Raw genomic sequence first — 60,948 nt, 5'->3', positions numbered from 1 at the left:
CGTCAGCTACGAGAGTTAGGACGGCAATAAATTAGGCAGGCACCCCACTACTATGAACCCTATTTTAGATACTTACTACTTATCTCATTATGAGTATGCATTTCTTTTGAATATGATTAATAACTTAATAATGTGGCACTACATTAGAACTACTCATTAATCTATTAGAAGCCTTTCATCTAAACAATGGAATAGAAATGCTTAATTGCTTATTGTTTAGTTACTTAGCTATGGTAGAAGTCGAGAGTATGAGAAGGGAACTCATCCTCGCGCGTATAGGATACTATACCTGGATAATTAATCATTAAAATTGATGGGAATGGGAATACAACGTGACTCGCTTTATTAATCTGGCTAAGGAATAATATCACTAAAAGCTATGAACTTGGACAACACTTTGGTAACAATGCTCATGCGGGGGGTAGGCTGTTGTGAGTGTGGGATCTCAAGCGACGTAGCTCGTGGAGCAGTTAAGGACCGTTTATTGGGATATGTGAGTCCGAATAACCACCCGTACAGACCACAAGTAGCAAATGGGGGCGACAAGCCAAGTAACTAATCATGACCGGTTTATCCGTGAAACTGGCAAGGGGTGGCGTCGGTCGGGAATGTCCGAGACATTGACCGGGCACTAGTTGAACCTTTAGTCTGACATTCGGGCCAGATTAGGAAAAAGGTTGGAAACGTGAGACAACCCTTACCTCTGGTGCACAGGATATGGAGGTTAGTCCCGTTCTCCGTGTGGGTACACTTGTACCCTCTGCGCAGAGTTTGAAAGCCTGAAGTCCTTCGGGGCGGAACCCTTGGTTGTTCCTAATTTCTATACCCATGGTAGCGTAATTGATGGAATATGAGCATCGTATCTTAAATGTGATATATAACCACTCTTGTCTTAAGTATTGGAGCATAGCATAACATACTCTTAATAAACGCCCTGCGCTTTTCTGCTGTGGGCGGACTTGTTCTAACGGAGGAGACGGGGATTTAACGTCCATACGCATTCCTGTACCTGACAGTGGGCCAATGTGGAAGCGTAGGAAATTGTATGGATGAGGAGGAGATAAAATTATAATGGCAGTTCTTTGAATCAGTGAATTGCAAACTTTTAAAATTGTAATGGTTTAGATAAAAAAAACTTTTTATAAAGCCACTCCCCAAGCAAAGAATGAGTGGGAAACCCCCGTGACCGGCAACCGCCCGAACGCCACACAACACAAATCGCAAATGCAGTCGCTCCACGTCTCCCCGGCGCCGCCAAGGCCGCCCCTCCCGACGCTGAGGCGGCGACCGGTGTCCTCTGCCGTGGCTTCGGCGCCGGCGCCGGCGCCCCACTTATCCGCTCCCAGTCGTGCGGCTGCTGTCGGTGGTACCTCATTCTATGCCACCGGCCGAATCCCTTCGCCGCGCCACCTCACCGCCGCGGCTGCAGGGGCTGGGGCGCCGGCATCCAGTCCTCCTGACCTCAGCCCTCTCTCTGCGGAAGCTGAGTCTGACCCCGGCCCTCTCTCCGCGGAGGACGTGGCCGAACGCGCCAAGCTGGCTCAGGTGCCTTTCACCCGCCCACTCCGTTGATGTGTTTCAGTAGCCGTACCGCCAGGATTTCTAGTGTCCGGATAAGGACAGTTAGAGTAGTCAGGTGTCCTGGAGGTTGGGGTTCTTGCAACCACGTGCTCGTTGTTTCTGGTTGCTGCAACAATTGAGCAATGAGGTTCTGATATTTTGACTATTTGAGAGAGCTAGTAGAGTACATCAGCGAATGCACAAGGAAAGAAAATATAAGCAATGCCGTGGTAGTTTCTTCTTCTGCTACTGCTCTGCTTTGGTCTTTGGAGGAAGCTAGAAGCAACCAAATGCCTTCTGCAGGCTGGTGTGATGGAATGAAGTGGCACCTTAGAATTCGATCATCAATATTAAAGAATAAAGACTTGTAGTCCAACTTTGTTGATACATTGCCTTGTAGTCCATTTATCGGAAGAGGTGTGATATCGTTTGGTTTTACCATATTCAGATATCACATTTAGTTCTACCAAAATCTCATGTAAACTGTGGTATCTTTAGTTCATGATTTCTGAAGTTGTGTTACTGTAATATTTTCCATATCCATGTGTTAGCTATGAGGTGCTATCTTCTGTTACTCAGACTGTTAGCGTATAGTAACTTTTGGTTAAATTGTCAGACTCCAAGAGAGCTGTTTCCTAATAAATTTGGACATGGTGATCTTTCTAGATTGTTAGGCACCCCAGCTATTTTTCTCCATCACATAGTTACTGGGATCTACCAACACTCATGTGTTAACTATGAGGTACTATCTTCTGTTACTCGACTGTTAGCATATACAGTAACCTGGTTAAATTGTCAGACTTTAAGAGAGTTGTTTCCTAAATAACTTTAACATGGTGGTATTTCTAGATTGTCAGGCACCTAAGCTATTTCTCTCCATTATATAGTCACTGGGATCTACCAACACTAATGCTCCCAAAATACATTACTATGCCTACCCCAACTTGTTTGGGACTTAAAGGCTTTGTTGTTGTTGTTGTATATAGTCACTGGGATCTACCAACACTAATGCTCCCAAAATACATTACTATGCATACTATGATTCCAGCACTCATGCTCCCAACATACATTTACTATGCATACTATGATTATCTTTTTTTTGCGAAAGAATGCATACTATGATTCTCAAGTATTAGCCAATCAGTATTTACCTTTCTTTTGCAGGTTAGCAAAAAACTAGAGAAAACAGCACAGCATTTTAAGAATTTGGGTACCCTGGGGTTTTGGTCTCAGTTAGTGTGTACATTTGTTTCGGCTGGGATTCTGTCATTCTCTGCGGTTGCTACAGGGAATGTAACATCTCCCTTCACATTCTGTGCAACTGCAGTTGGCATCGTCATGGCCTTCATCTCAGTCTTCCAGTCATATGGTTATATCCGCCTTTCTGAAAGGCTTAAAAGAACAGCGAATGAACCTTCTAAGGTACTTCCATCGCCTAAAATAGTTGTAAAGCTGCAGCATTATTTTATTTTCTCCGTGGAACAAAATATTTCTGCTGTACACCACTGAACCTATGATATTCGCACCATCTTCCACCTGTCGACAGCTGCTTCATGTCCTTATCTGGATCATGCACCCATCAGCACATTATTTGTATCTATTTGACGTATTTCGCTAAATCTTCTGGAAGTAAAGTGGCTGGAATATATTTCTGATTCAAGCTAAATAAAAATAGGAACCAAACTCCTACGGACAATTCTGTTATCTTACTTTTGTGTGGTGCTCTTGCTAAAATGCTGTAGACATACTTCCGAGCCAAAACTAAAACCGTTTTCTCCTTTTTCAGGCTCCTCCACGTGCGGATGTGGTTAAGAATCTGAGAAACAGTATCGTGCTTAATGTTGTTGGAATGGCTGCTGCAGTTCTTGGCCTGCAGGCAACTGTAGGTGCTTTGGTAGGCAAAGCACTCACTACCTCAGCAGTGCCCTACTACCAGGGAATATCTCCTGGACAGAGTCCCGTTCTTGCTTTAGATATCTTTCTTGTTCAGGTATGCCACTGTTTATTTTTGTTTTCATGTGTGTTTAGTTTACAGTAAGAATAGCTTGTCGGCGTTTCATGCTTTCTTTCTAATGGTAAAGTTTGTTTTGTGTAGTCTGGCATAGATTATCTTCACACAAATATTGGAACATGGGTCCACAACTGAAAACCAATATTATTTCCAATAGCTAGTGTCTAATTCTCATCATAACTAAAGCTCTAGACCTCCATTAATTTTTAAAATTCAATTTATGTTAGTCCAATTGGTATTACTATGTTTGTTTGGCATTGTGGCAGTCCATTTCTATTATTTATTCAATGTAACTGGTATTTTCGCTACGTTATTACTGATACAAGAGCACTCATCGTTTTCTTGCCTTTTGTTTCTATCATCTACAGGCTTCAGCCAACACGATCCTTTCACATTTCCTTGGGATATCCAGCTCAATGGAGCTACTGCGGTCTGTAACATTGACCCAAACAGAAGCTGCCCCAGTGCCAAAACCGGCATTGCGGTCTGTAACATTGTCTAAAACAGAAGCTGCCCCAGTGCCAAAACCGGCATGAGCGTGCCCGCAAAATCCTCCTGACCTGAAGAGTATATCACCAGTTTTATTGTTTTTTTTTTATTGTAGTCCAATACGGATCAATTGTATCCATAGATCTCCGCTCGTTTTGAACCATATGAGCTTAAATCGATCGAAGAGCCTAGTCTGTAAGTTTGAATGACAGCTTCCAAACATACGAAGCTGCCTCACAGAATACCACATTGCTGTCAGGTTGGAAACCTGGTTCCAGCTCCAGATTATGTTTTTTTTTACCGCCAGGGAGCAAGTTTCTTTGTATGCACATCATCAAAATGTGTCTAAAGGCAGAATTTATAACCAAAAGATGTGCAGCGCAATATACACAAAACGAAACCTTTATTTCCTCTATGCTATTGTAATGCACTGTTTGTTACATTCAACTCTGGGTAATGTTCAAAAAACACAGGTTAACAGCCAGTAACCCTCATGGCCTCTATAACTGCCATATGGACCCTGTATATTTCCTAAGAGATGTACAAGATGAACAAAACCAAACCTTCAACCAAGTAAAAACTGACGGCCCGTCAGAACCAGTCTTCAAGAATTAGAAACTCGAGTCAGCGCCTATGCCTCGTCATACATAGCATAACATATCTCCCTGACCCAGTAACACTGCAGCTGTATCCAACAAAAGAACTCATCAACCTCTTGCCGTTCTCATGATCCGAAGTGGCTTGATTATCGCGTCAAGATTGTCAGCCTGCATCTCGAGATTCCCTGAGTCCAATTCCATCGGCTGTATGTCATCCGAAGCGTCTGCATCTTCAGGGACTTCAATATCGGCACCAAGTTCAATGAAGTCAGCAAAGTCCTCACCAGAGATTTGCTCTGGTTTCTGTCTCTCTTCTTCCTCCAAAGAAACTATCCTTGCTCCACTGCCATGGCCAATGCTTGTCTCAAAATACCGACCCCAACTGTTGTTTTGGACGGTGTCTACTTTGCTTCTCTTGGATTTGTTTTTCTTCTTGGGGTGATGAAGCTTGCATCTTGATTCTTGTGGGCACTCTCCTGTCGCCTCAAAGATGGGGCATACATAGCTGTGCTTTTTACGACACTGCTCGTAACAGAGATTGTTTCAAGTCCATGAAAAGATTAGTGATCTTGATTCAGAACCATAAAGGTTCATCTAAGGCCCCAGAAGTTTAAAAGATGAACGAGCTCTGTTTTAAAGCAGAGACGTGTTTTTACTTAAAGCAGAGACAGCATGCTTTTCCAGCATAGGTTTCCCCCAAAAGGAGGCAACCTTTCTGATCTATTTATCTATGAAGAATCAACACTCAACTGAATTAGATTATCCAAAATTAAGGAACTAAAAGGTGGATATTTTGACACTATGTCCTATAAAACATTTCATGTTAGAACAAATATGCAAAGGAAGGACACCAACCTACATATATTAATTCTGATACGAAATATCGTTCACACTAACAATCCAGTGGAAGCAAGCTTTATGCTACCTCCATAGGAAATCATGTGCCTACCTACCCTCCAATGCAAGGCGCGGAACAAAAATTTAAGATCAATATAATTCTAGTGATATCATAAATACCTCATCACCATCAGCACAATATCCCTTCAAAAAATCTTCGCAAACAGGGGCGTTCGAGTTCACTTTCACATGCCTATAGGGACAGGCTGTGTTGGTACAGAGCCCTGCTAGCGATGCCAAACATACATGTAAGCAGGCAATCAATTGCAAAGGATAGTAAACAACGGTACAATGACACTGAAATGAATCACCTTGAAGAAAGTAAGAACAATCTGGCATTCTTTCTGGCAGGACCTGCAGGACAGATACTCATGATGGAAAAGAATGAAGCCATGATCACTAGTAGAATCAAGAAGAAATCTTACCTTGTGAGTTAGTTTGCAACTAGTACTAGAACACAAGCCTTTAAGAAATTTAGTACAGATAGCCACTTTAGCTCGGTCATGAATATAGGGACACTTGCCACCAGATTTTTTACACTCGCCGAAGCGAGTGAAGAATTGACAATATTGCTGCTTCTTTGCCAACCGTCTTCTAACAGTGTGCAAACTCCATCGAACTTTCTCACTTGCTAGCATGCGGATTACTTTCTTCGGATTTCTGACCAGTTGGTTACCTTTGTTAACACGCACGTATCTGCTCATAGAAAGACAAGTAGAGAAAGAGATGTCATGATTCTGTCTGTTATTCCTAATACAAGATACAATGCAACATGGTGCGAAGCATACTCATTGCAAGTTGACGACACCCTTGAATCTGAAGATGCTCTGCTGCTATTTGTTAATTGATTGGCAGCAACTGATGCAGAGTATCGATCTGAAAACAAAATGGGAATCATGAACCATAAGTCAAAACAACACAAATCTAGTGAGAAATGGAAAAATCAGATATGATAATTAGGAGACTAGGTACTGATAGTTCTAAGAAAGTTAGTCCAAACCAAAATGTTCCAACATGGCAAGGTACATAATCATGAATAATTACTAATTATTCAACCATGAATCTTAAACTGGACTACAAAGAGTAGAACATGTTAGACTTAGACAACACAAATTGAAAATCAATCTGGTGCATCAGTAACTCATTAAATTTTAAGGTGAGGAAGCATGAAAGATTGAAAGTCATATGAAAAACAGAACAATTGCATTGCACGGAATTATACAGTTATGTATCATGCATATAATATTTTAGCTTATGGCCATCGAAAGATACCTAATGCATTACCATTCCTTCCCTTGTTACGGAGAGACTGTCGTTTTCTCTTTTCTCTTTTCTTTCTTTCAACTTCAGCAACTGCCTGTGTAGCTTCCTGCAATCCAGATTTCAGATTGCGCATGTTTGATCAAGCAAAAATTGTGCAAGGCAGCAGCTCTATAAACTTAACAAAATAATGTTCTTGGTGTTGAAAAACATAGAAACTATGCAAGTTACTAATTCTGAAATAACATTTAACAAATGAAACTAGGAAACAAGATAGTCTAGTATATGTTCTCATGACCCTACTAACAGTCTAACAAGTGTTAACTCTCAAAACAGGGATTCATTAAGAATAATATTTATATTTGAGCTTCAAGAGCTAAAAGAAGATACAGTTATATTTAAATCTATCCTCACATGTTTCCATTGAATTCCACATCTGAATATAATGCAGTGGTGGTTAGAACACTAAACTAAATTCACATGGATTACTCAATGAGTGATCAGGGAGATTATGCATCTCTGAATTCAATACCTCATTAACCTTTTGAGAATGTTTCTCAAGGGACCTTGACCATTTCAAACTTGACCCGCCTATACTTAACACTCCAGATTTCCGAAGGGAGAATCCATCAGTAGAGACGGTGTAAATAGTACTTCTCTTCTTTGTTTGCAATAATTTTCTGACAAATGATAGAGGATCATGACTTGCTATTAACAAATTGAATGGAATGAATCAATACAGAATAAGGGAAAATTAAGGCCATTCTGGTATTGGTTACCTCATTATCCCTATAGAGCTTGTATTCAACAACGAAGAGTAACTGCCTCTGAAGTTCTGGCAGAATATTTTTCTTTTCCATGGAAGTATACGAGGGAAGACCTTCATATGACTAGCTCCCACAAAAGATTTCTTTCGAGGATTTTGTCCACTAAGTGTCCAGACATGAGAGAAACTTCTGACAGTATTTGTTGTATGAAGAGCTGCATTTAGAAAATTTACACAAATGCTTCATTGTCCAAGTACATGCCCTCAGAAAGCATAGGTCAAGAGGGAAAAGAAAGAAAAGGCTGGCAGCAATGTAGTTTAGAACAAAGATGCTGTCTACACAAAGGTTTGACAAGTAGTGACCAAATCTTGTAGGAAAAACAGTGTGAAGTCATCAACTCATCATAGAAAAAGCAGGAGAAAGGTGTTCATGTCTCGATCTTCAAAAGGTGAAAGAGTGGGATACCAAGAGGAAAGGTCATCTATAGGACTATAACCAGGTCTGCATAGTTTGGCAATAATATCATTCATATTTAGTTATGGTTCTCAATTTTTCAATTTAGCTAATGTTCCTTACACTGAAGAACATAACTGAAATAAAAAAGACAGACATGCAAAACTACTTGCTCGATAGACGTGAAATACATTATATGTCATTTCCAAACAAGTTCCAGCATACTAGAGAATGCTGACATGTTAATTAAATAACAACTTGGTTAAAGGTACAAGGAACAGCCGAACAAGTATGAACAAGTATTTTTATATAGCATGTTACCTTTGTGCGGCCTGTCCTTTGCCACAGTGATATTGTTGTTGGAAGATGCAGACATTAGAACTTTACTCTCACCTGACTTTATATTCTCAGCCTGAGATGTATCTTTTGAACTCGGAGCATCAGAAGTAGAGGGACCCAAAATAATCTGATTTTTCCTTTTCTTGAAATAGAGATCAGATGTTGCGGATGGCTGCAGTAACATAATCTTATCCAAGGAAATGTTACTCGACTCACCAAGATGTTGCCCCTGTGCAGCAACAAGTTGATTTAACTTTGGTCTAACATAAATTGCTTTACCAGCATCAAGGGCTTCAGACTTGTGCGAACTAATAATGCTTGGATTGTCAGCACCTGAGTTAACCTGCCCACTGGAATCTTCCTTTTCAGTTTCAAGGACCTGTTGCTGCAATTTTTTAGACAATGGCTCCAAAACATTCACAGCACAACTGATGGATTTGGTGTGAAGTGGCAAAGGTGGGGTCTTGGGTCTTTCAACTGAAATATGAGAATGTGCTACGTCTTTTGAATCGACTTTCCTGACAAAGTTCATGCTTCTCCTCATAACAGGCTTACTCAACTTATTTTGAGAATCTAGACTAGAAGAAGAATGAAGATGATTTCCAGTGGCTGGATTTCTAATGAGGGCATTACCCTTGCGGATATAAGAGTTTTCACTTTTGCTGTTCTTTTTTACTGGGAGTTTAGGGGGCAATCCTGAAGCCTGTGAAACATGCAATGCTGAATTAGAAGATGACACATTGTCACGACGCCATGTCCTGTTCCTTGCATTCTGGTTTAAGCGAGGGGGCTCTCGCAATGAATCGGGCAAAGCCACCTGTTTAGTAGGTACCTTCGATACTGTGGAGCTTGCAATATTAATTCGAGGGGGAGATTTTACTACAGAGTTGACTACTGAATCTGACAATGCCTTCTTGCTATCCTCCTTTGGTGCTGATACCTTGTCTGGGGAACTGATAGGAAGTAGAGAGGATTTGCATGATTGATGATCCTTTTTAGCTTCTGATACAATGGCTTCAATCCAGGAGGATATCGAATCAGGTGTTGTACTTGACACGCCCACAGGGTCCTCAGTACTTCCATGATAGGTGTCATCAGAATCAACAGATACCTGAGAAGAAGCTAACTCTTGACCTGGTGCATCAGCAGATTGTGAAGATAAGAGAATCGGTTTATTAAGGTTATCTATAGGTTTATCCACTGTGCGATAACTATTGTGATCTAAAACATCTACAGAATTAACAGAAGAACCTGGGAGAACAATCTCATCCTCAACATCCTTATTTCCCTCTTCGGTTGCCAAAAGGTCTGCTTGAGGCATACTGATATCACATAGTTTGAGGCTGTGATCCTGTCCAGACAAAATATCAATACTGCCACGCTGGTCAATATTTGGCACACTATCATGATCCTGACAGACAGAGGCACCTTCATCCACAATCTGCTCTAAACCTAACCTCTCATTACTACCAGCAGCATCATTATCCAAGCAGCTGACAGTAAGTGGTAAAGTCAACCAACTCTGACTGCCTGCATTCATAAAGTCATTGCCAGATTCACCTTTTCTTTTGACAATATTACCAAATTCCGTCATTGTCACATCAAATCCTTGGTTTACATCCACTAGGTTATGGTTTTCCTCAGGCTGTCCCTCACTCTCTGCACTACTGAAATAGATATTATTACCAAGGGTCAAAGCTGTACGAACAGAATGCTCACTGTTACCAGATACAGATGGTGAATCATGGGAATGTAAGGAGGATGGGTTGTGGTCAGGAGGCGGGTGGGGTCTATGAAGATGTGACAGTTCTGCTACTTGAGATGAAGTGCTCCTCCCTACACCATTATTCAGAATAACAGCACCAGAGGAATCCTTCATAGGATCATCATCCAATGATGGCAGAATTGTGCTCTCTGTATCTCTGGATGACTGCAGAGCATGGGTATCTGTATCCACTACTTCCAGGGGAAGATCCGGCTTACTTAAAGCAGCTTTCGCATCGTGGAAATCAACTTGCATGCTTCTATCCTCGGTTCCACCTGCTACAGCAAACTCTGGAGTGTACATGGAGTTATCTGTAGTTCCTTCATTCGTTCCATTTAAATCCATGGGGCTCTTGCACGCTACATTCTGAGCAAACTTACTACTAACAACTTCTATTGTGGCGCATTCTATTGTTTGAAAAGCACTTGAATCCATGGGCATTTGGCTCTCCTTCTGGATATTCTCACTAACATTATTTTGTAATGTACTCAAGGCTGGCACATTTTGGTGTGCAAAAGAAGTAGCTTCATTTGGTTCAATGGGCAATGTCCACTCTTTCTCCTGGGTAATCTCATTAACACTTTTTTCCATGGTATTAAGGGTTCCCGAAGATCCAAAAGATGCCACATCCTTTTCTCCTGGATTGTTCAGCAGATTGCCTTGTTCCTTACGTGCACCATGAGCAACAGCGGCTTCTGCTATCTTGGGATTTCCCTCAGGTTGGCCTACAGAAGCAGCACACACTTCACTTGCACCAATCAGAATCATACCCTCTTTTTCATGGTTATCCTTGCTCGGAGTCATGCTAACTTCATCATCTGTACTAGGACTTCTAAGGGGATCATTTAGAAGGAAAAGGCCTTCTTCCCTCCTGTCATCCTCACTTCCACTAACTTCTGTTGTACAATCCTTAGCTCCATTCACGTAAACAGCACTATTTCCACTCATGACCTCAGGAACTTTGTTGTCTTCCATGTTTTCCACTTCACAATCATGTGGTTCCACTGCATCAAGAATCCTTGGGCAATTACTTCCAACATTCACTGGACCTGAAACAGCCAGAATTTCACCCTCTTCTTCCTGTTGAGAATTATTGTTCTCACAATGAAGGGTAGCATTTTTAACACTTGAATTGATGAAACACCTATCATCTTCTTTTCGGGGATGTTCAACACCACTTGTATTAAATGTTTTGGAAGATTCAATGGCTGGAGATGCATTGCCATCAATTGAATTCACGAAGCTCTTATAATCTTCTTTTCCAGGATGTTTTCTCCGGCTAGCACTTGATGGGTCAAGAGTATCCGTAGATGCAATGGTTGAAGCAGCATTGCTCTTACTCAGATTCACCAAATCATTATTTTGTTCCTTCTGGACCTCCACGCTGTTAGCAACTCCAGCTGTATCACCAGTACTGACCAAATTGTGTGCAGAGATAGCATCCTTTTCAAAAGATGATGTTGTGATCTCACCCTCTTCTTTCTCAGAAGCATTTGCATTAGCTTCTTCTTTCTCAGAGGCATCCACATTAGCATCAATGCTGTCCTTTTCTGAGACGGTCAAACTACTAGTTTGTTTATCTTTGGCACCGATCTTCCTAACAATCTTCTTGATGACTATCTTTTTCACTTTCTTCACACCAGGACCAGGAAAGGCCGCCGATCTCACACCTGCACTCATGAAACCTGGTACACTATTACCAACCTTGTCAGGCTTCTTGGTAACCTTATTAACAGCTCTTTCTTTTTCCTTGGCTTCTGGTGAAGGCTTCACAATAACTGAGGACAGCACCTTCTCAGTTTTCTTTGCTGCATTCTTCTTCATTCCTGCACTATCATCACTACCCTTACAATCAGAACTCTTTGCCTTGCAATCCAAAGAAATTACGCTGGCCAATTCCTTTGACGCAGACCCAGAGTTTTTGGTCTTGCTCGGCGAAATATGCACCTCCTTTGGCACCTTGCGTGGAGAAGGTGGCGTATACAGTGAGGGATTCTCCTCAATACGATGCCACACAGACAATCTCGTAGGAGCCATCTTCTGTGGGGCTCGCCTCGGCGAGCCAGGCAGCATAGTCGACATGGACATCGGCATCTTCCTGTTTCCATTACTGTCGCTGTGCGCCACAAAGCCCTCGTGGCTGCCGTAACAAGAATAACTAGTTGCCCTATCTACAAAACTGTCATCTGGTGGGGGAGAATAACTAGGGTGCGGCTGTTGCCTCTGGCGGCGGGGTGGCGGGCCAGAGCTAGATGTGCTCTCCCGGTCACCCGAGTCATGCATGACGCAGTGGTACCTCTTCCGTGCACCGGGTGGCGACAGCGACACCCGGAGCTGACGGGCGGCGTAGCGCCGCTCCTCTTCAGCCTCCTCCCACGAGAGCTGCGGCTTCAGCTTGTGGGCAGCGTAGTGGCGCCCCTCCTCAATCTCCTCCCAGGAGAGCTGTGGCTGCTGGTGAAGGTGGTGCGGCAGCTGCTGGTGGTGATGGTGCTGCGGCTGCTGGTGGTGGTGATGGTGGTGGGGGTGGTGGCTGGGGATGCGGCGGATCTCGTCGGCGGGGCGGAAGTCGCCACCGCCGACGTGGCGCTGCTGGTGGTACGGCTGATGAGAAGGAGGAGGGTTGTGGTACGGCGGCGGGGAGTAGGTTTCCGGCGTGGGGCGGAGCGGGAGGGGGGCGTAGTGGGGGGCGTCGTGGCGGTGGTGCGGCGGGGGAGGTGGCGGCGGGGGCAGCGGCTGGGGCGGCGGCGGCGGCGGCGGCGGGGGCTGTTGGTGGACGCGCGGGAGGGGGTGGTGGTGGTGGTCGGGAGGGGGATACTGGATCGGGCGGGAGTCGTACTCGTAGTCATACCTGGACCGCGCGGGGGCAGCGCCGCCGCCGCCGCCGCCGGCGGCCAAGTAGTGGTGGTGGTGGCCGGGGTGCTGCTGGTCTAGGTAGTGGTTGCCGGGGTGCGCGGCGCGGCGGTGGTGCGGGTGGTCGAAGGGTGGGTGCGGATCCATGGCGATTGCCGCCCGACGAAGCGCCGGGAAGAGGAAGAGGAAGAGGAAGAGGAAGCGTCGCGTGGATTGGCTCGGGACTAGGTGGAATTGCGATTGCAATTCAGCGGCGCCGAGGCGGGCGGAGCGCTCTAGGGTTAGATTAGAGGAGGGGGGCGGCGCGAATCGCGTGCTGCGTGGGGACTGGGCGCGCGGCTGCTTCGCTTGCCTTGCCCAGCCGGCAACGGCAGCGTGCTTGATCGGGTCTGCGTCTGCCGGCTGCGGGCGGCCTGCGGAGAACCCGGGGGGGCTGGAGCTGGAACTGGAAGCCTGGATGGGAAGGGGATCTGTGGCGGCCTGGATTTTGCCGTCTCGGCTGCGAATTCTCTCGACAGCAATGACGTGCCGCCTTTTGGTGCGGTCTGATCGGGAAAGGAAAGCAGAGCACGATGCGATCTGACGTTTGGGTTAGGCCAGGAGGTGCAGCAGGCGCCGGCCGGCACGGGCACGAATGGGGTGGGTGGGGGCGCCTGTGAATCGTGGAGGACAACGTGGCCCGAGTAGACCAACTCTTTTCGTGGATCATGCCAACCGACCTTTGTTGGCCTTTCCGTCGGTTCGTCAAAATTTTGAAGCTGCGCACATCATCAGCATTATCAAAACTTTCAATTTCAACCATGAAAATGTTGGATTTAAAGAGTAGTTTATTGGAAATCTCCTAATAAGGGTTTATACTATTCACGAACGGTAAGTCATCTATACGCTTTTTACTCACAAACGACTCAACATATATATGTAGTGAGTTATCTATTTGAGTGCCTATAAATTATTTAATGCCTGCGTTTAGCTATGATCGATCAATATGACCATTGAGACCTAGTAGTAGAGGTTTAGGTCCGTTTGGATTTAAAATTTTCTAATGCCGTAGATAAATAATGCGACTTTATAAAATATTTGATCTTTGTCAAAGTTTACACAGGTAAAAGAGTTGTGTCACCCTACCAAGAGACAATCGCTGTGTCCTTTGCTCCACGTCACCGTCTAGGAGCTCTCTTCTTCTTTCCCTCCGAGTTCGCCGATGGCAAGGAGAGGGGACCCATCTCTCATTTACTACGGTTGTTTTATTTTTGTGGAGTCTTGTGATCATTTCAATAATTGCCACGACGATGTCATCGCTACAAGCAATCTATCTGTGGTCATTATTTGCTAGGAAGGTGTTGTTTGGCACTCCTAATGAGACCAGCTACTCTAGGTCATAGATCTCATCGTTGATGATTGCGAAGAGAAAATTAAAGATTAAATGTGATTAATCAACAACCTATGTTATACCCGATGATTCAACCGTCGATGTTCTTTCATCGATTCAAATGCGTTTTGGACTAGATTTGGTATATGTCATCGGGAGAAGATGAACTCTCACCTCAATTTGGAAGGATGCCTGAGGATAGTATCTTGGAAGAATATCCCTTTTTAGGGATTTCGTCCTACTTGTGATGGTATGTCCTACACTTGGCGAAGTATTCTCAAAGGAATGGAACCGTTGAAGAAGGGCATTATTTGGCGAGTGGGCAATGGAGAGAAAATTAGAATATGGGAGGACCCGTGGCTGTCGTGCGCGATTACACACAGGCCGATCACGCCGAGGAGCGAGGAGGGTCACTATCCTGCCCAGGGTGGCCGACTGATCGACCCTTCGACGGGTACATGGGATAAGAAGCTAGTGGAGAGTATTTTCTGGCAAGATGATGTACCCAATATATTGGCCATTCCCGTGCATATGGATATGGAGGACATTATCTCTTGGCATTTTGATTCAAAGGGCATTTTCTCGGTGAAGTCGGCGTGTAGAGTTCTTTGTGATGATAATTATCCGAGCAGCAGAACAGCTCCTGGTGAGTCAAGTTCAGGCGCAGGGGGGAATAGAGAGAAAATCTGGTCAATGATTTGGAATATGGAAGGACCTAACAGATTAAAGTATTTTATGTGGAGATTGGCACATAATTCTTTGGCTCTCTGCTCAAATCTCAGCGGAAGGGGTATGAAGATTGATCCAAGATGTCTCTTGTGCAATTATGCTTGGGAGGATGGGGGCCATCTTTTTTTTAGATGCAAACATGTGAAGGTTGTTTGGAGGTGTGCAGGACTAGTAGAGGACCTAAGAGTAGAACTGACCAATTGCCATGATGCAAAGGAGGTTGTCAGCACTATTTTATCCAAGGACGATGGGGTCTAGCTGAAGGCCAGCCTTCTGTTAAACAATGCTTGGCACGAAAGAAATTCCGTGAGGGAAGGGAATCAACGGCGATTATCAGAGGTGCTAGCAAGCTTAAGTGGGAAGCAAGCCACGGAGATCATGAACCTCAGTTCACCAGCTCCTGCAAGCTCGAGCGCCCATGGCCGATCAAGGACCTGGGAGCGTCCTTTTGCTGATACTCTGAAGATTAATGCGGATGGAGCGTTCAGAGAGAATGACAAGAATGGTGGATGGGGATATGTTATTCGTGATGATAATGGTGGCGTGCTTCAGTCAGCTTCAGGGCGGCTGCGTTTTGCACGTAGCCCTTTGCAGATGGAAGTCCTGGCGTGTTTGGAAGGGGTGAAAGCAGCTGTGTCTTTGGGCTTGCGTGATGTGTGCTTAGAAACCGATGCCAAGCAAGTGGTTTGGGCAGCGCAAGGTGATGAATTTAGATTGTCCCTGGTTGGCGGCTTGTGCATAACCTGAAGGAGATTATATTACAGTACTCTCTCCGTTCCTTAATATAAGCCATATAGATTTCTAATTTTTTTTTTCCAAAATATAGGTACGTATCAGTTCCCACGCCAATTAGTTTGGAAACTTTTCCACCGTACATAGTACATGCCCCAACCAATCTCTTAGATTTTGGAAGCAATCTGATTGGGAAAGAGAAGATGGCCTGATTTTTCTTTTTTTTCTCAGTCTCATATCCTTCCCTAAGCCGTGCGTTAATATTGGTGCTAAAAACTATATGGCTTATATTAAGGAACCGAAGGAGTAGAAATTTTTGTAAATTTTCATGTTAGGTAACCGTGTTGCTCATGAGCTAGCTTCTATAGGGAGTAGGAGTGTTGAGTCGGACTCAGTTGTTACGGCCGAGTGCCCGATTGTATATTGTACTTAGTGTCCAGTGATTTAGCGGACTCGGTTGAGTAATGGAATTCTGAATTCCTATAAAAAAAAATACTACCTCCTATCCAAACACAAACGCTCAGCACTCCGGCAGAACAACAAAACGCTCAGTGCAGTTGGGCTTGTACTCGTATATTAAGAGGAAGCCCATGGACTTGCGGCCTGCGAAGAGAATCCCACAAAATTGTTTATCCGGGAGGCCAGGACACGGCTACTCGTCCAGATCGGACATTCGGACGCCGCCCGCAAAGTTGTAGCAGACTGCATCGCTACTCAAGGCCCAATGCGAGGCCTAAAAAAAAAAGTCCGTCTCTGTACGGACTAACGGCCAGTCGGCCACACAAAAGCTTCGCCCAAACGAAACGGGGGCCCATGACTTATCGCGTCCGTACTAGAACGGGGCCAACGGCCACACACACACACAAAAAAAAAAAAGCGTCCGGAGTGAGCTGGCAGCCCGTGCCCCGTGCCCCGGGCAGCAGACCGCAGCGCAATCTGGATTCCGGTGGTCTGGTGGAGCGCTTCCGCCCGCGGCTACGTGGCCTGCTCCATCCTGATCTTGACCAACTGCCTGTCGTTCATTCACCGGATTTACGCTACGCTAATAAATTCAGTTGATGCTGATTTATTGTGAGAAGAAAATACTATTAATTAATTGATAAGTTATGATTGAAACATGCTGTTTTTCTTCTCTTTTGCAAAAACGAACTCGCCTAGTCGCCTGCCTTTGCAGTTGTTTATTTTTTGGCGAGACGAACGGCTGGCTAACCCCACGCACGAATCGCGAGTATTAGGCTCGGCGCTTACCTAACCCAGATCTAACAAACCATTATACGACCGGACCACACACAGCTGCCACCCGTGAATAAACTGAATATATGTTATTTTATATTATACATACAGTACAAAGCTCACGTCCGTAAAAGCACCTCCAGCTGCTTGCCGTGGTGTCAGGTTGCCCCTCCTAAAATTTAGTCGTTTTCCTATTAAATATTTGAACACATGTATGAAGTACTAAATATAGATTAATTATGAAGCTAATTGTATAGTTTGCGACTAATTTACGAGACGAATCTTTTAAGCCTAATTAGTCCATAATTTGATAACGTTGTGCTACAGTAACATATGCTAATGCCGGATTAATTAGGCTTAAAAAATTATCTCGTAGAGTACTGAAGGATTATATAATTTGTTTTTTATTAGTATCCGAACACCCCATATAACACCCTCCCGACACACCTTCTAAATTTTAGTCACTGAATCAAACACCACCTAAATCTCTCCCAATAAACAGGTATTGGGGTAGCCCAATATCATTTGGTTGGATTATTGGGGAAGATGCTACACCAGATCACCAATAATCTCCCTAAAAAATATGCGACCCACTGTCAGTTACATTTTTTATTTTACTTTCTTCTTTTTTTCTACTAGGTAGCGTGTCCGTGCATTGCTACGGGACAACTAAATCTTTTGTACTAAAAACACACGGATCGCACGATAAGATAACAATACTATTAAATTAAATACCAATGTTAAAGTGACATTTAATTCAAAAGGTAAAGTTCATGAAATTAACACAGTCACAGAGAGCGCGGCGTCGCAGGCTCACAAACTCTACTGTATAGACTTTTTTGTGATATGGCTAAGATAATATTTTATATCAGCAGAAAGAATTCTCCGATATCCATTTCTTTCGTGCGCTAATAAATCCATGAATATGTTCCGCTGCATCTCCATATAATTCTGTACACACAGGTTCGAGTATATACGTAAATATTAGTGCCTGTCACATGGATAATACTGCGTGTCTTAAAAAATCTCTCATAAAATTTTAAAATAAAGTATGTTATATTCACCGTATAAATATGTGTGGCTTTAGGACTATTCCACACAGACATATATTGTAGAATAAGGTATCCATTTGAGTGTCTGTTTCAAGATATTGAATTAGGTGTTGTAATTCTTAATTTCAACATATTTTTTAGGTAAAGGCAACCAATGGTGATACTTTTCTTAGTGGCACCATAATTTTATGGTGCACCTCTTGACTATCTGAGTAAGAACAAGTTAGCACTGCAAAGGCTCAGAAAAGCTGCTGATAAGACTAAGGTTGAGTTTTCCTCCACTATGCATACTAAAACCTATGTCCCTGTTTATCATTGTCGATGTTTTTGATGCAAAGCAATTCAACATTACCATGATCAAATATAAGTTTGAGTCTCTTATGAGCAATCTCATAGAGGGACTCTCATCCTTTATATGATATGCCTTAAGGTATTGGTAGGACGATGTGCCCAAGTTGGAATATCGTACCAAAAAGTGTCCACGTTTTATCAACGATTTATTTTCCATGAATACATGCGGGTACTATGATAACACTAACTACACCAAATAAAAGATTAGAGAGAATTTGCATTGCCTCCAGAAGAATTTATTTATTAAGTTTTTTGGACTCTACAGGTAGTTTTGAAATATCTGTTTGCATGTCTTACCTCGTATCCTAATTCAAAATTTTATAGTTTAATTAGAATATGGAAAATGATTCAAAATGAACAGACCCAAGGGCAATTTCAGCAAGAAACAACAAGCGAGGGCGATGAAACACGTGAGTGTGAAACCAAATGAAATGAGGAAAAAGTTGTCCATTTTGCAAAGGCAAAGAGAGAAAGTAATTAAATGTAGGCAGATTTAGCAAGGTTCTTAGAAATACAAAGAGATTCTTTGTCTTAATTCTCTTTCCTTCTGTGTTAATTCCCTTTCATTTTGCTCGTTGCCATGTATGCTGGTGCATGCAAACATGCAATGTGTATATGGATAGCACAATAATTTTCTACTTCTTATTTTGCCGTGATTCCTCTATTACATGACAGGCAATATTCAATCAAGGAGAATCGCACCAAATGACGCAGCATGTGGGAGATGTCGTGGGATCGTAGGCGTGGGCAGACAGACAAACCAAAACAAATGTCGCACAAAAAATTATCCACACTTTGTTCTTTTTAGTTGTAGGAGATTCTTTTCTCTCCCTGGGTTCTTTTCGCACGACACGTGACGCGCGGGCCGCGACAGGACGAGGCCTTGCGGCTGCACCCATGCTTCTCTCCCCTGACCATGGCGACCATGGCCCCGTTCGCTGGTATGAAACTTGGCTGAAACTGGCTGAAAACACTGTTCCCGCTGAATTGTTGTGAGAAAGAAAAACACTGTTCCGACTGAAAAAAGAAACCGAGCAAGCCGAATATGGGGTAAGCCGAACAAGGCCCATGTGCCCGCCTTCTGTCCCCTCTCCCCCGCCATAGTTCCCCTATGCAGCATCTATCTCTTCTCTTTCCACGAGATCTGCAGGCACCGAAGGCCGACGCGGGCTTGCCGTGGAGCAGACTTGGTCCGCGTGACCCTGACGGTCCTCCGTCGGGGCCGAGCGCGGGCCGGCGCCGTAGCCGTGGGTGGCTGTTCCTGCGCCGGTGTCCTCCACCTCGAGATCGAGCGGGAGGTCTCTGGATCCACCACACACGAGATCTCTGTCGGCGCTGCAGGTCTCTAGCTCCATCCCCGATGTCGGCCCTGCCGCGCGCCAGCCTCCGCCCCCATCGTCGAACCTCATTGCAGCCATGGATACGACGAACTCCGGTGTGAGCAGAGAGGTGGAAAAAGTGGCCGTTATTGTGAGGCCTAGTGTATTGGGGGACATGCAACTCCCCCTTCGTTTGAGGGGAGATGGGCTGTTTTTTTTTTTTTTTTTTTGCAAAAAAAGTTATGTATTAGGGAGCTGTTGGATGAAGAAATTTGCCTCATCTCTTCCGACATGACAGGTTTATGGAGATGAAAGGTGATATCGAGGGACTGCCACAGAGATGTTCTATGATCGGCTGACTCCGTTCCGCGGCTTCCCAACGCAAACACTACTCCTATCCTACAACAGACAAGAGAACTGGAGTACAGTAGTTTCCAACTTTCCATTCGTCCCCGAGCGAATCGCCGCCGGGCACAACGCACACAGGCGCACAAGTAGTGCAGCCGTGCAGGCAACTGATCCGCCCCGCAGGGCCACTGACGTCACCTGCCGCCTCGTGCCGCGTGCGGGACAAATATCCTAATGCCTATGCGCAGGGCAGGCAGGCAGAGCTGCACGGGTGGGGTGCGATCGCCTGTCCCCCCCTCCCTCTCGCCGCAGATCATCATCATCCCGCATGACAGCGCGGTTAGGGCTGTGTCAGCAGGGCAGGGGGAACCCTTCCTTTCCTTGTGGCTTAATAATAATCAATTATTAAACCAAAACCGCCCGGGCGCATCTCACATGCGCGCGCGACGCAAAGATCTCTCGTCGGCTCGTGGCGACCTCGGCAGGCGTTTAAACAAATCCAGTCCCGTCCCAGGAAGCTGCGAGGAAGCTGCCCGCCGCGTGCGCCAACCGCCGACCTCTGCCCCGGGGCGCGCGCGTCGCGGCGGTGGTGTGGTGACTGGTGAGGTGTCCCGTGTCCTGGCTGGCCGCTGGCCGGAAGTGCGCAACCGGGGTGGGGGTGCCGTAGCGGTAGTTGGCAGCTGCAGCCGCAGCTCTCTCGCTCGCGGGTGGAGTAGTACGGGGTACCGGCTCCTGTCGGTGGGGTGGGGGCCGTTGAATGCCCCGCCAGCCTGGCCGCGCCTCGGGTGCCGCGCATCCACGTCTGGTCTCTGACCGCCCCTTGGTGACTCATCACCCCCACTCGGACCCTCACCAGTTTTCCTCTCCCTGGCCCGCACGCCAGCCACGGGTACCCAGTGTGAACCCTGCGGCTGAGCGCGCAGCTGAAAGCGAGAGTCGAGGACTCGGATTCCTCTCCCTCCAGTCTATAGCTAGGGTCTAAGGGTCTTTCGGTTGTGTGCAGTCCACAGCGCCGTGAGCAACCGTGGTGTCACGTTCCACGGCCGAGCAGCGGCGCCGTTCCTGTGGCCGGGGAGATCGGCGCACGTACGTACGTGGCGCAGCGAGGGCACGCCCGCGCCCAACGCCCACGACCGCAAAGCCATCAGCCTGTTCGCTTGTTGGTTTCAGCCAGCCCAAACCAGCCAGCCAACAGTGTTTTCTTCTCATAATAAACCAGCACCAGCCAGCTCAAACTAGCCCAGAAACCAACCAACGAACAGGCCACATAATTGCCTCCCACGAAACGAAACCGCGCAGCTTTTCAAAAAAAAAAAATCAAATCAAATCAAATCTGCGCGCCAGCCTGGCCGTGGACCGTCTGGTCCGTCCCTATCTATCTATCGCCTGCCCATGCGGAACCCCTCCGTATAGCGCCCAAACTGCCGCCTTGGCCGGATCCGCGCACCCCGGGACCACCAGTCATAAGCAGCGGCAAGCAAAGGACAGGCCCAGGGTCGGGTAGTACGTACCGGGCGGTACACGCCTGTACGGTGCGCGGTCGGGGCGGGGGCCCCACGTGGTGTGGTGGTCGCGATGAACTGGCGATGCGTGTACCTGCGCATCGACCCGCAGGGGGGATGGATGGATGATAGACCGTTGTTCCGTGTGGGCGTGGGGCTGTGCGTGCGCTGGATGGATCCGTGGACCGTGGTGGACGGATGGATAAGCACAGCACAGGCAGAGGCAGCGCGCAACGCATCGGCCGGCGGCCGAGTGGGCGCGGGTCGCGTCACCGCCGCTGCTTCTGCTTGCCCGCCCCTCCTCCGCCCATCATGCGTCCCGTGTCGGTTCTGGTTGGGCACGCAACGGCGCGTACTACCGCCACGAGTCCACGGCGCGGCTTTCCACTACCCCGGGTAGTTTCCAGTCCACTCCACCACTAGTAGCAGTAGTACGAGTACTTCCACGCCTTGTCGCATTGTGGACTCGCGTCGATCGTCGCCACAAAACGACGAAACGGCAAGTTGCGAAGTTTGTGATCGATGGTCGCCACGAATTTTTATGGCGTCCGAGAGAAACAGCTGGCTCCGTGCACGCATCGGTAGAGTACTGCGCGCGAGTTGAGTGAGCAACTGGAAAGCGATCCAGTCGAGGACGCAGACGCCGTTAGATTACCGGGCTCGCTGTTTCATTTCAGTTTCAACCTCCAATCCCAACCCGTCCGTTGGCCGTTACCCATCACGACCCTGCAAGTCGCAACGGCCCACCAGCCAGTGAGCCAGCCAGCCGTTTCCCACTCCCCCCACGTACTAGAGCGAGAGAGAGAGAGCAGGAGACACGGTTCAAATTTCGAATCCACCGAGGCGAACGAACCGCCCCACTCCCAAACCACCACCGGCGCCAAACCGCCGAACCCTCACTGATCCGCGGGCCCACGGACATTCGGCGCCCACATGCCATACAGCTGGAGAAAACGACAAGCGCGGGCGGGTACGGTCGCGTGGGGGCTCGCGACGCGTGCGTTGGGTGCCAGCTGTATTGCCGGTCAGGTCACCGGCCGCCGCGCCGCTATAAATACCCGCCGCTCCCCCCGTCACTATTGCTCCAACCAAACTTTTCTTCATAACCTTTCCGTCTCGTCTCGTCTTCTCCACTACCACCACCGCCTCCACTACCACTGCTCGCGAGACAGAAACCGCAAGGAACCAAACGCCTTTTCGCTCCGCTGTTAACCAACCAACCACTCGTCGTCCACGACAAGTCGTCGTCGTTTTTTTTGTCTTCTTCATTCATTCGTCCGTCGAGGGATCGGGATCGGGCCGGAGATGGGCGCCGAGGCGGAGTGCGACAGGATCAGGGGCCCGTGGAGCCCTGAGGAGGACGACGCGCTGCGGCGGCTCGTGGAGCTGCACGGCGCGCGCAACTGGACGGCGATCGGGCGCGAGATCCCGGGGCGGTCGGGCAAGTCGTGCCGCCTGCGGTGGTGCAACCAGCTGTCGCCGCAGGTGGAGCGCCGGCCCTTCACGCCCGAGGAGGACGTCGCCATCGTCCGCGCCCACGCGCGGCTCGGCAACCGCTGGGCCGCCATCGCGCGCCTCCTCCCCGGGCGCACCGACAACGCCGTCAAGAACCACTGGAACTGCTCCCTCAAGCGCAAGCTCGCCGCCGCCGTGTCCGGTCCGGGAGTGGTCTCCGCTGACGCAGCCGCCGAGATCGAGGCGGTGCGCCCGGGCAAGCGCGTCAGCCTCTCGCCCGACAGCCCGTCGGGGTCGGGATCGGGGTCGGGGTTGGGGTCGAGGTCCGATCGTAGCGACCTCAGCCACGGCTCCGGCTCCGGCCAGATTTACCGCCCGGTGGCGCGGTCCGGCGGGTTCGAGCCAGCGGACTGCGCGATGAGCCGTCCGCGGGTGGACGACGACCCGCTCACCTCCCTCAGCCTCTCGCTCCCGGGCACGGACTACCAGCGGTTCCACCACGACCTCGCCCACAGCCAGTTCCAGGAGCTCCCGGCGTCGCCGCCCTCGCCCTCCCCGCCTCCTCCGCCGCCGCCGGCGGCACCACCCGCGGCCTCGGCGTACCCGTTCAGCCCGGAGTTCATGGCGGCGATGCAGGAGCTGATCCGCACGGAGGTGCAGCGGTACATGGCGAGCGTGGGCGTGCGCGCCGGGTGCGGCGCCGCGGGCGGGGCCGACCTCTACATGCCGCAGCTGGTTGAGGGCGTCATGCGCGCCGCCGCCGAGCGGGTCGGCCGGATGCAGTAGCCCCGCGCTCGCATCGGTGCTCCCTAATCATCAATCAATCGAGGACGAACGCAAGCTGTTCTTAATAGTAGCAAGTTTCTTTCCTCCTTTTTTAAATTTTATTTTCTCGACGAACCGCTGTGAAACCGAAACAGCAGTCAGAGTCAGCAACGAAACGAAACGAAACGAAAAGGATCGCGCACAATCTGAACTCGTGCCATTTCTGCTAAAATTAGTACTTGCCTTTTCGTTCTGCAGTTGTGCTCTGCCGAATCGTTCGAAAGGAAACGTTGCCGTTTGAACATGTTGATGGGGAGACCACACGGTTGGGTACTGCAGGCACAAGCAAGGAAGGAAATAATGCAGTCAGTGCAAATCTGGCCTCCAACTGCAACGAATCCACCAGATCTCGCAAGTTGACGATCTAACCCTCTTCGCTGATAAATTTGGTTTACGCTGAGGCTGATGCTAAAATGGTGAGAGAAAAATACTGTTCCACAATTAAAAAACAGTTTTGAATAAGTTTAACAGTCTATTCGCTTAATCGTATTTGGTTTAGCCATGACTTATCAGTTAACGAATAGTATTTTTTTTCCACACCAAACTATGACTTAGCCTTTGTTTAGTTTCACTCCAAAATCTCCAAAAGTGCTACGGTACTTATCACATCGAATGTTTGTGGCTTATGCATGGAGCATTAAATGTAGATGAAAAATAAAACTAATTGCATAGTTTGGTGAGAAATTACGAGACGAACGTTTTGAACCTAATTAATCTATATTTAAACATTAATTATCAAATAAAAACGAAAGTACTACAGTAGCCCTAAATTTTAACTTCCGGGAACTAACCACACTCATAAGTCAAAAACGAACCAGACGTAAGCTAACGCATGTCCGTCCACCCATGCCATAATGCGATCGAACACATGGTCTCTCGGCGACCTTTACAAACGCATTTTGGCGTCGAGTTGCTGTCGCGTCTCGCGTGGGCGTGGCACATCTTAGCAGACGGGAAGGAGAAGATGCACTTGCACTTGCACCGGCACCGCATCCCCTCTCCACCTCGTCCAAATCCGGCGCCAGGAAAATCGTCCTTTCATGCGGCGGCATCTTCCGGCTGGTCTCGATTTAACGGCTCTCGCTGGCGATAGGAGACGTCGTCGAGCAGGATGGATCGATGACGAATTGACGATCAATGGATTCGTTGGTGACCGCTCACCGGCAAATGAGCGGGACGAGAACGACGCCTCTGGTTCTGTCGAGTGTCATGCGCAGAAAAAGGTCGCGTGGGGCGAAGCCGAAAGAAAGCGTAGGGTTGGGCTGGGTTTTGCTTTGCTTGTCGGCAGGTCAGAAATGGACAAGGGAGTTAGGCCTACCGTTAGCTTAGGAACGTCAGCGGGTGAGATTCTGGTTGCTCGTGTCGTGTCGTGTCTTCTCACCCCTCCACGATTTTTTTTACTAGCTGCCTTGCTGCAGAGCGCAGGCTGCTGCTCAAGCAGCCAGTTTCGGCCAAGGATTTATTTGGCCATTCGTCACTGGTGGCAGTAGTGGCAAACCATGTTCTCAGGTTTAGCGGATCCTATCTTCTTTTCTCAAGAAAGTCTACCATTGACAGAGTTAGATGTTTTCCTCTTGCTCCGATAGAGATCTCCATTTCCATCCTTTTTAATAGTGACCACCATTTTTTTTTCGCCACAACTACCCTCAAATAGAGGGGATGATGATGAACCTGCCGCAATAGCTCCCTCTTTTCTCAACTACCATACTGCCATATTGGTGATCTGCAAAACCTTTTCAATACTAGTATGTATCCACTAACCATTGAGCATAAGAAATCTTTATGATAAAAAGATTATTAGGCAACGGTTTGATTACCACGAAATAAATCCAACTTTGGTCACTCGGCAGGTGAACACCAGGACAGCAAAGGGAAGACGTTTTGCAAGATTACATGCAATCTCCGGTTGATCTTTGGCAAGCCCCTTATACAACTACAAGAAGAAGCTGCATTCAGAGAACAGGGCCAAGCAGAGTGTAGAACAAGAATAAGAGAGCAGGCATATACAACAAAGTTGGCAACAATGTCTGGCCGGATATCAGCGGAGTGATGTCTGGCCGGCGAGATGGAGCAGCGCCTGCTTGTGGTAACACGTGCGGAGACCTTCTTGAACTTCCGCACAAAGGTCGGCAGGTCGATGTCCTTCACCAGGAACTTCTGGTGCAACTCCTCTGACTCCTCGTCCAGCTTCGCCATTGATGCCGAGGAAAACAGTTTCCAAAACTCAATTTCGTGGAATTAAAGCGTTTTTTTCCCTTTTGAACTGGTATTGTCATATCCATTGGGTGGCCACAGTACCCTTCGAGGTGATCAAATCAACAGAAATCCAACATGTACATATGTCCTGTGTGGTACTATTGTTGTTGTGTGCAAAGCAGAACAAGAGAAAAAAATATCAAGAATGATGGAAAGAACAGTACAGAAGGAAAAACATGTCTCGAAATCTTCTTCGGCAACGCACCCTGACAGTGGCAATGTCAAAACTTGAAAACATCGTGAAAGTCGACAGCTATAGCCAATAAATAAACTGAACATGAATTCTTTTTATTTTAATTACATACTGTCGAGTCTTTGGAATAATACAAGTATACAAGTCTCTCAGTCAAGTGAGGAACATAGCATCAGTTAAACGCAAAAAGAGAACCTTGTTCTGCACGCATTCTTTATTTATCAAGCATCCATTGTTCTCCAACCTTGTCAGTCATGAACTATGCTTCTCCTACATCAGCAGAGCAGCCATGAGCTATGCTTCACCTACTTCGGCAGCCATGAACTATGTGCCCATCCCATCATTCTTAGTTTCTTCATTCCTGTGCTTAGGTGTAGTTGGTTCATCTTCATCGTCTGAGGACTCGGGTCTTTATTAGTTCTGCAGACTCTGAACTCGGTGTTCCCTTAAAAATATCCACCTCAATCCCTTCCTCACTAGCATGCCATATCTTGTCAACCTCCCAAACTCGATGTTACGGCGTCGGTGGGGAGATCGCAGGGGAGAGTGGAGCGGTAGGCTAGATTGAGAATTGAAACGTAGGGGATAGCGAGGAAGTGGTGCAGTGGGAGGTTCGCCGGTGGCAGCGGCTGAATCGCGCGCAGCCACCGTCAAAGGGAAACCCGCCCGCCTTTGGGAGGTTTATTCCTTCTTCGATAAGTCCATTACAATCTCTAAGTGCCCTTTATATAATAGGTGCACAGCTAACAAATCAAAATAGATCTCCTAAATTTCCTCCCTTTCCTCTCCTAATCTCAACCAGACGAGCCCCCTTTTAGCCAAGGCTGGGCCTGGGCCTGGGCCTGCGCCTATACTGACGCCCAACAAAGGCGTCCGGTCGATCACTGTCCAGCGTCCGGTCATGCTGTCGCCGCTTTGGAGCCTCTCTGGACTCGATCAGACGCTGTAGTTCCTCCGTCCAGTCGATCACTGTCCAGCGTCCGGTCAGTGCTGAGTGTGTCGCCGAAATGATGAACAGTGTCATCGTTGTGTCTGGTCACTTTTAGTCCTCAGCGTTCGGTCGCTGCTGCTGTTGCCGAGCAACTGATCGGAGTGTCCGATCAGTGCTGTGAAGCTCGTTTCTTCGTGATCTTGCGTCCGGCTTGGTTCTTATCTTCGTGCTTGGACTTTGCTTAATATATTGGGTCTTCTCATATGCTTTTAGGGTCTTGCTTATGGTGTTGATCGTAGGATCAATGTGTCGCCTTCGTCCAAGTCACGTCTTGCACCCTATTGAACTACAAAACAATCACTTGCAAATTTATTAGTCCAATTTAGTTGTGTTGGTCATCAAACACCAAAATCCAAAGTAAATGGACCTAAGATCCATTTTCCTTACAATCTCGTCCTTTTTGGTGATTGATAACAACACAACCAAAACAAGCAAATAATAAAATTTTTAGAATTTAAAAACTATTTACTTGCTAGGATGCAATGCAAAGGACAATGTTATATGATGCTAAAAGATATCAATTGAAGATACTAATTGTAAAGTTAAAAGGTACCACATGTAAACATATTTGAAAACTTATCTTGCCCTTGCAAATGTTCCCATATGGTATTATGAATTTAAGCCTTGCTTTTTGGTCCTACAAATTCTCCCCATTACATAGACTAATCCATAATCCACTATCCTCCCTCTCTTGGACCATTACCACTTGTAAATTATTATGACCGGGCTTGCTTTTGGTCCTATAAATTCCCCCCCTTTGAAATCAAACACCGAAAAGGAAGACATTAGTAGCACAAGGGAGGGTCAAACTTGGTGATCCTTTGTATGTAGAGTGAAATAGGTCACCAATTTTGACTCTCATATTACATGGACTAAGTTCCCCATAAATATATGCATTTATATGACGGAGAATGTAGTTTATGCATAATTGGCAAATTAAAGCACAAGGAAGTTTAATATATATAATGCATGGAGAAAACATATAGATATCAAAGTGAAATCAACATGATGATATTGGTTTAGAAATACCACATGTAGAAACCAATTTGATTTATACCACTTGCAAATAGGTGGTGGATATTTGAAGTATGATGTTTAACTCCGGGGATTCCATTTTTCTTGCAATGAGACTACTACACGCATGATAAGCTTAAAAAGGTGTTAGTCTCAAAGCATCCAACTTGTAGAGTAACCTTTCCCTAAATTTGTACACACAAGTATGGAATACTTGTAGGAGACATGCACATTGATTTTAGAATCAACCATACCACTTGAAAGATGACATCACATGAATATGAGAATCATTTTCGAATGTGATATTTGAGAGAAATTATCTATAATTTGGACTTTGGCACATATTAGATGAACAATTGTAAAACAAGCTATATGCCGTGCTCCTAAATAATTTAAACCATGTAGGTTTGCTCCAAGGGTTAAGAATGAAATCGAGCAAGCCTACTATAAGATATACCTAGTGTATGCATGGCAAAAGATATAAGCACGCAAATGCAAACCTAGGCATGAAAAGGAACTAGATGCTAATTACAATAATTTGAATCTTGATACCAATTGTAAGAAATACCAATCGAAAGAAATTACATCTAGTTACCTAACATGGGAAGGGGAATTTGGGTCCATAGTATTCACTAACCCACTTGGCAATGACTTTATCTATTATGATGCACCCCATGAAATGCACCCATACTTTGCCAAGTCTCTAAATTCCCCGAAGTCCATTGGACTTCTCACTTCCCTTTTGGGATCCAAACCTTCTTGTTGCTCTTCATATTTGAAATGATTTCTTTTGGCACCCAAAAGCGTTTGACCCTATTGTTGACTTGCTTATTCACCTTGATGGCCACCAACTTGTCATTTTTCTTCTTCTTCAAGAGATAAGGTGTGGAGACCTTCTTGTCCACCTTGTTGGTGTAGGTGTTGGAGAGCTTGCTTGTTTGCTTTTTCTCTTTCTTCTTTGCTCCTCCCCCATTCTTCACCTTGCACTCATAGGACAAACCATGGGTTGTCCTTTATCAAGCTTCTTCACTCCCTTGACGGTGTTATCTTGATGAAGTTGGGCTTGCTTCGTCATGCCTTTCACTTGAGTCAAGTCCTTGGTGAGGCGAGCCACTTCTTGCTTGAGTTGCTCATTCTCCATTGCAACCTCTTGTGTGCATGTATCTACAACAACTTTCTCAACACAAACTTGGTTGCACAAGAGTGAGTCTAAACATAAATCATTGCAAGAAGTGGAGGCATCCTTTTTAGGCATGTCAAAAATTAAACTTTTCTTTTTAGGTGCTTTGGTGGGGTTGTACCAACGGCTTTAAGATGAGCAACTTTATTTGTTAGCTCATCATAATGTTTGCACATGGTTTCCATTTTAGCGAGCAAACTTTTATAAGCATCTTGTGAGCTAACTAACTTTTCCTTTAATTTTTTTATTTTTCTTTACAAGTTGCTCATCATTGATTGTGCAATTATTTGTGTTTACACTAGTCTCAAGTTGCTCAATTTTAGTAGATGGCTCCATATTAAGATTGGCAAAAGTTTTATATTGTTCAAGCAAAGTAGCATAAGCTTGTTGTAAGCTATCTAGTTTTTCTTTTAATTTTTCAAGCTTCTTTTGTTGACTAGTGCGAACTTTAGCAAAGTTAAGATTTTCTTGCACAATTTCATCATAAGAAGGTAGCTCATCATCACTATCACTATCATTGTCACTATCACTAGGGATAGACTTTTTGTTACCTCGTGCCATAAGGCACACACATGAAGTGCTTGATGATGAGTGCTTGTATCCTCGCCTCTTGTGATGGTCTTCTTCTTCACTTGAAGAATCATCCTATGACCTTATTGATGTGAGAGCTTTGTCCTTACACACCTTCTTCTTTGTCTTGGGTGTGGGCTTGTTTGAACAAACTTCCACAAAGTGCCCCACTCGCCGCATACATAACATCCTTTTTTCTTTGCTCATTTCTTTGATTGGTGAAGATGATATCTTGAATTTGGATGGACACACCCTTGACATTGAGCCTTTAGATAATCTTCTCCACCTTATTGATAAGTTTTATTGATTCTTCATCAAGGTCGGAGGTGGAGGAGGAAGATTGATCATCATCACTTGAATCTTCATCATCATCATCATCCTTATCCTTATCTTCTTCTTTATCTTCACTTGAGGAGCTTAAGCTTAAGCTTGTCTCAACTTGCTTGCCCTTCATCTTCTTTTTCTCACTACATGTGAGAGCTTTGCCTTTGCTTGATGAAGAGGCTTCTTCTTGACCCATCTTGCATGATATTTCAAATGCCACTATCTTGCCAATGACTATGGCCAGGGTCATGGTGCTCAAGTCCTCCATATTGTGAAGGATGGTGATGATGCTTGTATATTTCTTTTGTGGTAGCACAAAGATGATCTTCCTCACAATGTCCACATCATCTAGCTTTGTTAATCCTATTAAATGAAGCTCATTGATAGTTAGATTCAAACGAGAATACATATTACGAACAAGCTCATCATTATTCATTTTAAAGGAATCATAATTTTGTTTAGCTAAATAATGTTTTTGCACATGTGTAAGGTCCTAATGGCTAGAGGGGGTGAATAGCCTATTAAAAATTCTACAACAACACTTAACAATCTAGTTAGACAATTATGAGGCGAAGCAAGTGTTGCGCTATCCTACTAAAAAAGCAAGCCACCTACCACAATTCTAGTTTATATAGTTTCTATCTACACAATGGCTATGACACTACACTAAGTTAATGTGCTCTCAAATGCTAACTAAAGAGCCACACTAACTAAACTAACAAGCTCTCACAACTAGCTACACTAAAGAGCTTGACAACTAGTTTGCGGTAAAGTAAAGAGAGTGAGCAATTTGTTTAAACTGCCGTGTCGAGGAAGGAGCTAATCAATCACGAGAATGAATACCAATGAAGACCAATCACCTCAGAATCAAATGATGAATACAATGATTTTTTACCGAGGTTCACTTGCTTGCCGGCAAGCTACTCTTCGTTGTGGCGATTCACACACTTGGAGGTTCACGAGCTAATTGGCATCACACGCCAAACCCTCAATAGGGTGCCGTACAACCAACATAAGAAGAGGATCACACAAGCCACGAGTAATCCACTAGAGTACCTTTTGGCTCTCCATTGGAGAAAGGTCAAGAACCCCTCACAATCACCACAATCGGAGCCAGAGACAATCACCAACCTCCGCTCGACGATCCTCACTGCTCCAAGCCATCTAGGTGGCAGCAACCACCAAGAGTAACAAGCGAATCCCGCAACAAAACACGAACACCAAGTGCCTCTAGATGCAAATACTCAAGCAATGCACTTGGATTCTCTCCCAATCTCACAAAGATGATGAATCAATGATGGAGATGAGTGGGAGGGCTTTGGCTAAGCTCACAAGGTTGCTATGTCAATGCAAATGGCCAAGAGAGTGAGCTTGAGCCAGCCATAGGGCTTAAATAGAAGCCTCCACGAAATAGAGCCGTTGTGCCCCTTCACTGGGCACAACACAGGGTGACCGGACGCTCTGGTCATATTGACCGAACGCTGGACCTCAGCATTCAGTCATGCGATGTGTGCCACGTGTCCCTTCTCTTCAAATGTTGATCACCCGATCTCAACGGTCATATGACGACCGGACGCTGTAGCTCAAAGTGACCAGACGCTGAACCTCAGCGTCCGGTCATTTCCAGTAAGCATCTAGAGATGACTTTTCACGACCAGACGCGTCCAGTCATGCTCGACCGGACGCTCCTAGTGTCTGGTAACTCGGCAACTCCTCTGTGCATGACCATGTCAGTGTGACCGGACATAGCCAGCCAGCGTCTAGTCATTTCAGCTCCAGCATCTGGTCGATGACCAACGCTGTGCTTCTTCTACTGCTACTGACCGGACACGTTGGACCTTTCAGAGACCAGTGTCCGATCACTTACAGTGACCTCCGTCTTTTCTATCCAGGGTGCCGGTGGCACCATCGGATTGTCCACACTCTACGGGCGGACACTCCACCAGTGAAGTTACTAACCCTTGCTCAAATGTGCCAACCACCAAGTGTATCACCTTGTGCACATATGTTAGCATATTTTCACAAACATTTTCAAGGGTGTTAGTACTCCACTAGATCCTAAATGCATATGCAATGAGTTAGAGCATCTAGTGGCACTTTGATAACCGCATTTTGATACGAGTTTCACCCCTCTTAATAGAATGGCTATTGAACCTAAATGTGATCACACTCGCTAAGTGTCTAGATCACCAAAACAAAATGGCTCCAACCGTTTATACCTTTGCCTTGAGCCTTTTGTTTTTCTCTTTCTTCTTTTCAAGTCCAAGCACTTGATCATCACCATGGCATCACCATCATCATGTCATGATCTTCATTTGCTTCACCACTTGGAATGTGCTACCTATCTCATGATCACTTGATAAACTAGGTTAGCACTTAGGGTTTCATCAATTCACCAAAACCAAACTAGAGCTTTCAACATGGACATTAGCTATGCCGTCATGGAGCTCTTAGAGTTTTAACCAAATTTTATGTGCCATATTTAAAGTGAACACTTGGTTAAACACATCCATGCTAAATGATTCAAACATGCAATTTTTAGCTCTAGCAATGAAATGAATTTCTTTTTCTTCACTCTTTGTGGGTTTATCGGAATTCTTAATAGGTTTCATCCTGTCACGAGTGACTCTCCAAACACCCAAGTCTACCGCCTCAAGGTGACAAGCCATTCGAGCTTTATAGTAAGAGAAGTTAGTGCCATCAAAGTGCAGAGGCCTAGAGGTATCCATCCCAACCACTCTAAATAGCATCGGCTCAACGACGGTTAAGTCAAAGGTCCAAATTGAGCCAACCAGCTCTGATACCACTTGTAGAGGACCGTGACGCCTAAGAGGGAGGTGAATTAGGCAACTTAAAACTCTAACTCTAAACTATGGTCTCTTTTTCTATTCTTAGCAAAACCTATGCATAAGATAAACTATCTAAATGTGCAACTATGGTTTTGCTAGTGTGTTGCTATCTCTACCACAAAAGGAGTTATGCAAACAATGTAAATACGGAAGCTAAAGAGTAAGGTAGAGATATGCAAACTCCCGTCGATGACTTTGGTATTTTTACCGAGGTATCGAGAAGCATGCAAGCTTCTCCCTAGTCCTCGTTGGAGCCCTCGCAAGGAATCCCTCACAAGGGCGAAGCTCCCAGTCGGGTAACTCTGTGGATAGCCCCGGGTCTTCCCCATGCACACGTGGGTCTCCGGTGTGCCTTCCAACAAGCCTCTCCTAGACCGTTCCCTGCCATCATCACTATCTAGCTTCTGGCCGAACCACCGTGGGCCTTGTTCCCTTTGGTACATAGTGGCGGCCACACCACAAACACGGTTGGTGTGATCTCGCAAGCAGGGATGAAGCTAGGGAAAAAAATTAGGAGGGGCTAAACAACAGCAATTAGCAAGAAAAGAGGTTCAACAAATTTTAGCCCCTCCTACCTGTACATCTATAGCTAAAATTTCAGACGACGGCTCTACGTGGCTTCGCTTGCTTGCGAGCGGTAGGGGGGGCTAGAGCCCCCCTAGCCCCACCGTTGGCTCCGTGCCTGCTCGCAAGACTACAAGCCCCTTCGATGTACAACAATGGTGCGCGCAAGCACTGAATGATCAGAGGTATGCAAACCTCACTAAACACTAGGCCTAAACCTAAAAGCAAGCGCATAAGCGGTAGTCTAATCAACCTAAGCACTCCATAAAGCACCTACACTAATCACCTAATAAATCACTAAGCACTATGTAAGTGGAGATCACTAAAATGGTGTATCAACATCCTTGGTATGTTTCCTTAGCTCCACTCATCTCAAATGGTTGGTTTGAGGATCTATTTATAAGCCCCATTGAGAAAGTGGCCATTGGGGATGAAATCTCACTTTTCTACTACTGACCGGATGTGTTCGGTCGTCCCGACCGTTAGAGCGCGTGATCAACTAATCAAACATTGATGGCGTCCGGTCACATGCCACCGAACGCGTCCAGTCGCAATTTCGCCGCTCTAGAACCTCTTTGGACTTGATCAAACACTGTTGTTCCTACTTTTGGTCGATCACTGTCTAGCGTTTGATCACGCTATCGCCACTCTGGAGCCTCTCTGGACTTGATCGGACGATGTAGTTCCTATGTTCGATCGATCACTATCCTGCATCCGGTCAGTGTTGAGTGTGTTGCCAGAATGATGAACAGTGCCATCATCGCATCTAGTCACTTTTAGTCCTCAGTGTCTGGTCACTGCTGCTATTGTCGAACAACTGATCGGAGCATCTGATCGCTATGCCGCCACCGTTCTGTTAGTGCTGTGAAGCCATTTTCTTCATGATCTTGCGTCCGACTTGGTTTCTATCTTCGTGCTTGGACTTTGCTTGATATCTTGGGTCTTCTCATGTACTTTTAGGGTCTTGCTTATGGCGTTGATCATAGGATCAACATGTCACCTTCGTCCTAGTCATGTCCTACACCGTATTGAACTACAAAACAATAAATTGCAAATTCATTAGTCCAATTTGGTTGTGTTGGTCATCAAACACTAAAATCCAAAGTAAATGGGCCTAGGGTCCATTTTCCTTACAAAAGTCCACAAACTCCATAATAGTATATAATAACATCTGCCACAAACCCTCACTGCCTCCTAGTCTTACCCTTACCCTTGTGACCAAGAGCATCGGTGCCTGGAGTGTAAGGGTGAAAGCTCTAGTTTGGTTTTAGTGAATTGATGAAACCCTAAGTGCTAACCTAATTTATCAAAGTGATTATGAGATAGGTAGCACTACTCCAAGTGATGAAGCAAATGAAGATCATGACATGATGATGGTGATGGCATGATGATGATTAAATGCTTGAACTTGGAAAAGAAGAAAGTAAAACAAAAAGCTCAAGGCAAAGGTGAAATTAACAGGAGCTATTTGGTTTAGTGATCGAGACACTTAGAGAGTGTGATCATATTTAGGATCTATAGCCATACTATTAAGAGGGGTGAAACTCGTATCAAAATGCGGTTATCAAAGTGCCACTAGATGCTCTAACTCATTGCATATGCATTTAGGATCTAGTAGAAAGCTAACACCCCTTGAAAATGTTTGTGAAAATATGCTAACACACGTAGACAAGGTGATACACTTGGTGGTTAGCACATTTGAGCAAGGGTGGAGAAGTTGGTGAAATGAAGGAGGTGATAGTCACTGAGAAACAGTGACCGAACGCTGGTCACGCAGTGACCGGATGTTGGGGTCCTACGTCCGGTCAGTGGCGCGTAGTGTAGGCTGCCCTCGGTCTCTTGACCGGACACAGGCGATCGGACCCTGGCTGAACACTATTTAGCATCCAATCGTGCTGATGTGGTGGCGCACAGAGGAGACGGTGAGTGATCGGATGCTGGGTGAGTCCGGTTGGGCATGACCAGCTCCAGTCGTGAGTGGAACCTTACTGGAAACGACCGGACGCTGGACTCCTGTGTCCGCTCACTTCGAAGCAGAGCGTCCAGTCACAACTTAAATGTACTGATGACCGTTGAGATCGGGTGATCAACATTTGAAGCAGGGGCCATGTGGCGTTCATCGCTGAAAGGTCCTGATGGCTAGAGGTAGGTGAATAACCTATTAAAATTTTCTACAAGAACACTTAACAAACCGGTTAGACAAATATGAGGCGAAGCGAGTGTTGCGCTAGCCTACTAAAAATGCAAGCCACCTACCACAAGTCTAGTTTCTATAGTCTCTATCCACACAATGGCTATGTCACTACACTAGTTAGTGTGCTCTCAAAAGCTAACTAAAGAGCCATACTAACCAAACTAACAAGCTCTCACAACTAACTACACTAAAGAGCTTGATAACTAGTTTACGGTAATAAAGAGAGAGAGAGAGAGAGAGAGAGAGAGAGAGAGAGAGAGAGAGAGAGAGAGAGAGAGAGAGAGCAAGATAGTTATACCGTCATGTCGAGGAGTGAACTAATCCATCATAAGAATGAATGCCAATGAAGACCAAACACCTCGAAATCAAATGATGACACAATGATTTTTTTATCGAGGTTCACTTGCTTACCGGCAAGCTTGTCCTTGTTATGGTGATTCACTCACTTGGAGGTTCACGCACTAATTGGCATCACACGCCAAACCCTCAATAGGGTGCCACACAACCAACACAAGATGAGGATCACACAAGCCACGAGCAATTCATTAGAGTATCTTTGGCTCTCCGCTGGGGAAAGGTCAATAACCCCTCACCATCACCATGATCAGAGCCGGAGACAATCACTAACCTTTGCTCTACGATCCTTGCTACTCCAAGCTGTCTAGGTGGCGGCAACCACCAAGAGTAACAAGCGAATCCCGCAATGAAACACGACCACCAAGTGCCTCTAGATGCAAACACTCAAGCAATGCACTAGGATTCACTCCCAATCTCTCAAAGATGATGAATCTATGATGGAGATGAGTGGGAGGGCTTTGGCTAAGCTCACAAGGTTGCTATGTCCATGCAAATGGCCAAGAGAGTGAGCTTGAGCCGGCCAAATAGTATTTATAGACACCCCCAAACAATAGAGCTATTGGCTCAATTATTGGGCTGACTACGTGTCGACCGGACGCGCAGGTCATGTTCACCGGACGCATCGGTCGTGTATACCGGACAAGTCCGGTATGGCAACCGGACGTGTTCGGTCACTACCTGACCGCCACATGTCCAATTCAAAATGAATTAGTCATTGCTGCCATGAGTACCACGTGACCGGACACGTCCGGTGTGGATGACCGGATGTAGGATGAGCAGTGTCTGGTCGAGTCCAGAGAGCTCCTAGAGCCGCTCTAGGCCGACCGGACGCGTCCGGTCACTCTAGACCGGATGCAGGAGACTTAGTGCCCGGTTGAGACCAAAGAGCTCCGAGACCCACTCTGGGCTGACCGGACGCCTCCGGTCACACCGGACCGGACGCTCCTAGAGTCTGATCAATTTTAGCGTAGAAAACCCGAGACTCGCTGGTTCACACCAGACGCATCCGGTGTGGCGACCAAACGCGTTCGGTCGCTCTCTGCGACACTGCTTCGAGCTATTTCACTTTGACCAGATGCTAAATAGTAACTCATTAGCATCCGGTCACTCCACTGACCAGAGTTCGATCACTTTCACTTAGTCATTCACTTTGGGTCCAAATACCGGACGCATCCGGTGTGGCAACCGGACGCATCCGGTCACTTCTGTTAGACTGCCCTGACACTGGATGAAATACCGGACATGTCTGGTAGACATACCAAACGTGTCCGGTCACTCTATGACCAGCACGACTAACTTGTTTTCAACTCTATCTTCTCTACCCTTGCTCAAATGTGCCAACCACCAATTGTATCACCTTGTGCACATGTGTTAGCATATTTTCACAAATGTTTTCAAGGGTGTTAGCACTCCACTAGATCCTAAATGCATATGTAATAAGTTAGAGCATCTAGTGGCACTTTGATAACCGCATTTTGATACGAGTTTCACCCCTCTTAATAGTACGGCTATGGAACCTAAATATGATCACACTCGTTAAGTGTCTTGATCACCGAAACAAAAAGGCTCCTACCACTTATACCTTTGCCTTGAGCCTTTTGTTTTTCTTTTAATTCTTTTCCAAGTCCAAGCACTTGATCATCACCATGGCAACACCATCATCATGTCATGATCTTCATTTGCTTCACCACTTGGAGTAGTGCTACCTATCTCATGATCACTTTGATAAACTAGGTTAGCACTTAGGGTTTCATCAATTCACTAAAACCAAACTAGAGCTTTCGATCTCCTCCTTTTTGGTAATTGATGACAACCCTTTCACAAAGATATGAATTGAAATTTAATTGAATCCATGTTGCTTGCCCAAGCATATTTACCATGTGTAAAAGGATATGGACAAGTTTCATGAACTCCAAATGGTAGCAATTGCTCCCCCTACATATATGCTAAGAGTTTGAATTGTAGCTTGCACATATGTTTAGATAGGAAATATAGAAGACAATATCTACCGAATGATGCTAAGGTATAAAAGATGGACCTTTGAAGTGGGATACCAATCGGAGTGCACCAATATACCATCCTTAGCACCATTAGTAACTAGACATACACAAAAACTAGAATACCCTATGAGATCAACATTAGAAGTAAGGGTCTAGTTTTCATAATGTGAGCATGAGTCTAGTTACTTAAACCTATGCATGCTAGTTTTCCATTTCATGATCCAAACCTACAACTAGCATACACCACACAAGCATGGATATTGAAATTTAAAACTTGTGCCATGCAAGCAAACATATGAAATGCACATTCAAATGCACCATATAAGTTCATGAGCTTGCTCCCCCTACTTGTGTGCTCAAAATTTTAATTGATCCCCTTCCTTTGTCATATCTCTCCCCCTATTTCAAATTCTCCCCCTATCACTTATATCTTTATTTCTTTCCCCCTTTGTTGTCTTTTCACTATCTTAGTACACTATTTCTCCTCTTAACACTAATATCTTTGTTTTTCTCCTCCTTTGTCATCAATGACCACAAAGGTTCAAAATGTAGATAGGTTAAGATTATCAATGTCAATCAATAGGGTGAGGATCATTCTCCCAAATTTGGTCCAATCTAGATCATTTGCCAAAGATATTTCTCTCGGTTTGATCCAAGGACAAGCTTCTTCACACCTTCAGATAAGGGTTATCTTGTACCATGTTGAGTTAAACATTTAGAGCTCATTTTCTAGATCAAACACTAGGTTTACAAGCCCACAAACATATCATATGCTACCACTAGACCAAAATAAGCATAGAAGCAATAGTGGTACCATACAAGCATTAAAATCATTTGATTTTTATGAATGAGCCTATTTAATGTGAGAGATGACTAGATGCATTAATCATGTCCTTAACAAGGTTGTATGCCACGCCAATCAATGTTTACCTTGGATTACTCAAAGGAGAGGCATGTCATATAAGTGGGGGTGCATCAACATATATTTAAGAAATCCAATATGTTCAACTCATTCCTTAGCTTGCAAAACCTTTTCTCATCCAATGGCTTAGTGAATATATCGGCAAGTTGATCTTCGGTGCCTACACTCTCAATGCAAATGTCCCCTTTTTGTTGGTGATATCTTATGAAATGGCGGCGGACATCAATGTGCTTTGTTCTTGCAAGTTGAACCGAATTGTTGGTCAACTTGATTGCACTCTCATTGTCACATAGCAATGGCACTTTCTTAAACTTGATTCTAAAGTCATTCAAGGTGGCCTTCATCCAAAGTATTTGTGCACAACAACTACCGGCAGATATGTATTCGGCTTCGGCGGTTGATGATGTAACACTATTTTGCTTCTTTGATGACTATGAAACAAGTGATTTTCCCAACAATTGACATGTGCCCGAGGTGCTCTTCCTTTCAACCTTGCATCCCGCATAATCCGATCAGAGTAACCAACTAGCTCAAACTTTGCTCCTTTCGGATACCACAAATTAATATTTTGTGTATGCTTTAAGTACCTCAATATTCTCTTTGTAGCCTTCAAATGACTTTCTCTTGGTGAGGCTTGAAATCTTGCACACATGCATATAATATACATCACATCCGGCCTTGATGCGGTCACATAGAGTAGGCTTCCAATCATAGATCGATACAATTTTTGGTCCACCATATTACCACTTGCATCACTATTCAAGTTGTCATTTGTTCTCATTGGTGCACTAATGGCTTTGCTATCACTCATGCCAAACTTCTTGAGCATGTCTTTGATATACTTGCCTTGACTCACAAATATACCATTCTTCAATTACTTGATTTGAAGACCAAGGAAGTAACTTAACTCTCCAATCATGGACATCTCAAACTCATTAGCCATCATCTTTCTAAATTCTTCACAAAAGTCTTGATTGGTTGATCCAAATATGATGTCATCAACATAAATTTGCAACACAAATAAATCTTTTCCAATCTTCTTGATGAAAAGAGTGGTGTCAACCTTGCCCATCATGAACCCTTTAGAGTAAGAAGTCCCTCAATCTCTCATACCATGCTCTAGGTGCTTGCTTCAAGCCATACAATGCCTTCTTCAACTTGTACACATGGTCGGGCTTCTCGTCATCTTTAAAACTGGGAGGTTGCTCAACATATACTTCTTCATTTATGTAACAATTGAGAAATGCACTCTTGACATCCATTTGATAGAGTTTGATGTTGTGGGCACAAGCATAGGCTAGCAAGATTCTAATTACTTCCAATCTAGCAATCGCGGCATATATTTCTCCAAAGTCAAGACCTTCAACTTGTGTAAATCCTTTGCTACCAATCTTGCTTTGTTCCTTACTACTATCCCATCTTGATCTTGCTTGTTTCTAAAGACCCATTTGGTTCCAATCACATTGTGTCCCTTTGGTCTCTATACTAATTTCCATACTTAATTTCTTGGGAAATCATTCAATTCTTCATGCATAGCATTCACCCAATCAATATCCTTCAATGCTTCATCTATCTTCTTTGGTTCAATGGATGACACAAATGAAAAATACTCATAAAATGAAGTCAATCTTGATATTGTTTGTACACATCTAGAAATATCTCCAATTATAGTGTCCAATAGATGATCCCTTGCAATATTGGTTGGTTGGAGGATTTGAAGTTGATTGCTTGCATTCGCTTGATCATTGGGTTGAGATGATGCACTAGCCACTTGATCTTTTTCATTATCATGAGAGCTACTTTTACTAGCTTGATTTGTATTATCTTGCACATTTGAGTTAGAGAGCACTTGCACTTGATCATCTTCATCATCATTCATTTGCCAAGGCCTCAATTCACCAACATCCATGTTTTTCATGACATTTGAAAGTTGAATGCCTCTAACATCTTCCAAGTTCTCATTCTCTTCTTGTGAACCCTTGGTTTCATCTAATTCAATATCATAAACTTCCTTAAGAGTACCACTATCCAAATTCTAAACTCTATATGCTTTGCTAGTGGTTGAGTATCCAAGTAGAAATCCTTCATCACATTTCTTATCAAACTTACCCAATCTGGTGCCTTTATTCAAGATATAACATTTGCAACCAAAGACTCAAAAATATGTAATGTTGGGCTTTCTACCATTCAAGAGCTCATATGGTATCTTCTATTTCAATGGGTGACAATAGAGGCGGTTGCTACAATAGCAAGTTGTGTTGATAGCTTCGGTCCAAAAAGATTGACTTACATTGTACTCACTAAGCATAGACCTTGCCATATCAATGAGTGTTTTATTCTTTCTCTCAACAAGGCCATTTGATTGTGGAGTGTACTTGGCCAAGAATTGATGTCTAATTCCAAATTCATCACACAACTCATCAATTCTAGTGTTCTTGAACTTACTACCATTGTCACTTCTAACTCTCTTGATGGTTGTTTCAAACTCATTATGAATGCCTTTGACAAATGATTTGAATGTTGCACACATTACTTTTGTCCACTAGAAAGAATACCCAAGTGTATCTAGTATAATCATCCACTATCACAAAGCTATATTTATTTCCACCGATGCTAGTGTATTGTGTTGGCCCAAACAAATCCATATGAAACAACTCAAGTGCTTTACTAGTGCTCATCATGCTTTTCTTAGGATGGGTGTTTTCAACTTATTTGCCGACTTGACAAGAGCTACAAAGCTTATCCTTCTCAAACACAACATCTTTCAAGAATCTAACCAAGTCATACTTAACCAATCTATTCAATTGTTTCATTCCAACATGACCAAGCCTTCTATGCCATAACCAACCCATGCTAGACTTAGTGAACAAACATATAGATAATTTAGCTTCACTAGCATTGAAATCAACCAGGTATAGATTCTCATATCTAAAACCTTTGAAGATCAAGTTAGAGCCATCTACACTTATGATCTCTACACCATCTACCCCAAATATGCATTTGAATCCAAGATCACACAATTGAGCCACGGATAGCAAATTAAAGTTCAAGCTCTCTACTAACAACACATTGAATATGCTCATGTCATTGGATATTACAATCTTACCAAGCCCTTTGACCTTGCCTTTGCCATTGTCATCAAATGTGATACTATCATAACCATCATTGCCATTGGTATTGATTGAGTTGAATATTCTTGCATCACCGGTCATGTGTTGAGTGCACCCACTATCAAGAACCCAATGCCTTCCTCTAGCTTTGTAATTGACCTACAAAAGAAGATCAATTCTTTTTAGGTACCCAAACTTTCTTGGGTCCTTGAAGGTTAATCACTAAGCTCTTTGGTACCCAAATGACTTTCTTCTTGGAGCCCATCCATGGTGCACCAATGAACTTAGCCTTCACACCATTTATACCCTTAGTAAGCACATAGAAAGAATTATTCTTAATGGAGGATACATTAGCTTGTGACTTCTTGTTCATACACTTTTGCTCTACATGACCAACTTGCTTGCAACTAGTGCAAAATCGACCATTGTTCTTCATAAAACTAGTCTTGTGAGGAGCAAAGGCCGCCTTGCCTTTCTTGGGGATAGAGCCTAATCTCTCTTTGTAGAGAGAAGCTCTTTGGCTACCCAAGCACATAAACAAGCGGTCCTCACCACCATAGGCCTTAGCCAAGGTGTGAGTGAGCTCATTTACCTCCTTGAGGGTCTCATTCTCAACCATTAGTGAGGCATCACAAGTGAAACCATCACTACTAGATGAGGTGGAAGAAGAAGTGCTACAAGAAGGGTTAGTGGGAGCAACAATGATAGGCATAGACAATGATTCATTAATTAGGTCACAAGTTAATCCTACATTACAAGTCTCAACATGCTTCTTCTTATTTTGTTCATTAAGCAAAGAAGAATGAGCTTTTTCAAACTTCTTGTGAGCCTTGCTAAGCTTCTCATGGGCTTCCTCTAGCCTCTCATGAGTTGCTTTGAGCTCATCAAGAGCTTGCTTAAGGGCTTTTACTTCCTTATTCAAGCTCTTGCATTCCCTTCTCTTAATGTCAAAGTGTTCTTTAGTATCTTCTAGCATGTCAAATAATTCATCTTTAGTGGGTTCATCATCATCACTATCACTATCATTTTCATTATCATGTTCCTCATCACTTCCATCATCACAAGTTTGTACCTTAGTGGCCTTAGCCATGAAGCATGATGGAGTGTCGAAGAGAGAAGGCTTCTCATTGATAGCAATGCTTGTAAGTGCCTTGTTCTTGGTGGTCTTGTCATCTTCACTTGAGAAAGCATCACTATCCTGAGTGACTACATATGAGCCACCTTTCTTCTTCTTCTTGAGGGCCATCTTGTCCTTCTTCTCTTTCTTTTCCTTCTCATCCTTCTTCTTGTTCTTCTTGTCATCATCTTTATCACTATTGTATGGGCATTGAGCAACAAGATGATCCTAGCTTCCACAATTGAAGCACCTTTGAAAGGTCCTAATGGCTAGAGGGGGGTGAATAGCCTATTAAAAATTTCTACAACAACACTTAACAAACCAGTTAGACAATTATGAGGCGAAGCAAGTGTTATGCTAACCTACTAAAAATGCGAGCCACCTATCATGATTCTAATTTATATAGTTTCTATTCACACAATTTATGTCACTATACTAAGTTAGTGTGCTCTCAAAGGCTAACTAAAGAGCTACACTAACCAAACTAACAAGCTCTCACAACTAGCTACACTAAAGAGCTTGACAACTAGTTTGCGGTAATGTAAAGAGAGTGAGCAATTTATTTATACCGCTGTGTCGAGGAAGAAGCCAATCAATCACAAGAGTGAATACTAATGAAAACCAATCACCTCGGAATCAAATGATGAATATAATGATTTTTTACCGAGGTTCACTTGCTTGCCGGCAAGCTACTCCTCGTTGTGGCGATTCACTCACTTGAAGGTTCACGCGCTAATTGGCATCACACGCCAAACCCTCAATAGGGTGCCGCACAACCAACACAAGATGAGGATCACACAAGCCATGAGCAATCCACTAGAGTACCTTTTGGCTCTCCACCGGGGAAAGGTCAAGAACCCCTCACAATCACTATGATCGGAGCCGGAGACAATCACCACCCTCCGCTCGGCGATCCTCACTGCTCTAAGCCATCTAGGTGGCGGCAACCACCAAGAGTAACAAGCGAATCCCATAGCGAAACACTAACACCAAGTGCCTCTAGATGCAATCACTCAAGCAATGCACTTGGATTCTCTCCCAATCTCAAAAAGATGATGAATCAATGATGGAGATGAGTGGGAGGGCTTTGGCTAAGCTCATAAGGTTGCTATGTCAATGCAAATGACAAAAAGAGTGAGCTTGAGCTGGCCATGGGGCTTAAATAGGGAGCCCCCACGAAATAGAGCCATTGTACCACTTCACTAGGCACAACACGGGGTGACCGGATGCTCCGGTCATATTGACCACACGCTGGACCTCAACGTCTGGTCGTGCGATGCATGCCATGTGTCCCCTCTCTTTAAATACTGAGCGCCTGATCCCAATGGTCAAGTGATGACCGGACGTGCTGCTGCGAAGTGACCGGACGTTGGACCTCAGCGTCCGTTCATTTCTAGTAAGCATCCAGAAATGATTTTTCATGATCGGACGCATCCGGTCATGCTCGACCGGACTCACCCAGCGTCCAGTCACATGGTGACTCTTCTGTGCGCTGCCACATCAGCAGGACCGGACGCACGCTGTCAGCGTCCGGTCACCAAGTGACCCAGCATCCGGTCAAAGACCAACGCCAGCGTCTTTGCTGTATAATTGACCGAACGCACTAGTCCCACTGAGACTAGCATCCGATCACTTCGTGACTAGCATGGCTAACTCCTTTCCAACTCTATCTTCTTCACCCTTGCTCAAATGTGCCAACCACAAAGTGTATCACCTTGTGCACTTGTGTTAACATATTTTCACAAACATTTTCAAGTGTGTTAGGACTCCACTAGATCCTAAATGCATATGCAATGAGTTAGAGCATCTAGTGGCACTTTGACAACCGCATTTCGATACGAGTTTCACCCTCTTAATAGTACGACTATCGATCCTAAATGTGATCACACTCACTAAGTGTCTCGATCACCAAAACAAAATGGCTCCTACCGTTTATACCTTTGCCTTGAGCCTTTTGTTTTTCTCTTTCTTCTTTTCAAGTCCAAGCACTTGATCATCACCATGGCATCACCATCATCATGTCATGGTCTTTATTTGCTTCATCACTTGGAATATGCTACCTATCTCATGATCACTTGATAAACTAGGTTAGCACTTAGGGTTTCATCAATTCACCAAAACCAAACTAGAGCTTTCAACCTTCTTGACTCTTCCTTGTTCTTGGATGAAGATTTCTTTCTTCTAGCACGGTAGCCTTTCTTCACCATGAACTTGCCAAATCTCTTGACAAAAAGAGCCATCTTCTTATCATCATCTCATGAACTATCATCTTCACTTCATGTGTCTTACTTTGCCTTGCCCTTGGATGATGTGGCCTTGAATGCCACACTCTTCTTCTTGTCATCCTTCTTCTCATCTTTCTTCTCCTTCTTTTCTTCCTTCTCATTATCATCTCTATATGTATCATCGGTCATTATATCTTCCAATACTTGTTTTGGTGTCATAGTGTCCAAACCACTTCTTACTAGAATAGTGACCAATGTGCCAAATCTTGAAGGTAAGCATCTCAAGAACTTGTGAGAGAAGTCCTTGTCCTTCACCTCTTCTCCAAGTGCTTTGAGATCATTTACAAGCACTTGAAGCCTATAGAACATCTCTGGCACACTCTCATCTCCTTCATCTTGAAGCTTGCAAACTTTTCTTTGAGAATGTCTGTCTTTGCACCATTCATGGCTTGAGTGCCCTCAAATGATTCCTCCAACTTTTCCATGCCTCATGAGCTCTCTCAATGTTCTTGATTTGCTCAAATGTTCTCTCATCCAAAGCATCATGGATGGCACTAAGAGCAATGTCATTATTTTGGAGAAGCATTTCTTCGATGGCGGTGGACGCCTCTTTATCATCAATCTCAATCTTGGTCCCCACCACCCTCCAAACCTTCCTATTGATTGACTTGATATAAGTTATCATCTTAGCCTTCCAATAGGGATAGTTTGAGCCATCAAATTGGGGTGGCTTCTTGGTCTTATTGATTTGAGCCATTTTACACTGAAGGTTGTTAAGCCTTAAATCACGGTGTACTCAGCTCTGATACCACTTGAAAGGTCCTAATGGCTAGAGGGGGGGGGGGGTGAATAGTCTATTAAAAAATTCTACAACAACACTTAACAAACCGGTTAGACAAATATGAGGCGAAACGAGTGTTGCGCTAGCCTACTAAAAATGCAAGCCACCTACCACAAGTCTAGTTTCTATAGTCTCTATCCACACAATGGCTATGTCATGACACTAAAAGCTAACTAAAGAGCCATACTAACCAAACTAATAAGCTCTCACAACTAACTACACTAAAGAGCTTGATAACTAGTTTGCGGTAATGAAGAGAGAGAGAGAGAGAGAGCAAGATAGTTATACCACCGTGTCGAGGAGTGAACCAATCAATTATAAGAATGAATACCAATGAAGACTAAACACCTCAGAATCAAATGATGACACAATGATTTTTTACCGAGGTTCACTTGCTTGCCGACAAGCTAGTCCTCGTTGTGGTGATTCACTCACTTGGAGGTTCACGCGCTAATTGGTAGCACACGCCAAACCCTCAATAGGGTGCCACACAACCAACACAAGATAAGGATCGCACAAGCCATGAGCAATTCACTAGAGTACCTTTTGTCTCTTCGCCAGGGAAAGGTCAATAACCCCTCACAATCACCATGATCGGAGTCGGAGACAATCACCAACCTCTGCTCGATGATCCTTGTTGCTCCAAGCTATCTAGGTGGCAGCAATCACCAAGAGTAACAAGTGAATCCCATAGTGAAACACGAACACCAAGTGCCTCTAGATGCAAACACTCAAGCAATGCACTTGGATTCACTCCTAATCTCACAAAGATGATGAATCTATGATGGAGATGAGTGGGAGGGCTTTGGCTAAGCTCACAAGGTTGTTATGTCCATACAAATGGCCAAGAGAGTGAGCTTGAGCCAGCCAAATGGTATTTATAGACACCCCAAACTTTAGAGCCGTTGGCTTAATTATTGGGCTGACTACGCGTCGACCGGACACGTAGGTCGTGTTCACCGGACGCACCGATCGTGTATACCAGACACGTTCAGTATGGCGACTAGAAATGTCCAGTCGCTACCTGACCGCCATGTGTCCAATTCAAAATGAAGTAGCCATTGCTGCCACGAGGACCACGCGACTGGACACGTCCTATGTGGACGACCGAACACAGGACAGGCAGCGTCCGGTTGAATCCAGAGAGCTTCTAGAGCCACTCTGGGCCGACTGGACATGTCCAGTCACACCAGACCGGACGCTTCTAGAGTCTGATCAATTTTAGCGCAGAAAACCCAAGACTCGCTGGTTCACACCGGACGCGTCTGATCGCTCTCTACGACACTGCTTCGAGCTATTTCACTTTGACCTGACACTGGATAGTAACTCATCAGAGTCTGGTCACTCCCCTAACTAGAGTCCGGTCACTTTCACTTAGTCGCTCACTTCGGGTCCAAATACCGATCGCGTCTGGTGTGGCGACTGGATGCATCCAGTCACTTCAGTCAGACTGCCCCGAGACTGGATGAAATATCAGACACGTGCGATAGACATATCGGATGCATCTGGTTACTCTATGACTAGCGTGACTAACTTATTTTCAACTCTATCTTCTCTACCCTTACTCAAATGTGCCAACCACCAAGTGTATCACCTTGTGCACATGTGTTAGCATATTTTCACAAATGTTTTTAAGGGTGTTAGCACTCCACTAGATCCTAAATGCATATGAAATAAGTTAGAGCATCTAGTGGCACTTTGATAACCGCATTTTGATATGAGTTTCACCCCTCTTAATAGTATGGCTATCGAACCTAAATGTGATCACACTCGCTAAGTGTCTTGATCACCGAAACGAAAAGGTTCCTAACACATATACCTTTGCCTTGAGCCTTTTGTTTTTCTTTTACTTCTTTTCCAAGTCCAAGCACTTGATCATCACCATGGCAACACCATCATCATGTCATGATCTTCATTTGCTTCACCACTTGGAGTAGTGCTACCTATCTCATGATCACTTTTATAAACTAGGTTAGCACTTAGGGTTTCATCAATTCATCGAAACCAAACTAGAGCTTTCAATCACGTGACTGGACGCTAGGGTCCTGTGGTCGGTCGATCTGACCGGTGCCTCCGGTCACCCTGACTTTTTAGAGAATGGAGAGCCAACTACTCTATTCATGGGAGTTCTCTATTTAAGCCCCATGGCTGGTTTAAGCTCATTCTCTTGGCCATTTGCATTGACATAACAACCTTGTGATCTTAGCCAAAGTCCTCCCACTCATCTCCATCATTGATTCGTTATCTTTGTGAGATTGGGAGAGAATTCAAGTTCATTGCTTGAGTGATTGCATCTAGAGGCACTTGGTGTTCATGTTTCGCTATGAGATTCACTTATTACTCTTGGTGGTTGCCGCCACCTAGATAGCTTGGAGCAGTGAGGATCATCAAGCGGAGGTTGGTGATTGTCTCCGGCTCCGATCACGGTGATTGGCTCCAATCTAGTGGATTGCTTGTGTCATTGAGTTACCTCACTTATGGGTAGGTTCTTGTGGTGTCCAATTGTATGGACGAGGTTCGTGCAACACCTCTTAGCCGTCGAACCACCAAGTGTTGGTCGACACAATGGGGACTAGCATGCCAGCAAGCATGTGAAGCTTGGGAGAAAAACATTGGTTGTCTCTTGCGCTTTGGTATTCTCCTAGTGATTGAATTAGTATTCATCTTGTGATTGGTTCACTTCTCTACGTGGCGGTATAATCACCTTACTTACTCATTTATATTCCCACAAACTAGTTGTTGCAAGCTCTTTAGTGTAGCTAGAATTGAGAGCTTGCTTTGTAGCTTAAGTTCATCTAGTGGAGCTCTTTAGTGTAGCAAGTGGGAGAGCTCTTAGTGAGTAGTGACTTAGTAAATTGTGTGTCGAGTGATCATAGTAACTAGAATTGTTGGATAGGTGGCTTGCAACCCTTGTAGAGCTAGAGCAAGTTTGCATTTCACTATTTGTCATACTAATCAAATTGTTCTAGTTAGTTTGTAGATTTTTAAATAGGCTATTCACCTCCCTCTAGCCATATTAGGACCTTACAAGTGGTATCAAAGCCGTGGTCACTGTTTGATTGAAGGCTTAACAACCTCGATGTCAAATTATGGCTCAAGTTGTGTTCAACCATGTGGAGGGCAAACCACCGTTCTTTGATGGCACAAGCTATGATTATTGGAAAAGAAAGATAAAGATATATCTTGGTTCAATCAATGATTAAGTATGGGATGTGACCGAGAATGACTATGCTATCATTGATCCTGACAATATCACCAACCAAGACAAGACTAACAAGCAATGCAATACAATAGCTCTCAACACCATATACAATGCCATTGATTCTAAGGTGTTTGAGAAAATCAAGGATTGTGATAGAGCTAATGAGGTGTGGAAGAGATTGGAGAAAACATATGAGGGCACACCGGCGATGAAGAGTGCCAAGTTGTATATTCTCAAGGATAAATTGACAAGCTTCAATATGAAGGAAGATGAGAGCATTCTGGAGATGTTCCATCGATTGTAAGTAATTGTCAATGATTTGAAGGCATTGGGAGAAAAGATCAATGATGATGATGTCTCTCATCGGTTCTTGATGTGCCTACCTCTAAGATTTGAGATATTGAGATTGCTTATCATAAGAGGAGGATTGGAGGAGATTACCCCTAACTAAGTACTAGGTGATGTTATGACACAAGAGACATACCATGTGGAAAGGGAGGGGGTTGACAAGGATGACAAGAAGGAAGATGAAGACAAGAAGAAGAAGAGTGTAGCATTCAAGGCTAGCTCATCATCTAAGAACAAGGGCAAGTCCAAGAAAGAATCAAGTGATGATGATGATCTTAGTGATATTGATGATGAAGCTATGGCTCTCTTTGTGCACAAGATGGGCAAATTCATGAAGAAGAAGGGCTATGGTACAAGAAAGAGAAGAGATCACACCAAAAGCAAAGAATATGTGAGAAGATGCTACAATTGCAAGAGCCCCGATCATGTTGTAGCGGATTGTCCCTACAATAGTGACAATGATGAGGATGAGAAGAAGAAGCACAAGAAGGACAAGAAGGAAAAGAAGAAGAAGAAGAGGATGACCTTCCAAAAGAAGAAGAAGGGTGGAGGCTATGTGGTCACATAGGATAGTGATGGCTCTTCGAATAGTGATGGCTCTAGTGATGATGGCAAGAAATCTATCAAGAAAGCAGTAGCAAGCATCGCCATCAACAACAAGCTCTCCATCTTCAACACTCCATCGACATGCCTCATGGCAAAGCCTACCAAGGTAAAATATGATGTGAGTGATGATGATAAATATGAAAGTGATGCTTGTAGGAGTGATGATGAGGAGGAGTACACCAAGGAGGAGCTCATGGACATGTGTGATCAAGTGCACACTTGCTTTGAGATGAAGAGAAAGGAGTGCAAAGAATTACACAAGAAAGTCAAATTTCTTGAGCAATCTCTTGATGAGCTCAAAGCAACTCATGAGAGGCAATTAGAATCTCATGAGAAGCTTGGCAAAGCTCACTCTAAGCTTGAAAAGACTCACTCCTCTCTCATTGAGCAATTCAAAATGGAGGAAGCGAAGAAGGAGCAAGTGATCGTGTCTTGTGATGTGGGACTAACATGTGATATTATTGATGAATCTTTTTATAAGCCCATTGTTGTTGCTCCCACTAACCCTTCCTGTAGCACTTCTACTTCAACTTCACCTTTGAGTGATGGTTTCACTTGTGATACCTCACTAATGGTGGAAAATAAGACCATCAAGAAGGAGGTAAATGAGCTCACTCGTGCCTTAGGCAATGCCTATGGTGGAGATGCCCGCTTACTAAAGTGCTTGGGTAGCCAAAGGTTTTCTCTCAATAAAGAGGAATTAGGCTATACCCCCAAGAAAGACAAGGCAGCCTTTGTCATTTCCAAAGCTAGCTTTGTGAAGAGCAATGGTCGGTTTTGTAATAGATGCAAGCAAGTTGGACATATAGAGCAATATTGTAAGACTAACAAGAACAAGCAACCTAATGTATCCTCAATTAGATTTTATTCTTGTTACATGCTTGTTAAGGGTGCCAATGGTGTGAAGGCTAAGTTCATTGGTATACCAATTGTGGGCCCAAAGAAGAAGGCCATTTGGGTACAAAGACTTTGGTAACTAACCTTCAAGGACCCAAGTAAGTTTAGGTACCTAAAAGGAATTGATATTCTTTTGTAGGTCAATTATAAAGCTGGAGGAAGGCATTGGGTGCTTGATAGTGGGTGCACACAATACATGATCGGTGATCCAAGAATGTTCAATTCAATCAATGAAAATAAAAGCAATGGGATTGATAGTATCATATTTGGTGACAATGGCAAAAGGAAGGTCAAAGGTCTTGGTAAGATTACAATATCTAATGACTTGAGCATTGCCAATGTGCTACTAGTAGAGAGCTTAAACTTCAACCTATTATCGGTAGCTCAATTATATGGTCTTGGTTTCAAGTGCATATTTGGTGTGGATGATGTAGAGTTCATAAGTGTAGATGGCTTTAACTTGATATTCAAAGGATTTAGATATGAGAATCTATACTTGGTTGATTTCAATGCTAGAGAAGCTCAATTATTAACATGTTTGATCACTAAGTCTAGCATAGGTTGGTTATGGCATAGAAGGCTTGGTCATGTTGGAATAAAATAATTGAACAAGCTAATGAAGCATGATTTAGTTAGAGGCTTGAAAGATGTCATATTTGAGAAGGATAAGCTATGTAGTGTATGTCAAGCCAGAAAATAAGTTGGTAACACATATCCTAAGAAGAGCATGATGAGCACATCTAAGGCATTTGAGTTGGTGCACATAGACTTGTTTGGACTAACTACATACACTAGCATTCGTGGAAACAAATACGGATTTGTGATTGTGGATGGGTGTTCTTTCTTGTTGACAAGAGTGATGTGTTTGCAACCTTCAAGACATTCATCAAGATAATTCATAATGAGTTTGAAAGAACCATCATGAAAGTGAGAAGCGACAATAGAAGTGAGTTCAAGAACACAAGAGTGGATCATTTGTGTGATGATTTTGGAATTAGGTATCAATTTTCAGCCAAGTATACTCCACAATCAAATGGGCTAGTTGAAAGAAAGAATAGAACTTTGATTGATATGGCAAGATCAATGTTGAGTGATTACAATGTGAATCATTCTTTTTGGTCCAAAGCAATCAACATGGCTTGCTATTATAGCAACCGACTCTATTGTTACCCCATGATGGAGAAGACACCTTATGAGCTATTGAATAGAAGAAAGCCCAACATAGCATACTTTCGGGTTTTTGGTTGTAAATGCTACATATTGAAGAAAGGCGCTAGATTGAGCAAGTTTGAAAAGAAATGTGATGAAGGTTTCTTGCTTGGTTACTCCACTACTAGAAAGGCATATAAAGTTTGGAATTTGGCTAGTGGTACTCTTAAGGAGGTTCATCATGTGGAATTTGATAAAACAAATGATTCCCAAGAGAAAGATGAGAATCTAGATGATGTGAGAGGCACTCAATTAGTCAATGTAATGAAGAACATGGACATTGGTGATATAAGACCTAGAGAGGTGATTGATGTTGAAGATGACAAGAATCAAGTGCTCTCTAACTCAAATGTACAAGTTAGTGGTTCTCAAGATCAAAGTCAAGCAAGTGCTAGTATTGATAAAGTGCAAGATCAACAATAAGTGGCTAGTTTATCATCTCAACCAAATGATCAATCAAATGCAAGCAATCAAATGCAAGTGCTCCAACCAACCAATATTGCAAGAGATCATCCATTGGACACTATCATTGGTGATATTTCAAGAGGTGTACAAACTAGATCAAGATTGGCTTCATTTTGTGAGCATTTCTCATTTGTGTCATCCATTAAACCTAAGAAGATAGATGAAGCTTTGAAGGATGTTGATTGGGTCAATGCTATGCATGAAGAACTAAACAACTTCAAGAGAAGTCAAGTATGGGAGTTAGTTGAGAGGCCTATGGATCATAATGTAATTGGAACCAAGTGGGTCTTTTAGAACAAGCAAGATCAAGATGGGATAGTAATAAGGAACAAAGCAAGATTAGTGGCTCAAGGTTATACTCAAGTTGAAGGTCTTGACTTTGGAGAAACATATGCCCCGGTTGCAAGATTGGAAGCAATTAGGATCTTGTTAGCCTATGCTTGTGCCCACAACATCAAGTTGTATCAAATGAATGTGAAGAGTGCATTTCTCAATGGGTACATCAATGAGCTTGTGTATGTTGAGCAACCTCCTGGTTTTGAAGATGAAAAGAAACCCAACCATGTTTACAAGTTGAGAAAGGCTTTGTATGGATTGAAACAAGCACCAAGAGCATGGTATGAGAGATTGAGGGATTTCCTACTCTCTAAGGGATTCAAGATGGGAAAGGTCGACACCACTCTCTTCACCAAGAAGCTTGAAAATGACTTGTTTGTATTGCAAATTTATGTTGATGATATCATATTTGGGTCAACAAATCAAGATTTTTGTGAGGAGTTTGGCAAGATAATGGCAAGTGAGTTTGAAATGTCCATGATTGGAGAGCTTAGTTACTTACTTGGTCTTCAGATTAAGCAAATAAATAATGGCACATTTGTAAGTCAAGACAAGTACATCAAAGACAAGCTCAAGAAGTTTGAAATGAATGATGCTAAAGCTATTAGTACACCAATGGGGACAAATAGAAGCTTGTTTAGTGATGCTAGTGGCAATATGGTGGATCAAAAGATGTATCGGTCTATGATTGGAAGCCTACTCTATGTGACCGCATCAAGGCCGGATGTCATATTTAGTGTATGCATGTGTGCAAGATTTCAAGCCTCACCAAGAGAAAGTCATTTGAAGGCAACAAAAAGAATATTGAGGTACTTGAAGCATACACAAAATGTTAGTTTGTGGTATCCTAAAGGAGCTAAGTTTGAGCTAGTTGGTTACTCTAACTCGGATTATGCGGGATGCAAGGTTAAAAGGAAGAGCACCTCGGGCACATGTTAATTGTTGGGAAGATCACTTGTTTCATGGTCATCAAAGAAACAAAATAGTGTTGCATTATCAACCGCCTAAGCCAAATACATATCTGTCGGTAGTTGTTGTGCACAAATACTTTGGATGAAGGCCACTTTGAGTGACTTTGGAATCAAGTTCAAGAAAGTGCCATTGCTATGTGACAATGAGAGTGCAATCAAGTTAACCAACAACCCGGTTCAACATGTAAGAACAAAGCACATTGATATCCGCCACCATTTCATAAGAGATCATCAGTAAAAAGGGGACATTTGCATTGAGAGTGTAGGCATTGAAGATCAACTTGACGATATATTTACCAAGCCACTTGATGAGAAAATGTTTTGCAAGCTAAGGAATGAATTGAACATACTTGACTTCTCAAATATGTGTTGATGCACCCCCACTTATATGACATGCTGAAAGCTCTAGTTTGGTTTTGGTGAATTGATGAACCCTAAGTGCTAACGTAGTTTATCAATGTGATTATGAGATAGGTAGCACTACTCCAAGTGGTAAAGCAAATGAAGATCATGACATGATGATGGTGATACCATGGTGATGATCAAGTGCTTGGACTTGGAAAAGAAGAAAGAGAAAAACAAAAACTCAAGGCAAAGGTGAAATTGATATGAGCTTTTTGGTTTAGTGATCGAGACACTTAGAGAGTGTGATCACATTTAGGAGAGAAATTCACAAAGATAGTAAGATAGGGGGAGCAAACAAATGAAATGACATTGTAAGGGGATCAATCAAAATTGCACACAACTAGGGGGAGCAAGCTCATAAACTTGTATGTTGCATTTAAATGTGCATTTCATATATTTGCTTGCATAGCACAAGTTTTAATTTTTAATATCCATGCTTGTGTGGTGTATGATAGTTGTAGGTTTGAATGATAAAATGAAAAACTAACATGCATAGGTTAAGTAACTAGACTCATGCTCACATTATGAAAACTAGACCCTCACTTCTAATGTTGATCTCATGGGGTATTCTAGTTTTTGTGTATGTCTAGTTACTAATGATGCTAAGGATGGTATATTAGTGCACTCCGATTGGTATCACACTTCAAAGGTCCATCTCTTATACCTTAGCATCAATTGGTAGACATTGACTCCTATATTTCCTATCTAAGCATATGTGCAAGCTACAATCCAAACTCTTAGCATATATGTAGGGAGAGCAATTGCTACCATTTGGGGGTCATGAAACTTGTCCATATCCTATTACACATGGTAAATATGCTTGGGCAAGCAATATGGATTTAATTAAATTTCAATTCATATCTTTGTGTAAGGGTTGTCATCAATTACTAAAAAGTGGGAGATTGAAAGCTCTAGTTTGGTTTTGGTGAATTGATGAAACCCTAAGTGCTAACCTAGTTTATCAAAGTGATTATGAGATAGGTAGCACTACTCCAAGTGGTGAAGCAAATGAAGATCATGACATGATGATGGCGATGCCATGGTAATGATTAAATGCTTGGACTTGGAAAAGAAGAAAGAAAAACAAAAAGCTCAAGGCAAAGGTGAAATTGATTTGAGTTTTTTGGTTTAGTGATCAAGACACTTAGAGAGTGTGATCACATTTAGGATTGATAGCTGTACTATTAAGAGGGGTGAAACTCATATCAAAATGCGGTTATCAAAGTGCCACTAGATTCTCTAACTCATTGCATATGCATTTAGGATCTAGTGGAAAGCTAACACCCTTGAAAATATTTGTGAAAATATACTAACACACGTGCACAAGGTGATACACTTGGTGGTTAGCACATTTGAGCAAGGGTGGAGAAGTTGGTGAAATGAAGGAAGTGATAGTCACTGAGATACAGTGACCGGACGCTGGTCACGCAGTGACCGAACTCTGACCCAGCGTTCGGTCAGTGGCGCGTAGTGAAGGCCGCCCTCGGTCTCTTTACCGGATGCAGGCAACCGGACTTTGGCTGAACACTATTTTGCGTCCGGTCCTACTGATGTGGCAGCGCACAGAGGAGACAATGAGTGACTGAATGCTGGGTGAGTCCGGTCGGGCATGACCGAACGTGTCTGATCATGAATTTTCACGACTAGAACCTTACTGGAAGTGACCGGACGCTAGGGTCCTATGTTTGGTCCTACACTGTAGTGCATCTAGTCACAACTTAAATGCATTGATGACCATTGAGATCGGGCGATCAGCATTTGAAGCAGGGGCCATATGGCGTGCATCGTGCGACTGGACGCTAGGGTCCTGCATCCGGTCGATCAGACCGGTGCGTCCGGTCACCCCGATTTGTCCAGGAATAGAGAGCCAACGACTCTATTCGTGGGGGCTCTCTATTTAAGCCCTATGTCTGGATCAAGCTCACTCTCTTAGCCATTTGCATTGTCATAGCAACCTTGTGAGCTTAGCCAAAGCCCTCTCACTCATCTCCATCATTGATTCATCATCTTTGTGAGATTGGGAGAGAATCCAAGTATATTGCTTGAGTGATTGCATCTAGAGGCACTTGGTGTTCGTGTTTCACTACCAGATTCACTTATTGCTCTTGGTGGTTGCCACCACCTAGATGGCTTGGTGCAGTGGAGGAGGATTGGCATGAGTTGGTGATTGTTCGTGGCCATCTCCCGGTGATTGTGAGGGGACTTGTGTCTTCCCCGACGGAGCTCCGAAAGGTAACCCTAATGGATTGCTCGTCATTGAGTTACCTCACTTGTGGGTAGGTTCTTACGATGTCCAATTATGTGGACAAGGTTTGTGCAACACCTCTTAGCCACCGAACCACCAAGTGTTGGTCAACACAACAAGGACGTAGCGTGTTGGCAAGCACGTGAACCTCGGGAGAAAAACATTGGTTGTCTCTTGCGCTTTGGTATTCTCCCGGTGATTGAATTAGTATTCATCTTGTGATTGGTTCACTTCTCTACATGGCGGTATAATCATCTTACTTACTCATTTATATTCCCACAAACTTGTTGTAGCAAGCTCTTTAGTGTAGCTAGAATTGAGAGCTTGCTTTGTAGCTTAAGTTCATGTAGTGGAACTCTTTAGTGTAGCAAGTGTGAGAGCTCTTAATGAGTAGTGACTTAGCAAATTGTGTGTCGAGTAATCATAGTAACTAGAATTGTTGGATAGGTGGCTTGCAACCCTTGTAGAGCTAGAGCAAGTTTGCATTTCGCTATTTATCATACTAATCAAATTGCTCTAGTTGGTTTGTAGATTTTTAAATAGGCTATTCACCCCCCTCTAGCCATATTAGGACCTTACTAAGGGTCAAGTGGATGGCGTCGCCTAGTGCCTGAAGGTTGTGTAGGCTGAGTCAAGGGAGCATCTGGGAGCTGAGACGGGCCAAGCTCCTCATGCCTCTGGTCCACCTCATCGTCGTCCTCGTCCTCATCCTCGTACGCAATGCCTATGGACCCTGTAGGTGCTTGGCTAGACGAACCTAAGCCTCCTCTGTATGCAGAAGAAATGTGCATGTCTTGCATCGTGGCTGTCCTACAACCACAATGAGCAACCGCATGATGTAGCCGACGTGACAATCTCTGTTGTGCAAAATTATGTTAACTAAAAGAATTTAACATATTAATAATATATTTAAAAGAATTTTTTGAATCTTATGTCTAGGAAGTTACGCGTGACACTATGTTGTCGTGAATCCTCAGACCTAGCATCTTCTGACAGTCCTAGAGCGTGACTATCATCTCTCCGAAAGGCAAGTGAAAGCTATGAGTATCCAGCCACCACCTATATTTTAGACAAAGCAAGATTACATGTCAAAAAGGTAAGCGCATGAATAAATGGCCATGAATGGAGGTAATGATTGAAGATAATACCTGTCAACCAACGTAGTTATGGCCGCTGAGTTGAACTTGGACAACCAACAATGAATCTGAAAAGAGATGACATCTAGGCCAGCTCTTTGCAGGAAAGGAGTGTACCTGTTGTCGTACTGTATGTCCAAGAACCCATTGTGGGTTCTAGGACGAAGGAGCGGAAGGTCCTGCATGGAATAAAACAGTCTCCTGTTACTTCACGAACACATGTACGCTCACAAAAATTTAAACAAAACTTATAGATTATTACCTGCCCCTCCGCTATGAGACGTCCTCAGTGTGTCTCCTCGTACGCCGGGTCGAGCAGGTAGAATTGCGCCATCCTACAAAAAAGTCAATGAAATAGAAATTCAATATATAATGAAACATAAACTTAGAAATGTACAAGTAATTGATACAATTACAAGCATAAATTGAGACATGCATAATTAATTGAATGAATGTGACAAATATGAAATAATAAAAATAACCAATAGTCGCACCTCACTAATCTGCCAATGGCAAGTGCGTAAATTATGACCCAGTCTACCACACTTGCCGCACTCGTACTGCTCGTGGTCAGTAAGAAATAGGGTTCCTCTCCCACGCCTCGTTCTTTCGGGTATCTAATCCTTAACCATCATGTGCCTCATCCTCTTCCTTGATCCATGCTTGTTCCAGCAGTAAGCTGGATCCGCAATGTACTTTGGCCCATCATATGGAGGCCACTCTCTAGGGTTCCGGAAAGGCACGAAGCGGGGGCTCCATGTGTGCACAAGCATGTTGACACTAAACTCATGAGGTATCCTGCTCTCGATATTATAGTTGCGATGCCTAGTTGCTACCACCAAATGAGAACATAGAAAGTGATACTGCCTTGGTTTACCACAAGTGCATGTGAAATCTTGGAGGATTACCACATGCATCCTCGACTCTCGGACCTCACCGTCGGACATTGTACCGCCCCTATGCTTGACCTGATAAGTCCCTGTGGCATGGTCAAAACATATAACCTCATGTGTGCTAGCCCTTTCATTTGACTTCTCTAGGTGTGCCTTTGGTTTCGGAGCCCATATCTCTCCATCACTCCACAACTTTAATGCATGGGCATATCTATTGTTGAACTAGGCAACAAGCTTGCAGAAGGTGAATTGAACGATTGCATTCATGGGCATACCACATATCCCCAATAGCAACTTATTGAATGACCCTGCCATGTTGCTGCACTAAAACTTGTACCTCCATCCACCGACGTCGTGAGCTCTTGTCTATTTCTCCAAATCCCTCATCAAACCTGTGAGGATCATTAGATAATTTAGATTAATAATTATAGGAATTTTTGTGGTGAATTGGTAATAGCTTTAGCCATGGAATTTTTACAGTAGGATCATTAGATAATTATGTGCTCATTGTAATTTTTGTGGCTTTAGAATATGTTGATAAATAGGGTAGTTAATACTCCTTGTTTTATCATATATATAGTAAATTGATATTAAGAATAAGGATTCCTTTAGTTGCTAAGATAATACATGCAATGTTACATACCTATTTAGTGGTCATAATAGGTAACTTAGGAAAAATGTTGATTATTCGAGCTCTCTCTTGGGGTGTGCTCGACGGAATCCGTCCGATGTAGCTCGCTCTCGGGGTGCTTAGTGTCTGGTGGAAGAAGAGCGCCTCCAAAGGTGTGTTATTTCAGATGGTTTTGCCACACCTTACCCCTTCCGTGCTCCTCATCCCTTACTGCAGCGCACCAACGCCCAACATCCTTATCCACCGGGAGCCCCCAATGCTCGTAGATCCAGCAGGAGCGAGATCTACTCGCCTCTGCGCGAGATCCATGGAGGTGGCATGACGGTGTTGTAGGGGAGTAGGCGACTCGCCTCCACCCCATCGCAGCGCCCACCCCACCCCTGCGCGGCACCCTCTCTCACCCTAGCGACCGAGCTCCTCTCGCGCCCAGCGGCCATGGCACTCCTCACCCCTCATTCCCCACCGTCGCCGTCGAGCTAAGCCTGGTATTGGTAGCGGTGTTGCTCGTGCACCGCCGCTAGCTCCGGCCCTGACAGCTGGAATCGACCAGGCCAAGCTCCCATCTCCTATGTTGCAAATGTATGTTTCTGGTGTTTTAGTTGTTTCAAAGGTATGTTACAGTTGTTTGTTATGGATGTTGCAAAAGTAGATCGGGGGATGTTGCACATGTCGCATATGTTGCAAGTGTTTCAGAAGCATGTTGCAAGCGTTTGTTCAAAATGTTTTATTTGTTTCCAGACATATGTTGCCATCGTTTTTTATCTAGATGTTGCATATGCTTTCACACAAATATTGCAATAGTATTTTTCAAATGTTTCAACTATTTCCGTCTTATGTTGCAATAAGTGTTTTTTTTTCATATTGCAATTATTTTATCTGGATGTTGTATATATTTCACACAGATGTTGTAAGCGTGTGTCCTAAATGTTTCATCTGTTTAAAATATATGTTGCATTCGAGTGTTTTATGTTGCAAGTGCAAAACGCTGGCGT

General features: G+C 44.2%; 3 protein-coding genes across 5 annotated transcripts; 2 read left to right on the top strand and 1 right to left on the bottom strand.

Moving 5' to 3' along the window:
• The first annotated feature begins 1,179 nt into the window (after window positions 1-1,179).
• On the top strand, window positions 1,180-4,343 carry LOC136526938 (protein TIC 21, chloroplastic-like). Its single transcript, XM_066519508.1, has 4 exons — window positions 1,180-1,545; window positions 2,725-2,982; window positions 3,347-3,550; window positions 3,940-4,343. The coding sequence occupies exons 1-4, from the start codon at window positions 1,225-1,227 to the stop codon at window positions 4,105-4,107; spliced, it is 951 nt and encodes a 316-aa protein (XP_066375605.1). The 5' UTR covers window positions 1,180-1,224; the 3' UTR covers window positions 4,108-4,343.
• A 103-nt stretch (window positions 4,344-4,446) lies between these two features.
• LOC136526937 (uncharacterized) lies at window positions 4,447-13,617 on the bottom strand. Of its 3 annotated transcripts, none has more exons than XM_066519506.1 (9): window positions 8,358-13,611; window positions 7,596-7,797; window positions 7,349-7,496; window positions 6,841-6,925; window positions 6,345-6,432; window positions 5,982-6,252; window positions 5,868-5,910; window positions 5,677-5,780; window positions 4,447-5,181 (listed from the first exon to the last, which is right to left on the bottom strand). In XM_066519506.1, exons 1-9 carry the CDS (start codon window positions 13,135-13,137, stop codon window positions 4,768-4,770), a joined length of 6,135 nt encoding a protein of 2,044 aa, XP_066375603.1. In that variant the 5' UTR covers window positions 13,138-13,611; the 3' UTR covers window positions 4,447-4,767. The 3 variants fall into 3 exon arrangements, with proteins under 3 accessions (XP_066375603.1, XP_066375602.1, XP_066375604.1); XM_066519505.1 differs by having other exon boundaries at window positions 6,829-6,925; window positions 8,358-13,610; XM_066519507.1 differs by lacking the exons at window positions 4,447-5,181; window positions 5,677-5,780; window positions 5,868-5,910; window positions 5,982-6,252; window positions 6,345-6,432 and having other exon boundaries at window positions 6,859-6,994; window positions 8,358-13,617.
• Window positions 13,618-22,715: 9,098 nt separating this feature from the next.
• LOC136528968 (transcription factor MYB77-like) lies at window positions 22,716-24,329 on the top strand. The gene has a single exon (XM_066521982.1). The coding sequence runs from the start codon at window positions 22,931-22,933 to the stop codon at window positions 23,864-23,866; it is 936 nt and encodes a 311-aa protein (XP_066378079.1). The 5' UTR covers window positions 22,716-22,930; the 3' UTR covers window positions 23,867-24,329.
• Window positions 24,330-60,948: the final 36,619 nt, after the last annotated feature.

The sequence above is a fragment of the Miscanthus floridulus genome, chromosome 19 (assembly GCF_019320115.1).
Source record: "Miscanthus floridulus cultivar M001 chromosome 19, ASM1932011v1, whole genome shotgun sequence".
Classification (NCBI taxonomy): Eukaryota; Viridiplantae; Streptophyta; class Magnoliopsida; order Poales; family Poaceae; genus Miscanthus; species Miscanthus floridulus.
This window is presented reverse-complemented; position numbering and strand designations above follow the sequence as displayed.

Excerpts from the sequence above, each read along its gene's own strand:
- LOC136526938 (XM_066519508.1), top strand. The coding sequence starts at position 1,225 with ATGCAGTCGCTCCACGTCTCCCCGGCGCCGCCAAGGCCGCCCCTCCCG. Across the intron at positions 1,546-2,724 it reads AACGCGCCAAGCTGGCTCAG|GTTAGCAAAAAACTAGAGAA; the intron begins GTGCCTTTCACC and ends TTTCTTTTGCAG. Across the intron at positions 3,551-3,939 it reads TAGATATCTTTCTTGTTCAG|GCTTCAGCCAACACGATCCT; the intron begins GTATGCCACTGT and ends TATCATCTACAG.
- LOC136526937 (XM_066519505.1), bottom strand. The coding sequence starts at position 13,137 with ATGGATCCGCACCCACCCTTCGACCACCCGCACCACCGCCGCGCCGCG. Across the intron at positions 7,798-8,357 it reads AAAGGACAGGCCGCACAAAG|CTCTTCATACAACAAATACT; the intron begins GTAACATGCTAT and ends TTCTAAATGCAG. Across the intron at positions 5,182-5,676 it reads ATTGTGCTGATGGTGATGAG|TGTCGTAAAAAGCACAGCTA; the intron begins GTATTTATGATA and ends TGTTACGAGCAG.
- LOC136528968 (XM_066521982.1), top strand. The coding sequence starts at position 22,931 with ATGGGCGCCGAGGCGGAGTGCGACAGGATCAGGGGCCCGTGGAGCCCT.